Source organism: Hippocampus guttulatus, chromosome 23 (genome assembly GCF_054856545.1).
Source record: "Hippocampus guttulatus isolate MCC_2025c chromosome 23, RoL_Hgut_1.0, whole genome shotgun sequence".
In the NCBI taxonomy this organism is placed as follows: domain Eukaryota; kingdom Metazoa; phylum Chordata; class Actinopteri; order Syngnathiformes; family Syngnathidae; genus Hippocampus; species Hippocampus guttulatus.
The window spans coordinates 2782593-2852207 of NC_141283.1; the positions used below are offsets into that span (position 1 = coordinate 2782593).

At 44.3% G+C, this 69615-nt stretch overlaps 6 protein-coding genes across 18 annotated transcripts; 4 read left to right on the forward strand and 2 right to left on the reverse strand.

Moving 5' to 3' along the window:
* The first annotated feature begins 2807 nt into the window (after positions 1-2807).
* On the forward strand, positions 2808-4248 carry LOC147185703 (inactive serine protease 35-like). The gene has a single exon (XM_086104244.1). The coding sequence runs from the start codon at positions 2808-2810 to the stop codon at positions 4071-4073; it is 1266 nt and encodes a 421-aa protein (XP_085960370.1). The 3' UTR covers positions 4074-4248.
* Positions 4249-5180: 932 nt separating this feature from the next.
* On the reverse strand, positions 5181-24568 carry LOC147185704 (clathrin coat assembly protein AP180-like). 11 transcript variants are annotated; one of them, XM_086104011.1, is made up of 23 exons: positions 23734-24566; positions 23406-23557; positions 19841-19983; positions 19677-19752; positions 19445-19547; positions 19274-19367; positions 18998-19109; positions 18228-18334; positions 17977-18018; positions 16924-16997; positions 15728-15740; positions 15502-15638; positions 15219-15292; positions 15067-15081; positions 14049-14228; positions 12507-12599; positions 9638-9709; positions 8676-8762; positions 8493-8554; positions 7523-7555; positions 6903-6974; positions 6705-6815; positions 5181-6498 (listed from the first exon to the last, which is right to left on the reverse strand). In XM_086104011.1, the coding sequence occupies exons 2-22, from the start codon at positions 23533-23535 to the stop codon at positions 6729-6731; spliced, it is 1806 nt and encodes a 601-aa protein (XP_085960137.1). In that variant the 5' UTR covers positions 23536-23557; positions 23734-24566; the 3' UTR covers positions 5181-6498; positions 6705-6728. The 11 variants fall into 11 exon arrangements, with proteins under 11 accessions (XP_085960137.1, XP_085960136.1, XP_085960138.1 ...); XM_086104010.1 differs by having other exon boundaries at positions 23406-23638; positions 23734-24562; XM_086104012.1 differs by having other exon boundaries at positions 8676-8747; positions 23406-23638; positions 23734-24557.
* Positions 19036-30671, forward strand: LOC147185705 (phosphoacetylglucosamine mutase-like). 2 transcript variants are annotated; one of them, XM_086104023.1, is made up of 15 exons: positions 19036-19124; positions 25096-25205; positions 25700-25908; positions 25977-26161; positions 26537-26604; positions 26686-26819; positions 26901-27093; positions 27705-27862; positions 27961-28044; positions 28110-28208; positions 28559-28678; positions 28739-28861; positions 28957-29130; positions 29206-29232; positions 30560-30671. In XM_086104023.1, the coding sequence occupies exons 3-15, from the start codon at positions 25702-25704 to the stop codon at positions 30593-30595; spliced, it is 1608 nt and encodes a 535-aa protein (XP_085960149.1). In that variant the 5' UTR covers positions 19036-19124; positions 25096-25205; positions 25700-25701; the 3' UTR covers positions 30596-30671. The 2 variants fall into 2 exon arrangements, with proteins under 2 accessions (XP_085960149.1, XP_085960148.1); XM_086104022.1 differs by lacking the exon at positions 30560-30671 and having other exon boundaries at positions 19040-19124; positions 29206-30510.
* Positions 30554-36191, forward strand: LOC147185706 (cyclin-C). 2 transcript variants are annotated; one of them, XM_086104024.1, is made up of 12 exons: positions 30554-30689; positions 31510-31616; positions 31973-32057; positions 32159-32228; positions 32552-32603; positions 32704-32759; positions 33752-33787; positions 34152-34243; positions 34348-34415; positions 34515-34594; positions 34925-35043; positions 35119-36191. In XM_086104024.1, the coding sequence occupies exons 1-12, from the start codon at positions 30598-30600 to the stop codon at positions 35171-35173; spliced, it is 912 nt and encodes a 303-aa protein (XP_085960150.1). In that variant the 5' UTR covers positions 30554-30597; the 3' UTR covers positions 35174-36191. The 2 variants fall into 2 exon arrangements, with proteins under 2 accessions (XP_085960150.1, XP_085960151.1); XM_086104025.1 differs by lacking the exon at positions 30554-30689 and adding an exon at positions 30730-31093.
* Positions 36192-44453: 8262 nt separating this feature from the next.
* Positions 44454-50805, forward strand: LOC147185707 (failed axon connections homolog). The gene is made up of 6 exons (XM_086104554.1): positions 44454-44983; positions 46615-46747; positions 47124-47320; positions 48092-48309; positions 48517-48633; positions 48722-50805. Exons 1-6 carry the CDS (start codon positions 44733-44735, stop codon positions 49021-49023), a joined length of 1218 nt encoding a protein of 405 aa, XP_085960680.1. The 5' UTR covers positions 44454-44732; the 3' UTR covers positions 49024-50805.
* A 1636-nt stretch (positions 50806-52441) lies between these two features.
* Positions 52442-55290, reverse strand: LOC147185708 (POU domain, class 3, transcription factor 2-like). Its single transcript, XM_086104218.1, has one exon. The coding sequence runs from the start codon at positions 55206-55208 to the stop codon at positions 53919-53921; it is 1290 nt and encodes a 429-aa protein (XP_085960344.1). The 5' UTR covers positions 55209-55290; the 3' UTR covers positions 52442-53918.
* Between the last annotated feature and the right edge of the window lie 14325 nt (positions 55291-69615).

Genomic DNA, 69615 nt, shown 5'->3' on the forward strand with positions numbered 1-69615 from the left:
CCGAGGATAATATAGCCATCAGCCATAAAGTGTACTGTGTGCCGCTTTGAATTGTCAGTCAGAGATCAGGCCCCCGAGCTTAAATTTCTTTATTAAAATAAAATAACGACTGCAACAACACAGCTGCTTTCACTTCGACAGACCTCAGTATGTTCCTTCCATTGACATCCTGATGCACAGCCGTCGACTTGTGAAGTGTTGGACGTGGTGGTCTGCCTGTCTTGTTGTGTGATGCAATACATGAGTAAATGCAGGACTGTCTGAATCGGCTGTTAACATAACTAATGGACCACACACGTGCATACATTAAACAGACCTACAGCAGGCAAAGACATACAAATAAGAGTTGCGGCGTGGGGAAAATTCACAATCTTCTTCTTACTGATGAAGGGATATCATAACTTGACGTTTCTAAATGACGTCTACTCCAAAGAAAAAAAAAAAAAAAAAGGATTTCATCTTCTGATGAGCCTTAAAAGAGCCCAGCCAGGATGTCCAGAGCGTGTGAGGGGAGCAGCTGGAAATAAATAGTGAGTCACAAAAAATAAAAAAAAAGTCCACATGCTCTCTCTGCTGCAGCTGTCTTGACCCAACTTGCTGTATTTGCTTTTTTTTTGTTAATTAACAACATAGTTGTCTAGACTGGGGATTGCAACATCGACTCTGAATTATAATTTTCCACTGAAGCTGAAGGTTTGAACAGTAAAGTCACTCCGGGGGGGGGATTAAGTCCTTCAGGTCGCATAGTCTATAGTGCGTTTTAGGTTCCTGAGGTCAAATGAGGGCCCTAAATTGTCCCTACAAAAATACAAAAGCGCATCTTTTTTTGGCACATTTTTTTTATGATGACAGAAAAACTAATTAGAATGTAAAATATATATATATAATTTAAAAAAATAATTTTAAAAATATGTAAATAAAAAATACAACTTAAATTGGTCCTTTGGCTTTGAAAGCAGCAGCAGATAGCTCAGCATGTTCCCCCCCAAAAAACTATTTGTATGTGTGTGTGTGTGTGTGTGTGTTTGTATATATATATATATATATATATATATATATATACATATTTAAAAAACATTTTCAAGCTGCCATGCCTCCCCCTCAAGTACTCTGGCACCCCCAAGTGGAGGTGTATCTCCCGCTTTGAATAAATGACTGGCTAAAACATGAATGGGTGGCTCACTCGATGGATAAAGTACACATCCCTCTAGTTTGTTCCTTTCTCTTTGTCAAAAAGCAAACACGCATTTCTCATTTGTTCCTCTGGACACCCTCCAACCAAAATATTTATTCAGTCTCTTCATGAATGAACGATGTGAAATGTGAGTGAAAGTTTCCCAGCAAGACAACAATCCATTCCCGAGATAACACTGCGATAACCTGAAAATAAATCCCATTTTATATGATAACAAAACACAAGTTATAAGAAGACGTGATTAAAATCCTAACGCACAGTCAACAGGAAATGGGCTTTGTGGCTGAACTTACATGAGACCCTCTCATGTCTGTATTATATATTTTTTAATACTTACAGTTAAACATTGCAGACATTTGGACACCAACAGTGTAGCAACACATGTAGACAGATAAAAGAGGAATACTCACAGGCATGTATTCTTTAATATTACTGTTGTTTACCGAGGCCAGGCGGTCATTATGTCTGTATCATTCTACCCCAAGTTTGCCAAGGTGCACACCCCAGAGAGAGCACCACAAGTCCATTAGATTGAAGCAGAACTCTGGCAAATAATTGTTTAATTTGTTTCATTCCAATTAAACATTTAATAGCTTTATGTTGTTCCAAAGTACAATCCTAAGCACAATTTTTCTGATTGAAAAAGTTTTTTGTTGTTGCTGCTTTTGATTCTCAATGGTCCTCTGCTATCATGTTCAAACTTCTCCAGTACGCATCATCTTCATAATTGTACTTATGTCGACCAAGATAAATGCAGTTCCCCAAAAGTCAGCTGGGATCAAATCCGACTTCACCTGTGACCCTCATGATTGAATACCTAAGTACAGATAATGGATCGATGACCGCAAAATTTAATCTGCCCAAGCGCTAAATGCAACCAGACAGGCCTCAGCCCCCCCCCCCCCCTCTAAAGAAACATCAACACTTCTCTGCATGTGTCTCCACTGTGTCCTCATGTGATCAACATGTTCCTCTGCACCCTCCCCCTCGGCCTCCCGCATCTCAGCAGTGGGATGGACACCACAGTAGATATCTGTGAGGACCCCCGTGCAAAAGTTCCTACATTTTTAGCGGTCGGGAAAAGATTGACCTCTTGGACGGGGAGCGCCTTTGTAAACATTCGAAGAATTTGACGGTAAACTGTTTGGGGCATTTTTGTCACACGCCAGGTAAGTTTTGAATATGTTTTGTATTTTGTCTTGAATGCATTTTTTATTTTTTAGATAATTCCCAAATTTATGTTAGAAAGGAATGCACAGTTCTTTGCCAAGGTATATATATATATTTTTTTAATCCTGATTATTTATCATGTGGTAGAGGCATTGATTATATCCTATTTAGTTGTTTCAAAGTGTAGTTATTGGCGCCATCTGCTGCTCAAAGAGTTTGAAAACTGACTAGACCTCTCGATGTTGCTTTTTTGCTGAATCTTTGTCTCGTTTTGTAAATGGCTGAAAGACTGCTCTCTTTTTGAACTCAAATTTTACAAAGCAAAAAAAAAACAAAAAAAACAGCGGCTCATAACTTGTGCATGGCCGCTTACGTGACTCTTCTTGTCACCCCCCCCCCCCCCTCACGTTATTAACCAATGATTGTTTCTCTTTTTAGCGCTATGGGCCTCTTTGAGTTCCTTTGTCTGCTGCTCTATGTGACTGTCACTCATGCCAGCAGCGAGGTGCACAAGTGGACCAGGCAGAAGCTTCCGGTGCTGACGGCCCAAAAAACCGAGCTTCAAGAGAAACCTTTGTTCAGGAGACCAACGGCGGATGCAAAGGAAGGCGAAGTTACCCAACTCTGCGGTATCGAATGTCAGAGTGGCCTACCGCCCTTAAACCCAAGCGAGCAAGAGAGGATTCTGGGATATGAGACGATGTATGACAATGGCACTTGCACCCGCACTGACGTCAAATTGCGAGGTTGGAACACGACGGGACCGGCTCCGTACGTTTCGTCGCCGAGTCGCAGGAAGCGGCAGGTTTACGGCGCCGACGGTCGCTTCGTTATCTCCGACTGGCATTTCATCACCAACTATCCTTTCGCCACCGCCGTACGCCTTTCCACGGGCTGCTCCGGGGTCCTGGTCTCCCCCAAACACGTGTTGACGGCTGCCAACTGCATCCATGATGGGAGTTACTATCTGGAGAGCGTGAAAAGCTTGAAAGTCGGAGTGCTACAACTCCGAAACAAACGAGGGAGGAGGAGAAGGAAGAGACGGCAGAGGGCTGCAAGGAAAACAAACCAGCAAAAAGGAGAGCTGCGGGATGGAGAGAAGAATAGAATTGCTCGAGATACAGCAAGAAGTAGCAGCGATTGGGGGGTGGGAATCAGTCCCCCCAGTAGGCAGCCCGTCTTTCGCTGGATACGAGTCAAACAAACGCGCATCCCGCAAGGATGGATCCACTCGAGGAACTCCTCCGCTTCCCTGGCCACCGACTACGACTACGCCCTCCTGGAACTCAAACGAGCCGTCAAACAGAGGAAGTTCATGGAGATCGGCGTGGCGCCCCGCACCTTCCTCCCGGCCAGAATCCACTTCTCGAGCTACGACGAAGACAAAAGCTTGCTGGCTGTCCGCGGGGGTGAAAAAGTGGTCTACCGCTTTTGCTCGGTGGTGAAGGAGTCCGACGATCTGATGTACCAGCACTGCGATGCCCGGCCAGGAGCCACCGGGGCGGGGGTTTATGTCCGTCTGAGACAAGAGGGCTGGAAAGGGAAGTGGCAGCGTCGAGTGATCGGGGTGTTCTCGGGTCATCAGTGGGTGCAAGTTGGGGACGGCGAGCAGCGGGACTTCAATGTGGCGGTGAGGATCACCCCTGCCAAATATGCGCAAATCTGCCACTGGATCCACACAGACCCCAGTCACTGCAAAACTCTTTGAACTCCTACTTACTTTTGTCCAGCTGCGGCACTGTGACATCAAGCTTAGGCCACAAAGTATGCTTCCACACTAACCGTTTGCATTTGTTTGTATGGTTGTGAAGTTGATCCTTTTCAGCTGTAGTCTGCTTTAAAAAAAAAGGGAAATTGCTGTCTCGTCTGAAACTTTGTATACACTGTGCAAATTAGGCCTGTCTCTAGACAGATTCATATTGGTTTAGGGTGGGCTGAGGTTAGGGATGGGGAGCAGATAGCAATGCTAACAATGAAGCGCGATGCTTCATTGTGAGCATTCGAAGTCCATAAAACAGTGGCGGCGATGTTGTTGTCCTTGATTTGTTTTGACAGTGGTCATAACTAAGAATTTCAAATGAACCCTTCTTAATCCTTTAATGCCTGACCCATCAAGGAATAGCCAGAAAAATCTGATTTTTGGGAACTGAGATGTTAAGCCTTAAAACAAAATCCACAAAAATATTTTTGCCATATTATTTTGTTTTAGATATTTGTTGTATCACATTTATAAGCATTATGTAGATTACATCAAAAACTGAAAATCATATTTTAAACCTGCAGTATCAAATTTGATACAGATGATTTAATGTACTATAAAGAATGAGTTACATGATGAAACTGCATGTATCAAATATGATACGAATGGCATTATAGGGTTAAATTGTTGCGCCCGTCAAATTTTCCGCGTGTGGACCGGCTTAAGGTAGCTAGAGTTGAAAAACGCAAAACAAAGCTTGCTAGTATGAGAGGATTCCTGGAGTAGTGACAGTTAATGTCAGTGTCCTAAATGTTTTTCCAACTTTTTTTCAATATTGGCTGATGTTTATAAACCACTAAAATCTGAAGACAACCAGTGTTAGTCAGCGAGATATAAATCCTGCAGATTTTATTGCAGTCATGAAGCTTCCCGCCAAATTATTAAACCCGCAGTCGTTCTCAGTGGCTCAAGTGTACACAAAGACTGGTTACGCGAACCTGCTCATGGTCTAGAACACTGTGCCAACAAATTATTTAGTCTCCGGCACATTTTAAGAGCTAAAATTGCGAGAGACGACAGATGAGACCGAACAGGGATAAGTGACAAGCCGTGACGTCCGTTTGGGTGATTTGTATTTTATTGCATCTCAAAGGAGGACTCACATGCAGGTTAAGGAAAGGGGTGTGGGAGGAGGGGCTGCCAGGGAGAATGGACGCCATCCATTTAAAATCGTACTCCTTAACATCCCCAAATGACACAGGCTTCATCGGAACACTGAGCAAACATCTATCCGCATTGTCTGGTATGTAAATGTCATTGTCGCCTTTATTGTATTTTTGTTTCAACATGTAATTGCCACAATGGATTAAGATGCAGTCACTTTTTTTTTTTTTTTTTTTGGGGAAATAAACAACACACAGAACATCCAGCGTATACGTGAGTGCTTTACAGCGGGTCTTCCCAGTGAGCAAATGTACCGAAGGCAGTCAATCCAATCGCATGCACAAATGCTACCAACTTCTTATTTCATCCCTAGGCACTCCACACCAGCAGAGGGCGCCACATCAACCAGCCAGCAATGTTTTTGAAATCAATACTGCTTCTACAAAACATGACAGGTATGTTTTCTGACAGGTATGCTTCCCCCAACATTTGTAACTAAAATATATGGTATTTTGTCCCCAAAATAAAGAAAATAAGTTGAATCCATCATCAAAGTAGTTCAAAATGCATATGTCAATTTGAGTGCAAATTGATGCATGTTTCTATTGAATTCCCAAGATCACAAAAGTAAAAACAAAGCGTAGATAATGTCATATTTGCATGTTTTCGTGACCAAATGGGGAGTGTGGGTGGCGAAGCTTGACGTACTGAAGGTACAACCATCTCACACACACACACACACACACACATAAACACGCGTAGCTCAGTATTTGCTGGGATGACGAGGAGTGAGCTCAGTATTAGTTGGGATGATAAAGAAGTGGTGGGAGGGTTGGGGGGGGGCAGTGAAGTTACACACACCGAAACACAGTCCACAATGAAGAACACGGTCCTTGTTTGCGAGATGCATAAAGAAACCACCTTACCATTCCATTCAAGTCACCTTTGTCCAGAATAATTTGAAATATGCATTCATTTTTTTCCCTTTGTCTCCGCCCCCCTCCCCCCACCCGCCGTAATATATTAAGTAAAGTTTAACACTGATACACACACACGCACACACTCACACATAAAACGGTGTTCTGTATCTAGGGTTCACATTCACAGTTGTGCTACAACAGTACAATATGGGGTAGGAGGTGGAGCGCCGGGGTGTTTTCGAGGGGTTGCAGCCTCTGGTAAGGGGTGGGGGGGGCGCTGATGGTCGGAGGGCGTGACTGAAGGGCGGCAGTGGGGCAGTGCAGACATCCAGAGCGCCACACAATACCACCTGTAACGACACGTTAAAACACAGTTCGGTAATATTCAAGAGGCTTTTAAGATCGGGAATTAGTTTTGGAACCACGTCATGAAAAGCTTTGACACAACCACAAACAGCCACAGGGACAGGAAAATGTTTCAAGAAGAAAATATGCGCTGATTTTTTAAAAAAAAATTTTACAGTCCCTCCGACAGCGAAACCGAATGCCATTGTACCTTTTAGAAGGTCTGCGTGTCGGCCTACATGAAGTCCTTGATGTTAAGGTCATCCAGAGCGTTCCTCGGTGGGGGAGGCTTTCTGGGGCTCTGAGTCATTCCAGGGGACATCTGCGTACACACGCACACACGCCCCACTCGGAATCAACAATGCCGACAAAATGTACTCTTTGTGGGCAAATCTTGGAGCTAGGTTACCGGGGCGCCGGTAGCAGGGAAGCCCGGCCTAACCAAAGGCATCATGGGAGCTCCAACACCCGGTGCCCCAGGCTTTTCAACGAGACACACAGAACAGGAGACGCTAAGACACGAGTGTGACATTGAAATGGAGGCTGTGCTCAGAATCCTTCACTCAGTCGTCATTTTTCTATAGCGGGCTCGGGTTGTGGGATTTCTCTCGGCTCTCCTATATTTCCGTGTGGCAGAACACAAATAACTTGCAGTGACGTGAACGATACTAGCGTGACTGTATATCGTCGCTGTCTGGCGTAATCTTCGTCGCTATAACAAATGACAAGGGGACAGACTTTCAATAAACAAACAAACTAACAGTGTATTCATTGTGAGAGGAAAAAACAGGAAACAAACCATATTTGGGCAATCAAGGTTTTGAGCAACTTATTTCGAACAGCAATAATAAATGGCAAACGGCAAATATCGTCGCTCGTGAGTGATTCCGAACACAGCCTGACTGCGTGTGACAACAAAAAGGGGGGGTTGAGGGTAATCGGCGTCCGACACTTTCCAATAATGTTCGCCATTTATTTATTTATTTGTTGATTTTGGGGGACATTGCTGGACCGGACTGGTGCTCTTACCATTCCGTAGCCTGTGTGAGTCCCCATAAATGGCTAAAGGTGTAAAGGGGGAGGGAGAGGAGGCGGAGTTGGGGTCACTTTCATGTAAGACAACAATGAGAGACGCACAGCAACGAAAAGCGACACACAACACAAACTATAACACCAGTGCTTTACACATGTTCGCATCCAAGCGTTAACTTGCCAGCATGCGAGTGAAGTCGGGGGCTGTTTATGGGAAGCTGTTTCAGGATTTGTTCCACAGCCTTGATACCCGTTTTAAGGTCCAAGCACAAGTATACTCTTTGTCCTCATAAATAAGACAATTCAGTACACTTGTAGAACCTCTAAAGTGCCCCCTCCCAGCCCCCAATTACTGTTTTGATATTCTTGCATGTTCGTCAGGCAACTTTGGCATACTAATAGGGCAAGTACACGTAGTAATAGTAGTACCAGTAGTGCTGCCAAACAATTAAAATATTTAATCGCGCTTAAATGTATAAATGTCATAGTTAATTCATAATTAATCACATTTTTATCTATTTTAACTTTCCTCTGATTTCTTTTTGTCCTGTTTTTTCCTCCATTTTAATGCTCTCATCAACGTGGACTCGTGGATCTGTTTTCTTTGTGCAAAATGCAAAGATTTACTGAAACAACAATTTTGGTTTGCAATTTTCCGTTGGAGCAGTTATTCAAACTTGGAGCACATTTTATTATTTTAGAGCAACGTAACATCTGCTGTTACGTGGCACCACCTTAATCTCGCGATTAAAAAAAAAAAAAGAATCCTGTTCAAATTTATTTAAATTAATGTCGATAACGCGTTCAATGGACAGCACTAGTTACGAGTGAAGCAATTTTTTTTCCCCATCATGTCCCCCACCATCTTACACAAAGATGAAACGCAAATGCAGATGAAAGCAATGCGGCTCGGTCCTACCATGCGGCTCCGCTCCATGCTCACACGTAAGACACAGACAACATTTACCATGGGGGCACCCCAGCTGGGGGGAGCTACCTGAGGGGCCGCTGGGGATCCCATCGTCAGATCTGATTCGGCAGGAATAGAACGAGAGACACAACAAGGCACTTACTGCAAAATGACTTTTCTTCTTAAACTCACCACAACCTTGATGTATAAATTTGCCGTGACTCAAAAAGGACGACTTACTACTCGCCACGTTAGCCATGGAGGTGTCAACATCGCCCGCCTGGGGGGTCAAGGTGGGCTTCATTACATCCCCTAAGCCACCAAGTGCTATGAGGAGGGGGGGGGGGGGGTTGAGGGAGGATTGCAGGGGGAAGTTTGTGGGTGGATGGGAGAGGGAGACATTAGGCGGTCTTGCAACACACAAGCTTACTACAGCACAGTACGATTCTACTGTTGCCATGACAACGGAGGGAGGGGAGCATTCAAGGCAAATTGAAGTGACACCTGTTTAAATGGGACATGTGGATGCTTCCAGCTAACCAAAAAAAAACTACATTTACCTTCTCAATAAATTAGATGATTGAAATATTTTCAGTGTGTCATATGCACATTTCAACATGTCAGAGGGAAGGGAAGGCGCACTCCACTCATGGTCGGTGTAATTTGTGTGTAATCGTTTCAGTGGTCGTGTGTAAAATTGAGTCTGTTGCGTGGCTAATCGTGTATCTGGATGCATGCGTGTTCATGCAATATCATGTCTGTTTCATTTTGTGTGCGTCTGTTTGTGTACAGCGGAGAGCCCGGCGCAGCGCTCACGCACTGCAATGCAGCACTTGCACCGCTGCGCGTCAAAAGAAGCAAGGATGGGGGGGGGGAACTCACCGAGTCAAATGGCAGGAAGCAAGCAATGAGCCAGCCCAAGAGCCACAAGCGGGAGAGACGACGCAGGGGGCAAGAGAACAAAAATGAGAGCCAGCAAAGGAGCGTCAAAAGTAAGAAAAACACAAAGATGCCAAAGTCCAGAACAGCACAACTCTGGTGGTGATTAAAGAAGGGGGGGGATTGAACAAACTCAAAGCTGCACACTTTTAGTTGTCACGTTTTGCTGTTTGGTTCCCGTTGTATTTTTTTGTTTTCATTACCGATACCACTTTTGACCTACTACTACCTTAAGATGAAGAACACAATTAGTCTACTTTTACCTGATATGAGTTCTGCTCCGGGAGTGGCGGCAGCGGCCGCCGCGGCATCGCCTCCTCCGGCTCCAGTGGACTCTGTCGGGTCAACCCAACAGAGCCATGCAAAACATCATATCCATTGCAGCGTGAAGGAAGAAGAAGATACAGTCAGCCTGGGAGCCTCACGCTGCTAATGCCAAAACATGAGGAGAGTTAGACAGGGCAGATGGTGATATACAGTACATCCAAAATTACTCTTCAAATATGCGATAAACGTGATTCATTGACATCCAACACACCAGACGGCTTCCAAATACCTTCCTTCACACACATCTAAACACATTTGCGGTGTTCGCTTGTATATTTTTTGCAGATTTTGCATTTGAAACGTACAGCCCATTATTTGCTGGAGAAAAAAAAAGCTGTTTTTGTGCACACTCCAAAGCGCTGGTTCCACCAAAACTTCTGCGATAGTCAGGGAACGATGTATTGGGGAATGGAAAAAAAAAACTTTTTAACACGTTTGTCACGTTCATTATGTGAGGCTACCCACCACAAAATAGGCTCATGATGTCTTTGCTGTCAGTTTTGGGTGGGGGTGCGGAAGAATGGATGGGTGGGATGGCTGAGGAGTTGAATAAATCCGCTGGGGGGAGGGAGGGAGGGATGAATGGAGTGACATTTCTCATGATACAATAAACCTTGATGCACACAAGTTGCGTGTTTCCTCAAACGGTGGGCCGCTCGAACTGCCCCTCCCCACTTGAGGAAACGCTATTTATGTAGCATGCAGAACATGCTAAAGAAGAAAGCGGAATCCCCCCCCCCCCCCCCCGCCCTAAAAATGTCATTTTATCTTTTCAAGGCCGTCACGTGACACGTTGAAGCAGGAAGTGAGAGCACACCAAAGGAAGGGGGGTACCTGCTGTGAACAAGTCAACTGTGAGCGTGGCCTCTGCTTGGGTATCTGACGTCGGGGCAAAGAAGGCTACAAACACGGCCCAGATGCTCAATCGTGACAGCAGGCAAGTACAGTACGAGAGTCCTTGCATTCAATGTGAAGTGATTCGGGCAGTGGCGGGCGGTACATTTGGCAACCTGACCTTCTAACTTGACCTAGAGTAGAAACTATCGATAATTGACCATAAGCAACCAATCAGAAGACAGAAGAATGCTGATATTCTTGAGCGTTCTGGCGCTGTGAGGAAATCTCAACTCTGATTGGCTCGAAAGACGTTTCAGTTACATCAGCCAGCATGTGGCGCACCTCCATTTTCAGGTTTGCTCAGACCGCCCGGCACTGGATTCAGGCAACAAAATGCATTTGAAGAGCAGAGTAGCGTGGGCACGCATCCGACATTTTACCACTGAAAAGGTCGGTCGTAGGGTGGGTGTCGGGAGCTACGGTCGCCGCGGCGACGGCGGTGCTGGATGCAGAAGTGAAGACAGATGACGGGGAGGCGGGGGCCACCACGGAGCTAAAACATGACTTTTCCACATCAAAAAGGTCTAGACCCGAAGACGCTGTGGCAGCAGTGCTCCCGTCCGAAAGAGCGAAGGGGTCTTGTAAGAAGTGATGGGGGGGTGACATGTGGAGGAAGTGATGTTAGAAGTTAACAAAACTGAAAATGAAATTTTGCTGTGGTCATGAAAGCTGAGATGGAGGATCGAGGAATGCTGCATTCAAGAAAACTTGGATAGTTGAACATGTAATCAATGACCCTGACACCCTGACCTTCTTAAATTATTTGCTCAAAAATCATACGGAAGAAAAAGCATTTTCATTTACCGCTGTACTTACTGTTTTTCATCTGATGGCCTTATATTCATTGCCTATTTATTTTACTGTATTTATGACTTAATCCCGATGTTAGCGTAGGTTAGCGATAGATTACTCCGCCTTCCAATTTGCGGACAAAAATGTAATTACGTCACCATAGGAATGTCGTTGTAACCCAAGAATCCACGAGAGATAGATACTGTTGGTGTTCCGCAAAGCCCTATCCTAGGTCCACATGTTTTTACTTTATACTCTGCGGAGCTCTTCAAGCCCCGAACCAGCTCCCAATAATTTGAATTCTAGGAATCATTTGTTTGATTGCCTGACGATTCCTCATCGAAAAAACAAACGAGTACCACTACTGGTAAGGCTGCTCGTGTTATGACGAAAACAAAAGCAGTGCTTTGTCGCCATCTTGTCACAATTCTAAACAGATGTTCACTATTTGCAGTCGGGCTCGGCCCTTATACTCCACAAATAGCAGTTGAACGCTTAAAATTAAAATGGATCTGTAAACGGAGTCATGGTAAATGACGTTCGACTTTCCCACTTTCCTTGAATGCAGCTGAGCAGCCCCCACACGCCCCATCATGTTGTCACTTGTGGGCTAACAGTCAAAGGTGGCGTCTGTTTCACTTGACGGGCCGTCATTACCTTCACACCTGAAAAAGTATCTCTTAACACGTCGACGGAGCGGCCACCTGCCCGTATCCTTTTGTTCCAAAGAAGTGTGAAGACGATTGCTTAAACGAGAGCAGGAAGTCCTTTGTTTTCTGTCTCCGTGGCAACAAGCAGCACAGATGGGAGCGTTGTTGACTTGAGCTGGCCTTTCTTTCTCCATCTTACCAACCAGCTTGGAAACAGTTTGACAGATTACGACCTTCCGCAGAGCAAGGTCGTAATCATGATTCAAACCCAGACCATCGCATATGTGGGGCAGATGTGCGAGCCACTTACCCACAGATGCACTTTATAACATAAATAAGGCCTGACTGATTCATTTTTTTTAAACGAATGGGTTCGTGGAATTTTATTCTGCCAAATATCCGAATCGGCATCGACCTCCAAAAATCCATATCGATCGGGCCCCAAACATAACAAAGAGTCACCCACCAGCTCCGGCTGCAGCTCCTGCGGCGGCTCCGCCCTCAGCTACCGGGGCAGAGGCCTCGGCGGCGGCGGCGGTGGCAGGTGTGGCGAAGGCATCTGAGGTTTTACCGCACAAAAACCCCGGCGGACGGGAAGAAGAGGGAAAAGAAAATGAGATGCCGAAGAAGGAAAGACACCGCAGCTTCTGGCGTGGGACACAAAGGTGGACGGACGAATGGGAGCACAGACGAGGAGGCATTCTAACGTACGCGGTGATGCCACGGGGCAAGCGTTTGATAGACAAGACGGGCTTTTCTCAAACGCGGCGAAAAGCAAGTCGATCAAACTGAAGTGTCGATGAAAAAGTCGTTTGAACGTTTGGTACATATCCTTGGATATCTGCGTTTCAGATCGAAGGACGAGTATGCTCTTTGTGTTCACTCGTCCCAATGACGGCATCAAGTAGTGGAAGGCAGATGTGGAAAAAAAAAAAGAATTTGACTAGTGCGCTGAAATGTGTTCAGAGTGAGGACAAAGAGCACAACAGTACCTGGACCTTAAACTGTAGACAGGAAGCATGATGGAATAAATGCTCAAACGGCTTTCCAGCAGTGTCGAGAAGCCGATTGAGTCGGGCGGTTTGAACACATCAATGCGTTGCCACGGATCGATTGCTCGGCTTGTTGCATTTGGAAACAAAGTGGAACTGCTCCAGGTTGAACAACACACGCCCCCGAAGTGGCTCGGCGCGCCATCTAGCCACCATCTAACTGGCGTCACCCCGAGACTTCAGCGTAACCTCACGTGATCGCAGTCAGGGCGTGAAAAGTGCACGGAAAGTGATCGCTTGTTGTGCGCCAACTGTCAAAATCTGTATCATTTTTTAAAGTCCACGTGTATGTATCATCGCTTTCAGGACTAAACTTCCAAAGGTCCAAATATAGACAATTTCATATTTTTCCGAAATCGATATTACTGGTCTATCCCCACGTCGTCTGTTATTCAGTGTTGAAAACAGCGAAAGGCTCACTCTGCGGGAGCTGTGCAGCATTATGTCGCCTCAAGATTGAATATCTGGAATTTTTGTTTCGTTTTTTTTTTTTTTTTTTTTTTAGACAATGAGTGAAATTGTTCCGTTGGAAAACATTTGAGTCGACTTGTTTAGTTGAAAATAGATTGTTGTAATACGTCGCTGCCGAAGAACATCTCCTGCTGAATCTTCCTGTTCTTTTCCTGCTCTTTGGTGCAGCTTGTGGCAATTGTTGAGTTAACTTGTTTCACTTTGTTTTGTTTTTGTTTTGTTTTTTTTATAACGAACTAGCATCCGGGGACAGATCATCTCCAACCTGAGTGGTTCCACTGTGATAGCAAAGCTCATGTAGCTATAATTTTTTTTTTTTTTAGATTACAGCCTGTTTTGGCACTTGAAACAGGGGCTGTAATTGAAATATATCCGTGCATGCGGCTTAGTGTGGCATCACATCATCAGGCGGGTTCTGGGTGGGGTTTGAGCTTCCCAGAGAAGGATGCGAGGTAGACAACCCCGCTCCCTGGGAGCCCACTAACCTCCTAACAGATCCATATTGGTGGCGCCAGGGGAGGTGGCGGCCGCTGTGCTAGTGGGAGGAGCTAGAGGGACTCCAGCTTCTGGTGCCGCGGAGGCGGAGGCGGCGGCGGCGGCGGCAGGGGAGGAGGCGGCGGGCTCCGCTGCCAGGGTGGGCTCGGCTAGCAAGGAATCGCCCATTTCTGAGGAAAGGGGTGAGGGGGTTGTGCGCGGGGTTAAGGGTGCAGGGGTTTGCAGACCCCGCCCCCCCCCCCAATAAAGTAAGCCCAACCCACATTGAGGGGGTAGAAAAATGAAAATGAAGCCCAATTAAAGTAAAATTCCAGTCAACAAATTTCCAACGAAAAACAAATTGGCCCCCAAATTCAGACAATGGAGGATGTGGAGGGAGAGGGAAGAGAGAGAGACAAGAAGACCACTGAGACTAAGAGAGATCTTAGGGGAGATAAACAAAGAGGTCAGCAAGACACATCGAGAGTCGAACAGGATCCAGAACACACCCAAACACTGTCTGAACATTTAAACTCAACATATAGACAAAAAAAAGGCAGGATTCTCAGGCACAACTGCGCCCACGTACTTCATCTGGAGAGTTTCAGAGTTTCAAAAAAAAGCTATCATCATCTCCAGAAATGGCGATGAGTAAAATGTGTGCGGTTTGCTACAGACAGACATCTGCTCGTCAGCGGAAGTCGGCTAGAACAAGTGGATGGAAAAATGCTGACATCATCAAAGGCCAAAACTCTGGCCCTTGGAGGACAAATTTGAAATGTGAGTGGTTGAAAAATAAAAATAAAAAATAGCCCTGTCGGGAATATCTCTAGGCAGATGAGATTGGCATGGCAACACAGAGAGGCTGCAACCCGACGCATTGCAGCCAAGAGAAAAATATGAAATTTATAGAATAGACTACTGGGAATAAATCGTGTTGCTTCCAATTTGTGTTTGGGCCAGCGGGGAAGGCCTTGGCGGCTCACCGCCGGACTTGGAAAAACACGGCGGCACCAGAAAAGCACTCACCTGATCCGAGAAGGTCTGTGAAAAGAGCGACACAAGATGTCGTTCATTAGCCATTTGATGATCTGCCATCCTTTCAATTCAATCTCATATTTCTTTTGTTTGTTTGTTTTTTTGCAGTGGTTTGGAGAATAGCGGATGTGTGGGGGTCTTACCTCCCCAGGACGTGGGACCGACAGAGGCTGCTGGGGGCCCAGAGGAGGACAGAGGATCCAGGTCTAACAAGGAACTGAATAAAAGGTAGAATCCGTGAGCGAACGGTTCATCGTTTGATCTTTAAAGCTAATTTTTTTTTGTGTGTGTGTATGCAGAAAGCTCTGAAATGATGCTTCGAGTTAAAAAAATAAATAAATAAAAAAGTTCGGTTAAAAAAAAAAAAATCCAAATAATTTGAGGGCAAGGACGCAAATTATGAATTGCAATGAAGCCGGTACGTACTCTTCCGCTGGCTCGGGTGCAGCCGGAGCGGCGGCGGCGGCGGCTGAGCTCTCCCCAGGCGGGGGCTGCAGCGCGGGGACCGCGTTTGAGGATTTGGCCGGAGTGGAAGTTGGCGACACGTTGTTTGTGGGAGAACCCTGCAAGGGGCGCGCGCGCACAAATCACGCTTTGCGGTCGGACACGAGGCGGAAGCAAAAGGAGAAACCAGTCGAAATGTGACGCTTACCTTAGTCGGAGACCTGAAAGAATTGAATGAAAAAGGGAGAATCGTCATTGAACGCCGTGTGAGGGTGGAAAAAGAAGATATGGAATAAGTGCTTGAATTAAAAACCAACTTAAAAAAAAATGACGGCATAATGTCATCATATGAAGGATTCATCCCAAATGCAACACATAACATCGTACAGATTTTCTGTAACGATGTCACTTCTTCCGTTTTGTGCGAAAATAGCAAATGATTCATCCCGGGAAGAAACCTCTTCATATGATGCGGCCTGGTCTCATGAGAATTTAGGAGGATGGTGGCATTTTATACATCATACCAAAAAGTCTCCAATAATTCACACAGAATGCTAATTGTAACTACATTTTGAATTCTTCAACCCATCTTAATATTCACCTCACCACAAATTGACACACCCCCCCCTCTCATATTTGTGTCATTGAAAAGAAAATCTTTGTATGGTTTTCAACTAAATTCTTGCCAGACCGCATTGCATTATGATTCATATTGCAGGTCCGCGTGAATCGACGCACTCTCGGTTAGCGTATGCATCGCATGTATTCAAACCAACACACACACACACTTGCTAGATGAACTAAAAGGGTACTAAACTCGATATCTATTCCCAGAGGATTGGCTCCCATGTGAATAGCGTGACAGATTAGCTGGCTGAGATGTTATTCACTTAAAAAAAAAAAAAGAACAGGAAAAACACAAAACAGTGTAACATTCAAAGAGCTTGGTGGCTAACACGCCAACACGCAGTATATGCTCACCCTTCACTGGTGATCCCAAATGAATGGGAAAAAAGGGGGATAAAAGACAGGAAGGGTTAAAGGAAATGATTGAAATACACCACTGGGCTAACATTTACCATTCAAGATCAACCCTCATTGATTCATTCATAGGTGGCCATTTTGTTTTGGTTGGGGGGGGGGGGGGGGGGGGTTCAAAACATAGCCTAAAGTATGATTAAATAAAGGGCTGTTTAAAAAAAATGTAAACCGACTTTTATCCCAATTTATGTCATCAAAAAGTGTTTTATCGTAATCACCACCACGTCACCAATTTTAAATGCAATGTTTTTTGAGTCTCTGAATTTGACATTTTAATGATAAAATAATTCCATCACTAAAGTTTAATTTCAAAAAAAAAAAAAAAAAGAAGAAGAAGAAGAAGATATGAATGACTTTATTTACCCCTTCTTGCCACCCTTTACATCCTCCAGGCCATTCATGTGCGTTTCCAGAGACTCCAGGATGCTGCTGGGAGCCTGACACACAATAACAGCAATCACCAACACGTAAAAAATAAAAATAATCATAAGTAAATCAATAAACTGTTCTTGCATTTGATACCTGGGCCTTCAGGTGGGACTTAAGCAAATTAATCCAACTGTTTATTACCAGCGCTGTCAACATCACAAGTATAAGAACCACAAATAGTGTCGAGTAAAATGCAAAAGAGGAGAAGAGCATGTAACAGTGCCAGACGCCTGATCCAGATGGAGCGGTTCCGAATCAATTTTTTTACCAAGAGAAAGTCATATTTTTAAAATAAAAAGCTCATTTTCACCTCATCATCTTCCAAATCTGCTGAGATACGGATTTCTTAATGCATCAATGTGTGCAGATCGCTACAGACGGTTTTTGCTGACCAAAGTTCCTTCCAACAAATGTCGCTCTGACTAACCAGAGGATGGAAAAATGTGTACATCAAAAAGTGCGCTGGACCCTGTGAGGGCAAATTTGCAATCGGACTGGTGAAACAAAATGGCCCCATCGCTGTTATTGTTTCAGTTGCATGGCCCAGCACGACTGATTCTGAAGGCCCTGGGAAGATTAGGTTGACATAGCAACACAGAAGGCCGAATCCGATTGGACAAACAAAAAAAAAATCCTACATTGAAACACACTATTGAAAACAGTGCAGTCAAAAGAAACACCACGAAAAGTAGAAATATGACGAGTACAAATCAAAAGCGCATGTCGAGCGCGCGTGTCAAATGGGATTAGGCTCAGCATGCCGACATTCCATCCTGCAAGCAGGCACTCGGCTGTTGCTACGGTTACCGGCTCCTCCTCCGGAGGTTTAAACGGACAGTCGTCATCCGAGTCTGCCAGGTCCACCACCACGCTGGGGTGGAGACACTGGGAAGGTGTGTGGGAAAGGTGGGGCAGGGGGGGGGAGGGCACGGTGGTGGGTCAGATGGGGCGTGCGCGCGTGCTCGGGTGCAGTTTGCAATGACTTACGTAGTTGATGTCGGGGATATCGTTTTTGTCAACTCCGACGGTCTGAAGAGAGAAAAAGTTGTATTGGGAAACATCTGACTTATTCCCAAGACAATCATCACAAACTAGTGAACCACACAACTACTGTAGGTGACCTAGTAAGCTACTGTAATATGAGTCATTTGTCGCAGAGGATAAAGAATATATTCCGGTGAGTATCTTCAGGGTCGATGCGTCGCAAATCAGCCTGTCCATGGCGTGTTGGCAAATACCTCTGCTAACTTCATGAACTCCCCGATCTTTGTCACCCGGGTCAGGAACCTCTTGTAGATCTCCAACGCTTCCTTACAGTCACTCTTTTTCATCTTGAAATATTTCTCTGCATTCAAAAAAAAAAAATAGGTAATTCACAATCGGCACAGAATATATTTGATGGAGATTCTTGAAGGATGTAGCGGCTGTATAAAAACAAAAAAACAAAACAAAGTTAGAGATGTAAAAATAAAGTTGTGACAGGAAACGCTGTTTTGAACGTGTATCACGCCTGAGGTTGTATGTAGTATACTTCATTCATTTAGTTATTGTTTAAAAAACATCATTAAAATATATATTTTAAATAATTTAGCTCATTAAATATTTTTGTAAATAATCAAATCAAATTAAACAATTCTAAATATTTAACTTTTTATTAAATGCAAAATTTAATATTTATAGATAAAAGAATAATAACAGTAATGAATCATTTTACAATGCTGATTATTGTTTCATTTGAATAAATATTTACGATTGATTTATTGCATATAATAAAATATATTTTACATTTTTTAAAACAATTTTTATACATACAATTGTTTTGAATGAATGTTTTGAATTAGAAAACAAAACAATTTGAATGAGTGATTTACTTGTATTTAAACATTTTTTATAGAAAAATAATTTATATAAAATGTGTTCATTTACATTGAGTTATTTTATTCAGGTACTTCTCGTGAATTTAAAATTCGTTGCCCCTGCCTGCTTTGGAGGCGCCACTCCAACTGACCTAACATGTTGATGATGCCGTCATTGTAGGACGCGAAGAGCTTCACCAAATCCTTGAAGAGCAGCAAGAATGCTGCGTTGATGATGCCGTTGTTCAGCTCCTTGGGATGAACCTGCAAAGTAACCAGGTAAGACATTTTATCCATCCATCCGTTTCCAACACCGCTTATGCTGAAGAGGGTCGCGGATAGTAAAGAGAAACGAACATTCACACCCGCACCGTCATTGACATTTATGAGGTAATAATTAACCGTGAGATTAAGGGGTGGCGACTCACGTCAAACTCCAGAAGCGTGTCGATCTGAGTCTGCAGGACGGGCATGCCCTTCAAGAGCTTCTCTGTGGTCATGGTCCTCATCACGCCCTCGGCACTGGTTGGCAAAGCAAACATCAAATCAAGTGACGTTGCGACGATCGCGACTGCCGGTCGGCGGCGCCGTTGGCGTACCCCTTCTTGACCCGAGTGAAGTCGAAAGCCATCTGGCGGTAGGCGAAGGCTTTCTCGTTCAGGTAGCGGCCGTACCGTCTGATGAATGTCGACATGTCGTAGCCTTCAAAAGAGAAGTGACTTTAGAGCAACACGGGGAGAGAGAGCAGTCATTTTATTTTTGACCATGGCTACTTTAGAGCGCCTTGTTGTTGGCCGTGAGTGCTTTTCACTGTAGTTCCAACAATTTTACCATGAGAGCCAGTTTTGTCGATGAAGTTGCTGAGGTTGAACAGCGAAGTCCTGGAGGCCAAGTACTGGATAAATCTCTGCAAGGGGAAAAAATCATGTTTTGTTGTTGTTGTTGTTTTAAACAAAGTGGAAGAAGCACAGGGACGCAAAGGGCTCTGCACATACTTCATTGCCGTGCACGCACATGTGGTGGGTGGTGACGAGGGCCTTGAAGACCACCACCCAGCTGGCGTTGGTGGCCCGCTCGAAAAGCGTGTCGGCCATCTGGGGGATGTTCACGTTGGTGGTGTTGGTGGCCGACACCAGGTCTGCAAAGGCAAAGGGATTGACCAACACGATACCCCCAAAACTCCTTCAACGGTCACGAAAATCACAACTGATGTGACTTTTGACAGTGTCGTTAAAGCCAGACCTTAACGTCATCTCATTATCGGTAAATTGTGCAAAAGTACCAAACTGTGTCCGGTGAGTGTCCCGAAGGCTGTGACATTGACGTCAGCGAAAAGGCGAGCGTCAAGTATTGGCAGGCGGCTTCATTAATGGAAGCGGACGAAGGCTGTTAACACTGAGCAGGCCTTGGCCTTGCCGAAAATAGACTCGCCCACTCTGTTGCGGACAAGCGGCACGGTCGAGAACCTGGACGAGCCCCACGTGGCTTTGCTCCATTCGCCGCTGTTGACATGACTGTACGTGCAACATGACTGACAGTTGCCACCCGGAGTCTGTTCAAGCGCAACCAACGGCTCCTTATGTAATATCACACGAGTGTTTATTCGACACCCTGCGCTTGCAGCAAGCACTGCTTCATCGCTCATACGCCGCCGGTCACCTCATATGATCGTTATTTGAATGAAGATAGCCACACCTGTAGTAAACAAACCCGGATAATAATCATGCTAATGAGGATTGACTGAGCTAAATAAAGACTCTTACGGTAATCCACTCGTTCTAAGAATGACCTGTGAGCTCTCCTGTTGGCTACTTTAACTCATTCAGTACCAGCCAATTCTGGACCAAGTCTGAAAAGACGTTTAAAAACGTCTTTGGGAGTGAATGAGTTAATGGGTTATGCCAACATGCTCCATTGAGAAATCAATACAAGAGACGGAGAACCAAAAAAAGATCACGACTAGTCCTGGGAAATGGATGCGACTTGATCTAGCGCGTGTGTTAAAGCATACACGTAACTAAATGTTTGCACCATAAGAATATGTCAACTCAAAGCCTCCAGTGGCTTAAATATATCCCACCCGGTCGTCACAGGGCTTTTCAATGCCACTACAATGAGGCGTTCTAAAGCCGTCACGCAAAGTATCCGTCCACATTCTTGCTTTTAAGTCTGGCTTTTGGGGGGGGGGGGGACATTTTCCCCACCTCGCTCGCCCTTGTTTTTCTGCGTGCGCACTCGCAGCTTACAACGAGGCGCTCTAAAGCGCCCACGCCAGCTGACTGTCTGAGGGGACGATGATTTTTGTGGTGTCGTCACTGGCTAATTACGCTTTGCAATTGCGTCACATGAATGCCGATGTATACAAAGGCACAAGTTTTTATATAGCCCCCCTTCTCCAAAGAAAAACAAAAATTAAACAAACCTGAAATAGTGAAAATTGGTTCAACGATACGTCCCCACGATTCAGTTTCAGTTTTCCGAGTCTTTGCACGTTTCCGGCAATTATCTTTAAATGTGTAGACTGTATTGCGAAACAAGTCTCCGAATCTGCTTTACGTCTCTAAAACTGATATTAGAATCACCGTGTGGGTGTCGCCATGGCAACAAGTGATCCTGCAGAATTTTTATTAGCAAGATAGCATCATCAAGTCAGCGCAAAGAGGCTGGCTATGACATTAAAGGTACCATACGGAAATTGTGTCCTCAACGTAGTACAAGTGCAGTCGTTCCCAAGAGGCCAAGACACCTATTCAGCATTAGAGAAATGTCACGGACACACCATCAAGCAAAATAATTTCACCAAAAATATGACTACTGAAATAATGTTGTCTCACTTTATTCACAAATGTACATAGTGCGCCATCTAGAGCTTTTTTTAATTAAGCTAGTATACTCTGCAGTGTTTCTTTTAACACAATATATATATATATATTTTTTTTTTATAAGGCATGCTTTATTTTTAACATGGCCACGGGTTTGTTTATAGCCTCGGCCGTTGAGTCGGCTGACCTTGCGCAGCCTCGTGTTCTCGACGAATGCCTCCTGGTGCCTCATTTGAACCACAGCCGTGGCGCCTAATTTGGTGTCCCGGAGGACAATTTACAGCAAGGTTGATGTTAAATACTGATTCCAAATTGCTCAAGATGAAGTCTGTGGCCCCGTTGCATACCGTTATATATTGTATTTTTGTATTGTCATGCTCATTCCTGTAATTACGACGTGGTAGTATTCAGGAATGAATTTCGTCCAGGTCCCTTTTTGAAGGGCTCAGTTACCCAAATCGTTTTTATCAGTGGCAGTCGCATGTATTTCTAGTGACATGGGTGAGCAGAATGCGCGATTCGGCAATATCTGGGTTACAAACATCCTCCTGCCGGCATGCCAAAGAAGCACGCTGGCCTACATAGCGCAGCAGTCTCGCCTACAAATACACCACAGCACAGTCTTAAACCAGACTTTGTGTTGAGCCACATCTAATTGATCCCACAAGAGTCATCCAGTGTGCAAATGAGGTTTTGAGGCGAATACGAGCATAAACCACCAATCGTGTTATGTGATGATGATGATGATTGAGTCTGAGCCTGCCAATTCTGAGGGTCAGTTTGAAGATGAGGCAAGAAAAGCAATCTAACATTGTCGCCTTTTGCAGTGTAAATAATGCAGGGCAGTCATTGGCTGATGAGTGAATTATTCACAAGGGTAGCGGATCACAATGTAAGATGCGAGAGGACCAGTGGCGGTAAAGATCAGAGAGAAATAAAAAAACCAAATGTCTGGCTGGCTGACTCTCTCCATGTGTTGCAAAAGGGAATTGCCCAAATTCCCACTTTCCCCCAAACTTTTCAGTTTTCCCACAAAAAAAAAACTCACATTGAATGTATAGAAACATTTTTTTATATTTCATAACGTATTCAACCAATTACAACTATTCTCAAGTAAAAAAAAAAAAGGGGCTGAGATAATGTACTTGCACAAGTGTCCATTACAACTGGAAATTCGGCTGTGGTCAGAATTTACCAATCACATTCAAACTCATATTAAAAATGCCCCACATAAACGTCAGCTACTCGAGTAAGCCTTTCCTGGCGAACCACTTGGCCAATCCTTTCTGTGAAAACTACGATAGAAAGACACTTATTCCATCATTTAAAACGTTTAATAGTCAAATATGTTGGGGGCTGGAACAGAATAATGGCAGTTCAATTAATTGCAATGTGGGGTGGGGGGGGCAAAATGTAAACAGAGTTACGATCTTGGCCTCGCATCAAAGTCAATCAGTCAATTACTGTCGACGATTCTGGATACTGTGCAGACGACGCTACATGCTAACTGCTAACCCACCTGCATGCATGCAGCACTGAAGCCTTTTTTTTTTCATGACTACAATGATATGGCATGCGTGCGTTATAGTGTCACTCTATGCCCTTGGCCATTATACTTGCCAAATCATCCTTAGAGGTTAGGAGGATTTGCACGAGACCACTAACAGCAGCCCTGCATGCAGCAAAAAAAAAAAGGGCCTGCCTGCCTAAACGGGGGGATGGCAATACTTGTACTCACACTCCAGGTGCTTCTTCTTGGGCGCCATCACTTCGTGCGTGGTGGCCTTGCACACGGCCCTGGCCATGTCCGAACCAGTCAACTGATATTGGGCCGCAGCGATGCGGTCCGTGAGTGTCTGACCCGACATTTGGACGCTCTTCTCAGGAATACTTAAGGGGGTAAAAAAAAATAAAATTCGATCAATCTGTATCACCACCAGCAGCACGACAAACGGGCCTGTGACCTTCTCCCTGTATAATTAGAAGAGAATGTATCGGTGATTTACGTCATAGCAAACGGAGCTTTTTGTGGGGATGAAATGAGCTATTGCGGGGGTTGCACTTACGCGGATGCGAGCTTTTCAGCACTGTGGACAGCTCGGGAGCCACTCGGTTACGTAACGAGCCGCTCTTTTGCTCGCTCTTCAATCGAATCGTTCCAATCAACACGTACAATTTTTCCTTTTGGGGGTTAAAAAATCAACGCTCCATAAACCCGGTTCGGATTATTCCTTCCAGTCGTCCAAAATGTGCGGCGCTTTTCTGCGGCATCCAATGCGCAAAACGTGTGCGCAAAAAAAAAAAGAAAAATGGAGGAGGAGGAGGAGGAGCAAAGAAGCCGCGACGGAAATCCCTATTCTCTTTTCCTCTTTATTTATTCTCCTCAATCAGTTTGGCCCATCTAACTCTCCTCCCCACGCCAGAGGGAACTCAGACACGGGTGGGTGACACACCGACCAGCCCACGTCTCTTAAAGGGGGAGTAGGCACGAGTGTGGCCAGAAGCCAGCAGACGTCGACACTGTGTGCAGTTAAGGGCCAACAAATGACCGTGACATGGATTATGCTTGACTGAATCGAACCTGAGCATCGGATAGTGACGCTATTACCAATCAATATAAATCCCAAAATTAAATAGGATTTAGGTTTGTGCATATATTGCTTTGGTGCAGTGCACCAGGATACACAAATCATGTATGTGGCCACTATACTTGTAAATGATTTCTGTTAGCTGATTTAGCAAATGGGGATTCTGAGATTGGAAAGATTTTTTATTTTGATGAACTTGCAGCCTTACTCCGTGGTATGTTGTATGACATAGACCTCGAGAGTTATGTTTTAAATAGAATAGAAGTTAGTCGCCCAACACTGTTCAGGACATTTTGAAGATGGCCATCGCAGCTCGTGCTAATGCACAGTACTCACTCCCCCCACCCGCAATAACATCCAACTTCAACAAAGTGACAAAACACAAAGTATATAAGTATGTCGTAATTACGTTTTCACGGGTTTTTCCATCGAATGGTAATGAAGAAAAATAAAATGTATATGACTTCATGACGTCACTCTGGCATCGGCGTTCCTGTAATCCCCACCCTTAACACACCACCGCGTGGATCGAGAACGTCGTTAAATTAATTGTGTGCCGCACTTTTTTTCTCGTCCCAAGGTTCTTTGAATTTCAGAAATTGGTTTTCGTTTATTGCTTCATTTGTATGTCTAGCAAATTAACCCCGTGTGGTGCGTGTTTACCACAGGTTTCGCATTGCATGGCGTCACGTGACGTACCCCGTGAAAATGCTGTCCTACCGTCACTCGAAAACGTCCTTTAATTCTTGCCTTTTTTCATCAACTTCTTGCCTCGGCATATCAAATAAGGTGATATTAAAGGCACTGTTATTTTATGCGTGTGTCTTTTAATTATTACAGCTCGACGCCGGGGCTAAAAGCCGCGCCCAAACCGCATGACGTACCCGGAAGTTAAGCCACGTCGCCAAGACCAACCCATGCTGCTAACGACGAGGTTGAAAACAACATCAGTAAGTCTGACCGAAATCAATTCGACGACATTGCAAGTTTACAAACACTTGAACGTGTTCATAGCATCAGTTTGGCGTGTAGGTCTGTAGGAATTAAAATCGCGACTCTAAATAATGTGAGTCGGCGTTAGTGAGTTGGGCGTATCTTGCCATTTACACGAATTTATGGAGTTTGAACTTTGCCTTCTTGCACTCTTGACAGTTTTATTTCTCTGTCAGTATGGACATTGAAGCATATTTTAACTCGAACCCGATTACTTTATCATTAATACAGTCTTTACATAGTTTATTTTTCTTTCTTAACTCATCTACTAATAACCCATCTGTCGTTTGCCATTCTGTCGTTGAACTCAAAAGTTAGCCCTTTAATTTCGAACCTACTGCAACAGAGTATGCCTGTGCTTCCAAAAGTATTTCGGTTAAGTATGGAATCATGCTAGTCACAGACTAATCACAATGCTGGCTGACTGGTGTTTTGGTGGTGTTTGTTTCAGTAATGGCCCACTTGGAGCAAGTTTCCAAACTGTCTGAGGTGCACCCCAAGCCCCCTGGCTTGGTTTTGCATTACGGCACGGCTGGTTTCAGGACCAACGCCAGCCATCTGGATCACGTTATGTTCCGTATGGGCCTGCTGGCAGCTCTGCGAGCCAAACAAACCAAAGCCGCCATCGGAGTCATGGTTACTGCCTCCCACAACCCCGAGGTGCTCCTTGGTTAACCTCAATTAAAGTTGACACCTACCTCTGTCCTAACTTTCCGTTCGTCTCGCAGGAGGACAACGGGGTGAAGCTGATTGACCCCATGGGCGAGATGGTGACGCTCGCTTGGGAGGGCTACGCCACCCGGCTGGCCAATGCGGAGCAGCAGGAGTTGCTTTCGGTGCTGGAGGACATCCTGGAGAAAGAAGATATCGACAAGAGCCAGGGGGCCTTAGTGTTTGTGGGCAAAGACACCAGGTGCCCGATAACACTGGTCAACAGAAAAGAAAAAAAAAATACACGAGTGCCATGAAATCATCCACATGCACAAGAGCCCAACCCAAGTTAAAAATAGGGGAAACACTCATTGATTGCATTTCTCGAAAAATAAAGACACACATTAGTTGTATTCACAGAGGATGAAGAATATATGCCTATGATTAGTCCGTCTACATGTGTCACTACAGTACTATATTCATTTTTCCCTTGCTTCAATAGTAGTGACTGCACGACTATAAATGCTAAATGCTATTCGTTAGCCAATTGCGTGTTGCCGTACAGCTAGTAGACATTCAAAGCGATGTGGTTGTTTCAAATACACAAGTTGTAATTCTTTCTAATTTATTTCGTCAGGAGCAGCAGTGAAAGGCTGTCACAAGCAGTCCTGGATGGCGTGTCGTCATTGGGAGGACGCAGCAAAGGTTGGCGCCACTCGCCCGTACGGTGGAGTCTATATCGTGAGTTTGAAATCTCACCTCCTCACGTGCGTCTGTCCCAAAAAGACTATGGCTTGGTGACCACCCCGCAGCTTCACTACATGGTTTGCTGTTACAACACGCACGGGCAATATGGCGAGGCCACGGTGGAAGGATACTACAGGAAACTCTGCCAGGCGTTTATCGAGCTCACCAAAAATGTAAAGTAAAGTACAAAAAAGTCATCATAAAAATAAATACTCGAGCACTTAGTTACTGACCGCCTTTGTCTATGTGTGCAGACACCCAACCGTACTGACGACCAGAAGCACCTGACGGTGGACGGCGCCAATGGCATCGGCGCGCTGAAGCTGCGAGAGATGGAGCGTCACCTCAAGAGAGAGCTGCAGATTTCCCTCTTCAACGAAGGTCACGGAAAACTCAACCACCAGTGCGGGGCCGACTTTGTCAAAGTGCAGCAAACTCCACCCACAGGTGGGTTGTGTAGCCTTTTGGATTCGGTGCAGTCGTCAATAAGACTTCAGGAGATTTGATTGGCATTGTCACGGAATGTGCCAGAAGGGATTATTGTTCTATTTTTTTTATACATTCATTATAGTACTATTTTGATTGTATTTTTTTTCTTGTCTTATTCCTGTATCCTTGAAATGCATTGAATTACATGTTTACATGACAGTATTTCATATATGATATGCATTTTAATTCAGGTTTTTATGTTTTGCCACCTACTGTTTTTTTAAGTATGTTTTTGTCCTTTGATTAACGAATCTACTTAATTATATAAATTCACACTTAATTTATTTTTTTAGCATTGATAATTTTTTGTTAGTTCTGATTGGTTAATATCCTGTGTGTATTCGTGATCAAATATTCATATTTTAGATCTAAAATTATTTGACTTACATTTTTTGCATTGTTTTTAATTGACATTAAAATATGTTACGAATATGAGTAATTTCCTCTAACAGTGGTCAACACATTTTTGCAAATATAACTTTTTTTTTTTTAATATATAATCACAGATATTCAACTTTTGATTTTAACCGTGATTAACCTTAACATGTTTCGTCCGGTTTCCGTGGTAGGCGTCAAGGTCCAAAGCGGCGAGCGCTGCTGCTCATTTGACGGTGACGCCGACCGCATCGTTTATTACTACACCGACAGCGAGGACCGCTTCCACCTCCTAGACGGAGACAAGATAGCAACGCTCATTAGCATGTTCCTCAAAGAGCTCCTCATGCAGGTACGGATGAGAAAAGCATCAGCAAGTCAGTGCTCTCCGATGTTTTGTTTTTTCCAGCCCGGTGGTTTGGGACGGAGACTGATAACCGTTTTTTTCAGGCTCGCTTAAATTTAAAGATAGCGGTGGTGCAAACGGCCTACGCTAACGGCAGCTCCACGCGCTACCTGGAGGACACAATGAAGGTGAGCACACGTGTCACTACGCTCTCGCGAAGGAAACACTGGCGGGCTCTTGCGCGTTGCTTCAGGTGATTGTGAGGTGCACGAAGACGGGAGTGAAGCACCTCCATCACGCGGCGCAGGAGTTTGACACCAGCGTTTACTTTGAGGCTAACGGCCACGGGACGGTAAGCCACCTCGATGGACTCCAGTTGGATTGAGCTCATTTCTCCGTGTCTTGCTAACCAGAGCAGCAGCATCTACCGAGGTATGAAAGCAGTCACAATGATTAGTTGAAATGGTGTCTTCCCTGCACAGTATTAAAGACGGTCTTATATTTGAAACGCCATTGTGAAGCCCCCCCCCCCTCCCCCAAAAAAAGACAAAACAGCAGCATCTACTGAGGCATATAAACAGCCTCTCAGAGGATGTAGATGCTGATAAGTACAGATTTCGTTTTTATCATTTTCCTCTTTAAAAAACAAAACAGCAATATCCCTCGCCATCACACATTCAGTGACAGCGTGCGCATGTCCAGGTGTTGTTCAGCCGTGCGGCCGAGGAGAAGATCAGACAACTGGCCGAGGACGTCAGCACCGATGACACCAGGAAGAGAGCGGCCATTCTTCTGCGGCACATCATCAACGTCACCAACCAGGTACTTCTCTAATAATAGCAACGTAGTCATCTTAAGTCATGACCGCTTTTCCTCCCATAGGCGGTAGGTGACGCCATTTCTGACATGCTGCTGATCGAGGCGATCTTGGCCTTGAAGGGAATGACGGTGCAGCAGTGGGACGCCATCTACACCGACGTGCCCAACCGGCAACTGAAAGTCAAGGCAAGGCAAACATACGCCGTGCAGTTCATTGCTGATGGTCGACGAGAGTCAATGTAAAAAGTGTCCAGTGATCGCGTGGCGCTGTCTGTGTGTAGGTGTCAGACCGCCGGGTGATCGACACGACCGACGCCGAGCGATGTGCGGTGAGCCCGGCGGGCCTGCAGGACGCCATCGACGCCTTGGTGGCAAAGTATCGACACGCTCGTGCCTTCGTGAGGCCGTCCGGCACAGAGGACGTGGTCCGAGTTTACGCTGAAACGGACACTCAGGTGAGGTCAGCCTGCCTGTCAGCCGTGTGTCAGTTTGCGGATGTTGCTTACACACATTTGTTTTTTGTTTTTTAGGAGAGCGCTGACTCCTTGGCACATGAAGTAAGCCTTGCAGTGTATCGCCTCGCTGGCGGGGTGGGAGATGAACCAAAACCTTTGCACTAGAAAACCATGCAGTCGTAAACAGAAACTTGAACTGGTGTTGCCGCGATACCAATGCAGTACCTCGAGACGGAAACGATACTGTGACGAAAACGTGAAAAAAAAAAGGTAAAACACAGTAGAATAATAGCCGACAGCTGAACGACTTCAAATGATTTTTCCATTTCGGAACCACAAGGCCGGCAGGCATGCTGGAGCCTATTTTCATTTGTATTAATTCAGAAAATCATAAGGTTACTGTTGATGAAAAAAATAGAGATCGAACATTTTTTTAAAACGCTACAGAACATATAATATATCCAATACAGGGGTATGTTTTTGAGGGGTGGGGGTGGAGTTGGAAGGTGCTATTGATGCTCTGATGACTCCTAATACAGAGAAAAAAAATACTATCTGCTCCCCAATTCTGAGCTACAGACAAAACATTAGAGGTGAACAATGAATCAACTATTTGATGATCAAATGAATCATGATTTTTGAAAATCCACGAATCGCTTTCGGTACCATTTTTACTTTAATATTAAATGCTGCTTCTCACTCGTATATTTTCCTCAATATCTACTCCTCAATGAAAGCAGACTTTTCTTTGTATTGAACATTTGCGTTTACAACAATCAACATTTTTGCTGATTTTCTGTCATGTTATGGACCAGACCAGTAACTGTCTCATAATAATTCATTTGGTTCTGCACTTTCTGCACTGTCGATTTGAAATTGTCTTGTTTTTTGAAGGATGGGAATTCAAACATGCTTTATTTTATTTTATTTTTTTAAAAATACGGTTCAACAACAAACTAAGTGACGGAATAATTAACGATGACACTATTTAGTTGCAAGCTTTGCAAAATCTCTTCATTTAATCACGATAATCATATAATCCTGCATCAGATTGACTGAGCGCTTTTCTGTAACACACTCGGTGTGCAGTACTTCGCTATACAAGCAGTGCCTCATTGAACGGAAATGATCAGGACCAAGAATGCTTTTAGTAAAATAATTCACACACATGAAGTGAAGTGTTTGAAATGTGTTGTGACCAGGTCCGTCTTTTCAGATTAAAAAAACAACAACACATGTTTACACCAGGCAGTTCTTGAAATCACCTTGGACCATTGCTGCACAAAGAAATAATGGGATGAATAGCAAATTGTCAAACCTCATTCTGTGTACTTGATTTCTTTTTTTTAAATTAATAAATCGTTCACATTTGGCAGAACACTTCTCTGTTGATGAATTTTAGAATGCAGTTTTTTTTTTCGATTTGCAGGACTTTTATTTATTTTTTAGAGTGGCACCCACTTGACTATGACTATCTTCCTCTTCGACATCACAGAGGCATCATCTTCGTGGTTTAGTTCTCCAGGCAGTGACTGCTCCCCTGTGAGAATAATTATCTGGTTGGTCAAGCAAAAACTAATTACAGCCAATTCGAACTACCAAAACACTAATGCTGTAGTGAGCTGTTGTCGATTAATACATTTAAGATTCAGGACCTCGTCTAATTACGTATATTATGTTTTTCATGTTATTGGCTAATTATTAATTGTGAACCTCCCCAGATGATCTTTGTGAGACAGTTTCAAGAAAACGTCATTCAAAGTCGTTTTGTCTTTTGAAAATAATCGTGGCATGCGGAACCAGGGTTTTTTCTTTGCTGGTTTGTTCCCCCCGGAATGTTTTTCGCGTCGCTCCAGTTTTTCCGGCGTCCACTTCTTTGCAGTAAATCAACGCAGATTTAAAGTGTCCTCTTCTACCTCGTCTCGTCCGCCATGGCTGGAAACTTCTGGCAAAGTTCTCACTAGTAAGTTTGATGCAACGAGATGAACAGGATACGTTTTTAATCGCCGAGGCCGCCATCTTTTTCTCGGGGCCTAGCATTACCCCCCCCGTGGAAGCTAGCCGTCGATCTCGAAACAGTCCAGGAGACAATGTTTTTTTTTCCAGACTCAAATGCAACTGTTTCAGCTTTGAAAGTCAACGTCACGTTTTAGACCCGAATATTAACTTTGTTAGAAACCATAAATTGTGCTTAGTAACAGCTTGGAAAGAAGACCCCCCCCCCCCCCCCCCCCGTTGGTTATAATAACACATTTGTCGCTGAACTGTCAATTTTTTTTTACTATTGTTTGGAACTACTCTTCAACCATATTGCTGTGCTGTGAGAAATGTTTATGTAGTCAAAAGTAGCTGAAATGTGCAATTTTGATCTTGGCCAAGTCTGCAGTGGGTGCTGGACAAGCAGGACCTCATGAAGGAACGACAGAAGGACCTCAAGATCCTCTCTGAGGAGGAATACTGGAAACTGCAGATCTTCTTTGCCAACGGTGTTTACCTTCTGCCGTACGAACTCGACAGCACATTCTGCGCCAAACAATCCAATCACTTTCGCGTACAAAAGCAAACTAAATACCAAATATTTTTTTGTGGTCATTTTAAAATATTTGACTTATTCACCAAATTAGCTTACGCGATGAATTTCAAGTTAAATAGAAAATTCTGCATTTTCCGTTAACATATTTCTCAAAAGTTTGTATCCCAACTACTCATTTCAAATGCAAGATTTATAAATTTGAAATGTTTGAAAGATTGTTTTTTAATTCTGTTGATTGAATTTTCAATAGTTGACATTTTTATTTTTGTGCTTGAATGACCGAACCATTCATTTGTGTGCTCTTGTCAGTCATTCAGTCTTTGGGAGAACACTTGAAACTGAGGCAACAGGTTATCGCCACCGCTACTGTCTACTTCAAACGCTTCTATGCAAGGTAAGTCCCGAAATAATCGTGATACCCAAACGGGATATTGGCACCGTGGCACAGTATTTGTGTAAACTTGGGGTTGTCCCTCCGCCCCCCTCTTTCCACAGATATTCACTAAAAAGTATCGACCCAGTTCTCATGGCTCCGACCTGTGTTTTCTTAGCTTCCAAAGTGGAGGTAAGGACACTTTCAGAAGTCTTCACTGAAAAGGACATAAAAAAATGATGAATGGATAAAACTATTTTTGTCACGAGATGAAAAGCAGGTCTGCTTTATGATTAGACTCCCAAATCTGGGGTATGTCAGCGCTATTTTTAATGATTGTAACTTTTCTCGTGACATCACTCATGTTTTTGTTTTGGTGTCTTATAAAATTGATTCTCATTCTTGCAATTTTTTTCAAATTTCCTAACTAGTAACATGACGCTTTTCTCGTAACAAATATTATCCGACACTTTTTTGTTGTTGTTTTTTTAAGTAGTTTTATTTTTTCCCCACAGGAATTCGGAGTGGTTTCCAACACGAGGTTGATCTCTGCAGCCACGTCTGTGTGTAAGTCATCATACACTCACAATCTACTAACTCGTATAATTGCTGTTTTTTTTAATTGACATTCTTCTTTTTTTCTTTCTCCCCCCCAAATCAAACGAAGTGAAAACAAGATTCTCATACGCCTTCCCAAAGGAGTTCCCTTACCGGATGAATCATGTAAGTCACACACACGCCGATGAAAGATTTTCCCGAAGGCCCTGATTTCGCGCGTGTAGTATCTCGCGGCAGGGCGTCAAGCCATGAGTCCATTTCGATGTGTTCCCCCGTGCGTGCAAACCCTTTATAGCGCGAGTGTTTTGTGTCGTGACAAGAGGACGGGAACGGGTTGCTATGATGACCCCAGGTTGTCTTGTCAGGACAATCAGGCAATCAGACCCTGAAGTGTGTATTCTGCTCATATTTAGTCGACCATAATCTCAGTACCGCCCTTCTGATGAAATAAATTTTGTGTGTCCTTGGTGTGGACACATGATCAAGCAGCCATTGTCTATAAATCATTAGTGTCCAGAATTTTCTGCAAATAAACCCTTCGGAGGTACCGTTCATCGACTCCAGCCTGTATTTGGATAACCAACATCCTCATCATCTGAAATCAACAAATACGCGGAGGAAAGAAGGCCACTTTCCTCCAACAATCGGTGACCCAGACGTGATTTCGGACTGAGGTTTATTATTATTATTATTATATTAAATTATCCTCCAAATTGATCTTCTGTCTGTTGGCTGAGATCGAGGTAAGAATTACGTCTTGAATTCATATTCTAAAATGATAACTTGTGGCTGGATGAACAGTGAAATGCGGAGAGGTTGTCTCGTTCTGTCAAACAATCCTAGAAACTGGAATTCCTCGAATAAAATATTTTAAGAATGTTTGAAGAAAAAGTCATTCGTAAGTAATTGGAGGGAGTCATGCTGACGTTTGGGCGTTTTGCGATAGCAGCTGTGGATGCGTTACGAGCTCATCAGAGGTGTGTGTGTCTTAACAATTCTACAATAAATAACCACTTCCTTTTCCCACAAGAAAAAAAAAAGTGGAGCATTTCAAGCCTTTAGCACACCACCAAATATTTATGTACGTCCCGATCATATTCCTCCACCACCCGTTTAGGCGGAAAATGAAGTCTGAACGAATTGCGTTGTCTTTGCAGATATTAGAATGTGAATTCTACCTGCTGGAGTTGATGGTGAGTTGCATGTTTTTATTAAGATACTAAATCTATATTTAGGGGGGTTTGAATGGGCCCCCCAGTGTGGATTAAAAAAAAAACATCTCTCTTCGACTCTAGGCTGTTATGGTCTTAACTTAGGCACGACCTTAGTGTTTCGGTCAAATTTTGCATTCAGGTTGTCCACTAGCATGGCCACTAGAGAGCACCTGGTTGCCACAGAAAAAGGCAGAATAGCTGGGAGTTTTTTTTATTTTTAACTCATTCAGTACCAGCCAATTCTGGACCAAGTCTGAAAAGATGTTTAAAAACGTGAGTGAATGAGTCAAATGTTTGCATCGAAACAAATGAAATGGTGAGTCGCTGCGGTTTGCCATTTCAGGACTGCTGCCTGATCGTGTACCACCCATACAGACCGCTTCTGCAGTACGTGCAGGACATGGGCCAGGAGGACATGCTACTGCCGCTGGCCTGGTCAGTCTGTTCTCCGCTGCCCCTCCCTTTTTTTGGGGGGGTGGGGGGTCTTTTCCCCCATTTTCGCAGTGCTGTGGAGCTTCTCTGCTGTGTCTACCCCCCAGGCGCATCGTGAATGACACCTACAGGACCGACCTGTGTCTGCTCTACCCTCCCTTCATGATCGCCCTGGGTGCGGACAACCTTTTCCCCTCCCCGCACCGCCGCCATCGAGCCACATCTCCGAGTCAGCTGTGTTCACGTTGCTTTTTTTGTTTTCCCTGCGCCAAAGCTTGTCTGCATGTGGCCTGCGTGGTGCAGCAGAAGGACGCCAGGCAGTGGTTTGCAGAGCTCTCCGTGGACATGGACAAGGTTTCGTCTCATGCATGCTTTTGGACAAATAGTTGAAGAGAAATGGCAGTGGATTGTCGTGTCTCACACAAACACACACACGAAAAAATTTTTTTGAACGTTTGACGTCCTCAACAAAGGTAACGTAAATATCACCGCATTTTCCGCACTATGAGGCGCACCGAAAAGTCGTTCATTTTCTTATAAGCTCACAGCGTGCCTTAAAATCCGGTGCGCCTTGTGTATGGTCATTAATATGATAAATTGAATTATTATGTTGTTCAACTTTTTTTTTTTATGTCATGATCAACCTTTTTGATGCTTGGTCCACACAATCATCAATGTGTTCAGATCCTGGAGATCATCCGTGTCATCCTCAAGCTGTACGACCAGTGGAAGAACTTTGATGACCGCAAAGAGATCGCCGCCGTGCTCAACAAGATGCCCAAACCAAAACCGCCTCCCAACAGGTACCCTCAATCACCACAAAATGGCTGACAGGAACGCATGGAGTGGCCGTTTTTGTCTTGTTTTCTTTCAACCAGTGAAAACGACCAGAGCTCGAACGGCAACCAAAGCAACTCGTACAACCAGTCGTAACGCCGGCACAAAGAAAGGAGCGGTGAAGACATCGCATTTGACTTTGACACCCCCCGCCCCAGACCTCCTGTGAGCTGCCCTTGCCGCCGTCAAAAAGGGGAGGAGGGATGATGACGAACGTGATGGTAATGATCATCCTGACCTTCTTGAACGTGATGCAGGAGGACTCCTTTTAATGGCAAAACTTGATCACAACTCTATCCGTGGCAGCAAGTGAGTGAGTGGGTGTGTGTGAGTGTGTATTGCTCAGGGTGCAGTAATATGTCCACTCGAAGTAATCTGATCCTTTCAAATCCATCAATTGCCTTTCTAACCACATCCATTTTGTAAATATGTTCATATTCATTCAACCATGATGATTCCACTTTAATTTTATTTTTTGTTGAAATGTCAATCTTAGATTTGGTTCGCTCCCACTCAACTGAAATAGAAGCTCTTTCTTGAAACGTTTTGGAAAAAGATTGGCATCTATTTACTCGTGGACTTGATTACCTGTGCACAAATGTATGAATGTGTAGTTTTGCGTCCATGTACCAATGACAAGGTACTTTTAAAGCCTTACAAAATAAAAGCTGCTGACATTACAGAGGACACGGTGTTCCATTTCAGGGTGTAAATTATGACGTTTCTTTGCTGGAGAGGATTTTGCCGCACAGTCCTGAAGGTGTGTTGGTTGTTTTCTTGTGTGATTTCCGTCTGACACGCGTCACTGGTGATTCATATTAAATGTAAGCATTTTAACAAAGTTCTGCATTCCTGAAGGGTGGGCGGCGGGCACTTTACTGAATTCTGGCACTGTCCATCTGCCTACATGACTGTTCTCTTGAGTCTGAAATGTTTAGTTTTTTTTCTTTGTTTTTTTTAAGGGCTTTCACCCGACCGGAATATTCCGTTACCGGAAGCTGATTTGTCTACCCCCGAAAAACTATGTGTAGTAAGGCGTTTTTAGCTTTTGTGATTTCCTAGTTTGTCAATACAGTACATAACAAAGGAATAAATGAACACTTCTGAGACTGTCCAGTCTCCTACATTTTACTGACATCTTTGATCGTTCTGTTGGAGCTACGCTCTAGGAAATGCCAAATTCTGTCAGGGGGCTATAGAATTTATTTTGAGATTTCCTCGTTTGATTTTCTGTCTTGATGCATTCTTTTCAATTTTCGTAGTTTCATTGAAGTAATCGTTAGTTTACGTTTTTCGGAGGTGGTCATGAACGCCTTCGAGTCGAACGGAAGGAGTGCAGGTCCATCTAGTGGATGCATTGTATATTGCGTCTTATAATCCAGTGCGTCCAACATATGAACAAAATTACAAAACAGGCCATTCATTGAATGTGCGCCTCATAATCCAGTGCGCCTTTTAGTGCGGAAAATATGGTATATAGATCTATAATATACACACACATCTGTAGAGACTTGTCCTCGCCTACCTGCGACCGCTGGTGAGCTCATCACTGGACCCGCTACAGTTTGCCTACCAGCCCGGCATCGGTGTGGAGGACGCCATCATCTACCTCCTTCACTCGGCGCTGTGAGTATGATGTTCTTTGATTTCTCCAGTGCCCTCAACACCATCCAGCCCAACCTACTGGGGGACAAGCTGCGGCACGCCGGAGTGGACCACCACACCTCACATCATGGCTGGCAGATGACCTCACAAAATGGCCGCAGTATGTGAGGGCACAGAGCTGTGAGTTGGACAGGCTTCTCTGCAGCACTGGGATACTCCATTCCTGTTCACCCTCTAAAAACGACCATGTATAGTAAGGCGTTTTTAGCCGGAGAAAAAAAACGACGATGTATAGTAAGGTGGTTTTAGACGGAAAAAACGACTGTATGGTAAGGCGTTTTTTGACGGAAAAAAACGACCATGTATAGAAAGGTGTTTTTAGCCGAAAAAATGACCATGTATAGTAAGGTGTTTTAGCCGGAAAAAAATGACTATATATAGCAAGGCGTTTTTAGCTGAAAAAAACGACCATGTATAGTAAGGCGTTTTTAACAAAAAAAAACGACCATGTATAGAAAGGCGTTTTTAGCCGGAAAAAACGACCATGTATAGTAAGGTGGTTTTAACAAAAATGACCATGGATAGTAAGGCGTTTTTAGCCGGAAAAAACTACCATGTATAGTAAGGTGGTTTTAGACGGAAAAAACGACTGTATGGTAAGGCGTTTTTTGACCGAAAAAAAACCGACTATGTATAGTAAGGCGTTTTTAGCCCGAAAAAAATGACAGTATAGTAAGGCGTTTTTAGCCGGAAAAAACGACATAGTATAGTATGGCGTTTTTAGCCGGAAAAAACGACATAGTATAGTAAGGCGTTTTTAGCTGAAAAAAAACTACATAGTATAGTAAGGCGTTTTTAGCCCGAAAAAAACGACATAGTATAGTAAGGCGTTTTTAGCCCGAAAAAACGACATAGTATAGTAAGGCGTTTTCAGCCGGAAAAACGACATAGTATAGTAAGGCGTTTTTAGCCCGAAAAAAACGACATAGTATAGTAAGGCGTTTTTAAACTGAAAAAACAACATAGTATAGTAAGGCGTTTTCAGCCCAAAAAAAACTGTATAGTATGGCGTTTTTAGCCGGAAAAAACGACATAGTATAGTATGGCATTTTTAGCCCGAAAAAAACGACATGGTATATATAGTAAGGCGTTTTTAGCCGGAAAAAACGACCATGTATAGTAAGGCGTTTTTAGCCCGAAAAAAACGACAGTATAGTATGGCGTTTTTAGCCGGAAAAACGCCATAGTATATATAGTAAGGCGTTTTTAAACCGAAAAAAACGACAGTATAGTATGGCGTTTTTAGCCGGAAAAACGCCATAGTATATATAGTAAGGCGTTTTTAAACCGAAAAAAACGACATAGTATAGTAAGGCGTTTTTAGCCCGAAAAAAACTACATAGTATAGTAAGGCGTTTTCAGCCCGAAAAAAACTACATAGTATAGTATGGCATTTTTAGCCCGAAAAAAACGACATAGTAAAGGCGTTTTTAGCCGGAAAAAACGACCACGTATAGTAAGGCGTTTTTAGCCCGAAAAAAAACTACATAGTATAGTAAGGCGTTTTTAAACTGAAAAAACGACATAGTATAGTATGGCGTTTTTAGTCGAAAAAAACGATAATGTATAGTAAGGCGTTTTTAGCCCGAAAAAAACGACAGTGTAGTATGGCGTTTTTAGCCGAAAAAAACGACATAGTATAGTAAGGCGTTTTTAGCCCGAAAAAACGACCACGTATAGTAAGGCGTTTTTAGCCCGAAAAAAACTATAGTATGGCGTTTTTAGCCGGAAAAAACGACATAGTATAGTATGGCGTTTTTAGCCCGAAAAAAACGACATAGTATAGTAAGGCGTTTTTAGCCCGAAAAAAACTACATAATATAGTAAGGCGTTTTAAACAGAAAAAACGACATAGTATAGTATGGCATTTTTAGCCCGAAAAAAACGACATAGTATAGTAAGGCGTTTTCAGCCCAAGAAAAACGATATAGTATAGTAAGGTGATTTTAGCCGGAAAAAACGACTATGTATAGTAAGGCGTTTTTAGCCCGAAAAAACGACATAGTATAGTAAGGCGTTTTCAGCCCGAAAAAAACGACATAGTATGGCGTTTTTAGCCGGAAAAACGACATAGTATAGTAAGGTGATTTTAGGCCGAAAAAAACGACATAGTAAAGAGGAAAAAACTATTTTCACACACAACTGAGCGGGGTTTGAACCGGGGCTGCCTGGACTGAACACAGGGATGTATACCTCTACACTACCAGTGACTGTGACTTGTCCTGCACCTTAGGCGTATTTGACATGCACTTTAGAGGGTTTCCAGAAAAAACTCAGTGTTGTATTGTCACACATGACTGATGCAGGGTTGGACACAGTTATTTTTTCTGGAAACCCTCTAAAGTGCATGTCAAATACGCCTATAGTGCAGGACAAGTCACAGTCACTTGTAGTGTAGAGGTATACATGCCTGCGTTCGGTCCAGGCAACCCCGGTTCCAACCTTGCATCAGTCATGTGTGACAATACAACACTGAGTTTTTTTTTCTGGAAACCCTCTAAAGGGCATGTCAAATACGCCTATAGTGCAGGACAAATCACAGTCACTTGTAGTGTAGAGGTATACATGCTGGCGTATGATCCAGGACACTCTGGTTCAAACCACGCTCAGTTCTGTGTGAAAAAAACAACACTGAGTTACGTTTTCCTGGGTTCGATGACAGAAACACGACACATGGTCTTTTTTCGGGCTAAAAACGCCTTACTATACTACGTCGTTTTTTTCGGGCAAAAAATGCCATTCTATACTATGTCGTTTTTTTCGGCTAAAAACGCCTTACTATACTATGTCGTTTTTTTCGGCTAAAAACGTCATTCTATACTATGTCGTTTTTTTTTCGGTTTAAAAACGCCTTACTATACTATGTCGTTTTTTTCGGGCTAAAAACGCCTTACTATACCGCGTCGTTTTTTTCGGCCAAAAACGCCTTACTATACTATGGCGTTTTTTTCGGCTAAAAACGCCATACTATATACTATGTCGTTTTTTCGGGCTGAAAACGCCTTACTATACTATGTCGTTTTTTTCGGGCTAAAAACGCCTTACTATACTATGTTGTTTTTTTCGTCCGAAAAACGCCTTACTATACTATGTCGTTTTTTTCGGGCTAAAAATGCCTTACTATACTATGTCGTTTTTTTCGGCTAAAAATGCCTTACTATACTATGTCGTTTTTTTTCGGTTTAAAAACGCCTTACTATACTATGTCGTTTTTTTCGGGCTAAAAACGCCTTACTATACTATGTTGTTTTTTTCGTCCGAAAAACGCCTTACTATACTATGTCGTTTTTTTCGGGCTAAAAATGCCTTACTATACTATGTCGTTTTTTTCGGGCTAAAAACGCCTTACTATACTATGTCGTTTTTTTCGGGCTAAAAACGCCTTACTATACCGCGTCGTTTTTTTCGGCCAAAAACGCCTTACTATACTATGTCGTTTTTTTCGGCTAAAAACGCCTTACTATACTATGTAATTTTTTTCGGCTAAAAACGCCTTACTATACTATGTCGTTTTTTTCGGTTTAAAAACGCCTTACTATACTATGTCGTTTTTTTCGGGCTAAAAACGCCTTACTATACTATGTCGTTTTTTTCGGGCTAAAAACGCCTTACTATACTATGTCGTTTTTTTCGGGCAAAAAACGGCTTACGATACATGGTCATTTTTTTTGGGCTAAAAACGCCTTCCTATACTATGTCGTTTTTTTCGGGCTAAAAATGCCCGTATTGTTTTGTGTTATTTGTTATTGTAAAGTGTCCTTGGGTGTCTTGAAAGGCGCTTATAAATAAAATCTATTATTATTATTATTATATTCTATACTATGTCATTTTTTTCGGTTTAAAAACGCCTTACTATACTATGTCGTTTTTTCGGGCTAAAAATGCCTTACTATACTATGTCGTTTTTTTCGGCTAAAAACTTCTTACTATACTATGTCGTTTTTTTCGGGCTAAAAACGCCTTACTATCCTATGTCGTTTTTTTTCGGCTAAATACGGCTTACGATACATGGTCGTTTTTTTCGGTTTAAAAATGCCTTACTATACTATGTCGTTTTTTTCGGGCTAAAAATGTCATTCTATACTGTCGTTTTTTTCGGTTTAAAAACGCCTTACTATACTATGTCGTTTTTTTCGGGCAAAAAACGGCTTACGATACATGGTCATTTTTTTTGGGCTAAAAACGCCTATGTCGTTTTTTTCGGGCTAAAAATGCCATTCTATACTATGTCGTTTTTTTCGGTTTAAAAACGCCTTACTATACTATGTCGTTTTTTTCGGGCTAAAAATGCCTTACTATACTATGTCGTTTTTTTCGGCTAAAAACTTCTTACTATACTATGTCGTTTTTTTCGGGCTAAAAACGCCTTACTATCCTATGTCGTTTTTTTTTCGGCTAAATACGGCTTACGATACATGGTCGTTTTTTTCGGTTTAAAAATGCCTTACTATACTATGTCGTTTTTTTCGGGCTAAAAATGTCATTCTATACTATGTCGTTTTTTTCGGTTTAAAAACGCCTTACTATACTATGTCGTTTTTTTCGGGCTAAAAATGCCTTACTATACTATGTCGTTTTTTTCGGCTAAAAACGCCTTACTATACTATGTCGTTTTTTTCGGGCTAAAAACGCCTTACTATACTATGTCGTTTTTTTCGGCTAAAAACGCCTTACTATACTATGTCGTTTTTTTCGGGCTAAAAACGCCTTACTATACCGCGTCGTTTTTTTCGGCCAAAAACGCCTTACTATACTATGTCGTTTTTTTCGGCTAAAAACGCCTTACTATACTATGTAATTTTTTTCGGCTAAAAATGCCATTCTATACTATGTCGTTTTTTTCGGTTTAAAAACGCCTTACTATACTATGTCGTTTTTTTCGGGCTAAAAACGCCTTACTATACTATGTCGTTTTTTTCGGCTAAAAACGCCTTACTATACTATGTCGTTTTTTTCGGGCTAAAAACGCCTTACTATACTATGTCGTTTGTTTCGGCTAAAAACGCCTTACTATACTATGTCGTTTTTTTCGGGCTAAAAACGCCTTACTATATACTATGTCGTTTTTTACGGGCTAAAAACGGCTTACTATACATGGTCGTTTTTTTTTCAGCTAAAAACGTCTTACTATACTATGTCGTTTTTTTCGGGCTAAAAACGGCTTACTATACATGGTCGTTTTTTTTCAGCTAAAAACGTCTTACTATACTATGTCCTTTTTTTCGGGCTAAAAACGCCTTACTGTACATGGTCGTTTTTTTCGGCCCAAAAACGCCTTCCTAAACTATGTCATTTTTTTCGGGCTAAAAATGGCTTACTACACTATGTCGTTTTATTCGGCTAAAAACGCCATACTATACTATGTCGTTTTTTTCGTCCGAAAAACGCCTTACTATACTATGTCGTTGTTTTCGGGCAAAAAACGGCTTACGATACATGTTCGTTTTATCGGGCGAAAAACGCCTTACTATACTATGTGGTTTTTCGGGCGAAAAACGCCTTACTATACTATGTCGTTTTTTTCGGTTTAAAAACGCCTTACTATACTATGTCGTTTTTTCCGGCTAAAAATGCCATACTATACTATGTCGTTTTTTTCGGGCAAAAAACGGCTTACGATACATGGTCGTTTTTTTCGGTTTAAAAACGCCTTACTATACTATGTCGTTTTTTCGGGCTAAAAACGCCTTACTATACTATGTCGTTTTTTTCGGCTAAAAATGCCTTACTATATATACTATGTCGTCTTTTTCGGGCTAAAAACGCCATACTATACTATGTCGTTTTTTTCGGGCTAAAAATGCCATTCTATACTATGTCGTTTTTTTCGGTTTAAAAACGCCTTACTATACTATGTCGTTTTTTCCGGCTAAAAACGCCATTCTATACTATGTCGTTTTTTTCGGGCTAAAAACGGCTTGCTATACATGGTCGTTTTTTCGGGCTAAAAACGCCATACTATACTATGTCGTTTTTTTCGGGCTAAAAACGCCTTACTTACTATGTCGTTTTTTTCGGCTAAAAACGCCATACTATACTATGTCGTTTTTTTCGGGCTAAAAATGGCTTACTATACATGGTCGTTTTTTTCGGCTAAAAACGCCATACTATATACTATGTCGTTTTTTCGGCTAAAAACGCCTTTCCATACACGGTCCTTTTTTTGGGCTAGAAACGCCTTTTGATACATGGTAGTTTTTTAAGGGCTAAAAATGCCATACTATACTGTGTCGTTATTTTCGGGCTAAAAAAGCCTTACTATAATATGTCGTTTTTTTCGGGCTAAAAACACCATACTATACATAGTCGTTTTTTTCCAGCTAAAAACGCCATACTATACAATGTCGGTTTTTTTCAGCTAAAAACGCCTTACTATACATGTTTTTTTTTTTTGTCTAAAAGCACCTTAGTAGACATGGTCGTTCTTTTGGGCTAAAAACGCCTTACTATTCATGGTCGTTTTTTTCAGCTAAAAACGCCTTTCTATACATGGTTGTGTTTTTTAGGCTAAAACGCCTTACTATACATGGTCGTTTTTGGGGCTAAAAATGCTTTACTATCAATGATCGTTTTTTGGAGCTAAAAACCGCTTACTATACGTGGTTTTTTTTTCCGGCCAAAAACACCTGACAAGACATGGTCTTTTTTTGGGGCTAAAAACGCCTTACTATACATGGTTATTTTTTCAGCTAAAAACGCCTTCCTATACATGGTTGTGTTTTTTCGGCTAAAAATGCCTTCATATACATGGTCGTTTTTGTCGGCTTTTTTTGGGCTAAAAACGCCTTCCTATACATGGCCGTTTTTTGGGGCTAAAAACGCCTCACTATCGATGGTCATTTTTCGGAGCTAACAACGCCTTACTACACATGGTCATTTTTGTCGGCTAAAAACGCCTTACTATACATGGTCGTTTTTTTAGGCAAAGAACGCCTTACTACACATGGTCGTTTTTTTCGGCTTAAAACGCCTTACTAGACATGGTTGTTTTTCTGATCAAAAAACGCATTTCTATACATGGTTGTGTTTTTCGGCTAAAAATGCCTTACTATACATGGTCGTTTTTTGGGGCTAAAAACGACTTTCTATACATGGTCGGGGCTTTTTACAGTTAAAAAAGCTTTACTATACATGGTTGTTTTTTTCGGCTCCAACGCCTTCCTACACATGGTCGGTTTTTTCAGCTAAAAACGCCTGACTAGACATGGTCGTTTTTCTTTAGTTAAAAACATCTTACTATACATGGTTGATTTTTTTTCGGCTCAAAAAGCCTTACTATCCATGGCCGTTTTTGGCCCCCAAAAAACGGCCATGTATAGTAAGGCGTTTTTTTGCCGAAAAAAACCCCGCCCATGTGTGTGGTCAGGCGTTTTTAGCCAAAAAATAGTCGACAAAAACCATGTATACTAACCCCCAAAAAAACCCACAATGTATCGTAAAGCATTTTTGCTGGACAAAACACGATCAAGTTTCATAAAGCATTTTTTTCCGGAAAAAACCCGACCATTTATAGTCAGTCGTTTTTCGCCGAATAACACAACCAAGACGTTTTCAGCCCAAAAAACCCCACCATGTATCGTCTGGTGTTTTTAACTGGAAAAAAAACGACCATGTGTAGCAAGGCGTTTGTAGACGGGAAAAAAATGACCATGTATAGTAAGGCGTTTTTAGCCCCCAAAAAACAACCAGGCGTTTTAACCACGCAGGCACACATCCTACACACAATTACTGCAGTCGGCAGTACTAGAATATTACTGTGAAGGGTCCAACCGGAATTTTTACGACTGGCGCGTCCACCCTGTCTGTCTGTTAGAGGAGGAGGAGGAGGAGGAAGAGGAGCTTGGCTGTGTCGCGGATGATGTGAATGACCCTGCAGCGGGGACGAGCCGCGGCCGGGGTGCTCGTCGTGTCTGCCGGCCGACCGCCGTCGACCTCGCAGCACCCATGAGGTCGACAGCAAGGCGGAAAGCGGCCGCGGACGGCCACGAGCATGTGCTGCTGGCAAGTGGCTTTGGCCTGGACGCGGTCGTGCGCGGTTGACCTCGGCCGAAGCCAGGGCGTCTCGGCCGGTGGGGAGTCCTCGTTTTATGGGGCCATCGTCGCCCTTCCCATGGGCGGCGACCGCGGCGCTATCATGTCGGCTTTGGGTTCGGACTCCTGGTGGAGGAAGACGCTCTATCTGACCGGAGGAGCGCTGCTGGCTGCCGCTGCCTATTTGCTCCACGAATTGCTCGCCATCAGGTAACAACAACACAGGCCGGGGGGACGGTCCTCCGGGACGGGCGTATGTTATTACTCAACATCGACAGGTTGTGCGAGGTGAGAGCGCTTTGTGCGTTAAGAAGATGGACTCGTGAGTGGGCGGCTGTGACGTCACGGAACATCCCCACTGCCACCATAAACAGCACCCTCCGACCCCACTAATCCTACACGTGCTTTACATTTAACCAGTGTGCCGGCAGAGATTATACGAGTTAACTTGTCCGAAACTGATGAATAAATAGCATTTTATAAGATTGTACCTCATTGCAAAACACACAATAACAACATACTGAAACAGAACGTAAACGCACTTTGCATCATGACGACTCCTGTTGTGCGCGACTTGACCACTGGGGGCAGTATAGGACGGCCATAAAGAGAAATCAAAAAGACTTTCACAACTGTGAATCAGTCGATAAAACTGCAGTAATTATTAGTTATTTTTCATAGAGGATAAAGAAAGTATCTACGTATATATGCACCGTTTTATGTTCCAATATTCACATTGCTTACAAAGTTATAACACTATCCATGCAATTTATTGCATGCAATTTAGCCTCACTCAACTCAACTGTACAGTATTTAAAGAGCACTTTCAGACAGCCATCGTTTCATACAAAGTGCTGTCTAAGCAGTTATGCATTGTGTGTTAGGATTAGGCCAACACACAATGTTTTGGGGTCGTTTTAAATACTCTACACATTGCTTATATATTGACTTTTGACAATAAAAAAAAGAGATGTTAGTGCTCAGATATCAGTTGTTTACAAAGATATCAATGCTAGTTTCACTAGCCAGTCAATGGAATGTGGTCTGGTTGAATAACATACCATATTTTCCGCACTAAAAGGCGCACTGGATTATGAGGCGCACCTTCAATGAATGGCCTATTTTGTAATTTTGTTCATATATTGGATGCACAGGATTATAAAACGCAATCTACAATGCATCCACTCGATAGAGCTACGCTCCTTCCGTTCGACTCGAGAGGCGTTCATGACCGCCTCTGAAAAACGTAAATTAACGATTCCTTCAATGAAACTACGAAAATTGAAAATAACGCATCAATACTGAAAATTAAGCGAGGAAATCTCAAAATAAATTCTATAGCCCCCCTCCAGAATTTATTTTGGCATTTCCTTGAGCATAGATCCAACAGAACGATCAGATGTCAGTAAAATGTAGGAGACTGGGCTGTCTCAGAAGTGTTTGTTATTTATTCCTTTGTTGCATATCCACAAACAAGGAAATCACAAAATAAATTCTGGAGGGGAGGGGCTATAATTTATTTTGTGATTTCCTGGCTAGTTTTTCTGTTTTGATGCATTATTTTCCATTTTCATCATTTCATTGAAGGAATCGTTAATTAACATTTTTCGGAGGCTTAAGATTTTTGACAAGCCAAAGTCAATCAATGGATGGGGGAGAAAATGCAATGGGTGATTAATCATAGCAACAAAAAATCTGCCTTGACGACGGTCACTTGTGGTGAGGTCAGAGGACACATGGAAAATGGTCTATTTGCTCTCTTGCTTTCCAGAGCCACAGTGGCTAATTTTACTTACAAGCTATATGTGTGTTTTTGGTCTGTCCTTCTTTGGTCGGCCTAGAAAAGAAGAGTTAGACTCCACAGACGCCATCATTCTGCATCAATTCTCCCGGCCCAAATGCGGAGCCCCGTCCTTGTCCCCCTTCTGCCTTAAGACGGAGACCTACCTGCGCATGGTGGACCTGCCCTACCAGGTAGCTCGTCTTCTCTGCGACTCAACGGACTCGGTGATGTTTGAAGAGGAAATTGTGATCGGAACCTATTGGTGCACATAGGAATGAACGGAAGGGCAGTGGGATGGTGAGGTTACAACGGCTTACCTGTCCACTTTAGAGCGCCCCGTCGTCGCGGTGTATAAAAGCCTTGAGAAAACCGGCGAGTTGTATTCCAGCCACCTGATGCATTAAGCAAATATATTCTCACAACTTCCAACATGAAACCGGCGTAAACAAGATTCTAGAATCAGGATCAACCATTTCAGGGACGCTTATCAGGTTACAGGTTCATTTAAATGTTTTCAAAGCAAGTGTTGGGGGTAAAACTCCTGTCTGGTTTTATCCCTGCTTGCAGAACTACTTCGACGGGAAGCTGTCACCGCAGGGCAAGATGCCGTGGATCGAGTACAACCACGAGCGCACGTGCGGCTCCGACTTTATCGTTGACTTCCTGGAGGAGCGGCTGGCCGTGAGCCTCGACAAGGGCTTGACGCCAGAGGAGAAAGCCGTGTCCCGCGCCGTCTCCACAATGGTGGAGGAGCATTTCTACTGGTGGGTATGCGCATAATGCTGTGGTCACATCAAACGACCGTATTGGCCCGAATATAAGACAGTGTTTTTTGCATTGAAATAAGACTGCAAAAGTGGGGATCGTCTTATATTTGGGGTCTAACGACGCTAGATGGCGCCAGATATCAATGAAGCGAATGCCGAACTTGACTCCCCAGGCCAAAGTGAACCCCTGCCGCGAAGAAAAATAAAAATAGAAATAGCGGTAGCACGAAGAAGAAAAATAAAAAATTGCGGTAAGAAGGAAAAGAGAAGAAAATAATAGAAGAGATAACAGAAAATGGAGCAACGTAGCGACAATCTGGAGAAAAGTGGGTCAAAGATCGGCCAGGTTAACCGGCAGCTGAGGCGAAGTTATGATGTCATTTACATTTCAAAAACCAGAAGCCATTTATTTACAAATGTGATTGCACTTTAGATTTGAATGAGGTAAAATAACATGCTTTTTCTCTCAAATATATTGTTATAATCATTTGTTTCAGTACGGTATTTTCAGTTACGATACGTCGGGCTGTTGTTTACGACAAGTTACGAATGTCGTAGAATAGCATGGCACATATTATATTATAACATTGCAAATCTCAGAACACACACACTATTTTCAGCTAAAAACACATGGCAAAAATGATTTTTAATTTTTTTTGTGGAGCTAAAGCAGATGAATACGATTTCAATCGCTTCAATCGGAGATCATCGTTTTCGCGCACGTTTCAAACCAAGCGGGGTCACGTGACCTCCCGCCCACGCCCGCAGGACCATCGCATACTGCCAGTGGGTGGACAACCTGGAGGAGACGCAGAAAATGCTGTCCGTGAGCGGGCCGCTGAGCCAGCTGCTCAAGTGGGTCCTGAGTCACGTGACCGGCGACATCGTCAAGCGGGAGATGTACGGCCACGGGATGGGCCGCTTCTCCGAGGACCAAGTCTACGCCATGATGGAAAAGGACATGCGCACACTGGCCACCCTGCTAGGTGAACGCTTTTCAAAAAAATAATCTAATTGCGATTTAATGGATGATGGGTTTTTTTTCAAGGTCCTCTTGCCATCTGTTGAACAAACAAAAGCAATCAATTAATATGGATGACAAACAGTTACAGGCCTAGTGTCAATTCAGTGGCAAACTACTGCCCTCTTGAGGTGAAAATGAGCACTAAAGCTGTACGCTTCCTGTGTCCCAGGCAATAAGAAGTACCTCATGGGCTCCAAGATTTCAACAGTCGATGCCACAGTTTTCGGCCACCTGGCCCTCGCCATGTGGACTCTACCCGGGACGCGACCGGAGCGGCTCATCAAAGGTGAGCGAGGTCGAACGTCTCATTACGTCACGTGACGAATAAGCGTGGGGTCAACGATAAGCATCTCAGCCGTGTTTGTTTCTTCAAGGCGAGCTGATCAACTTGGCCATGTACTGCGAGCGAATTCGCCGCCGCTTCTGGCCCGAGTGGTTTGTGGACTTAGAGGACTTCCGCTACGACGACGAGTCCAAGAGCTGCGCTCCCACCTCAAAGCTCCCCGACCTGGGCCTTTACTCTTGCACAGAAACCTTCCAGGACGACACGGGCTCGCGCGCCGCCCACAGCGTGGACACGCCGCCCATGTCGCCCGGTAGCGACCCGACGGGCATTTCTCTGTATGACTCGGATATGGATACGGAGTGCTCCGAAATGGAGTCGCTCAAGTGTTGACCCAAGCTGAAAAATAGCTCACATTTGAGAAATACGCGGCCGTGCGCTGCGTCTATTTGTGGGTTACATTACAGCACTTTTCATTTCCATCCCTATATTTAAAAAAAATAATAAATCACATTTTGAATGTGTAAAAAACGCACAAAAAAAATCAATTAACTGCTTTGGTCCATAAACATTTAAAAAATGGGCAAAAAATGTTTATCAGTACTTTCAATTTTGATCATTATTTTCCAAAGTCAAAGCAAATGTTTGATTTTGATTCAACACAAAGATTCTAATTGGTAAAGATCACATTTCTGTCATCCGTCATGAATGCAGACTGTGTTGAATCAAAATAAAATTTACTTTGACATTGGAAAATAATGATCAAAATTTTGGCAACCGATCAAACCAGGAACTGAAGCAGAACTCATTTTTATGCTTCGGCATTTTCTGCACCGCCAATTTGAAATGTCATGGGTTTTTTTTATAAAGGGATGGAAATGAATCTTTAAAAAAGGGAAACCCCTTGAATATTTTTTTTTATTTTTAAATCTGATTATTTGACAAAAGAGACCGAGTTATTGATTTTTTTCCTTTTTTTTTTTTTTTTTTGCAGTCCCAATGTAGACTACAGATCGTCTGCAAATAGTTTTCAAGTCCCATTGAAGTCCCGTTTTTAAATCTCCTCAAAAAGATGTCAATACCTTTGCGGCCAAAATGTCCCCCTTAAACTGGTCCACTCACGTCAAGCCCCTTTAAATCATGCTCAGACGAGTTCAAACTGCCACGCTGACAAGTAGCGAGCCACAAAGGTACTACAGACGTGCACGGCTTCGTTCTGTGCATTTGTCATTCAGCAGACGCACACGGAGAGCGCCGTGAGAATGCACCGCTAAATGTGTCGAAATGTTGTTGTTTTTTTTCCAACATAACAATGAGATGACATTGAGCCACAATGAGGCGCTCTAAAGCAGCCATGCCCGAGTGAAGTTCTGGTCTGCATGCTGGTTAAGTTTTTTTTTTTTTCTCGAAATGGCTCTCTGAATTAGGACAGTAAGGGGTGTCAGTCCACGTTTTAATATTTGGAGTTTTATGCCATCTTTATTCACATTTGGCCTTGTGTGGAGAAAAGTTTTTTTTTTTTTTTACTCATATTTCATTTGTGTCTTGAAGTCTATTATTGTAAATACATTTTTTAAGACAGTATTTTTTAAATTTCATATTGTTACTCAGTGGTTTGATTTGGTAAACTTGGTGACAGTCCTTTTGTCAATGTATTTGGTTGATTTGTGTCTTCTTAAAGCAGACCTATTGCTGGTCATAAAGGAAATCGCAAACTTCAAGGCGCCAAGTCAATTTTTTGTGAGGTCGGGTATAGGAGGAGAGAAAAACAAAAACAAAAACAAACTTATTACATGGACCCACTTTTGTGCTTGTAGATTGTAGGAGCCACATGATACCATCTTCTGTTGTGTGAGCATTGGACTGTATGAATACGCACTACGGAATACCGTGTGAGCGTTTATTCCATATTTTCAATGTCCGAGTACGCTCTTTTCCTCACTCAGTAAGACAATTCAGCGCACTCGTATCTTATTTGCAACATTTTTCCCCTCCCTCACTGCTAGTGTCATTTTTGACCTACGAATACGACCTTAAGATCAACGATATGGAAGAAATCCTCAAAACGGTTTCCCGTAAACGCGGACGTGTGGCGTGAACAAGATAACGTATTATCATGTAAGATTATGAATGTGTGTAGAGATAATGGATTAAATCTGTGATATTTTACTTGGATTATTTTAGTGGTTGTTGGAGGGGGGGGGGGGGGGTGTGAGTCATGTGTCCTTATTTTAATCCCTGGCCGCTCTTAGCCTACAATGCACACACAAGAGGAAGATGCAGAAAAAGATGTTACAGTAGATGTTGTATATACCCCCCCCCCCCCACACACCCCCTGCGCCCCAGCAATTAAATGAAAGTAAGAGAGAACATCTGGAGAAAAGGCAGTAAATTTGCTGACCTGAAGATGATTCCAGTTTCTTTTATCCATCCACCCGCTTTGGATACCGCTTGTCGTCATCAAGGAAAAGTACATTTTCTCCGATTGTCTTCCAAGAGGAATACATCTAAAACGGAACTATTTTCACATCCATCCTGAATAGTTCTGTGTTCAAACAAAATAAAGGGAGAAAATTACATGGCAAGATCAGGCCTGAAGTTGGCTTGCTTGAAAGCGATTCCAATGTACAGTAAATATACAGCGTTATTAAAAAACAAACAAAACATCCATTTGAAAATATTCCATCACTGATGATTTCTCTTCATTCATTCACGTTAAAAAAGGTTGATTTGGCACATCCGGCCTCAGACTACACAATAAAAGCATTAGATTTGGTTGAATAAATTACAAATTAAAAGGATAATTGTTAACATTGATTTCGAAACACACCTTTGGGTCAGAAATGGTAGCACCGTCCGGAAATAACACATGTACTGCAATCTCCCACAAGATGGCGCTGCTCGCCTGCGAATTTTACACCTATGACGTAATGCTCAAGGAACGACAAGGTGAGTCAAACCACAGCGGAAATACGTCACAAACAACAAATTGCGGGGGAAGAACATATTCGATCGAAAATAAATGTGGTTTTTTTTTTAATTAATTAAGCAGTAGATTATTTAGATCAGATGTGAATTGTGTTATTGCCGCACTGGTTTAAAAATACAAGGCTTTTCTCGTCAAACGAATTACATCGCGTTGATTTCGTCTGAAACCTGAACATTTAAATTCGTCTGAAAAGGATTTGTTTTGTAAGATTTTCATATTTTTCAGACTAAAACCAATTAAATATCTCTGTTACTGTTCCAAAATGGATTGAAAGTCAGTTGTGGCCTGCAAGGGCACACAGTCACCAACATTAAAACAAAAAAAGACCAACAGTTTCGTGCAGGTTAATAAGCACCCGCAGACAAAAATGTCATAGAAAACAAATAGGATTTAATGACAAAAAAAAAACAAGTAGAAATTGTGCAATTGTTGATTTGTTCCCCCCCCCTTGTCACAGATTTCAGGTCGATACGTGTTTTGTTTTGGTTTTGTATTCGTGACCTCCCGCAACGCAGAAACTCAAATTCACCATTGAGGCCACAAGAGAGGATTCAATCCGGGGGGCTGTTGAGGGCAGGGGGAAAAAAATCCCCACGATGAAACCACTTTTAAATCAAGACTATTATAAAAGATTGCTGGGAAAATTCTGTTTATACATTCAGAGAGCTTCGTTGTACGTCAACACAGGATGAAAAGAGCAAAGTGTGTCCTCAAGCTGCGTCTGAGTTTCCACATTTGATGCAGGAAAATTCAAACCAACATGCCAGCCACAACCCCCCCCCCCCCCCCCCACCACCCCAACCCCAACCTTGTCCTCATCAGATAAGATTATGGAAATCACAGTAGCACAAGAACACGTGTGTGCGCGTGTTGGCACAGATTGACAAGAATTCAAAACGAACCGTGTGTGTACACACACACACACAATAAAAATAATTACCAAAAAAAATGAATGAGGTACATCCCACAAAGAGTCTGGGTGAAACTATGAGTCATACAGCTGGTATATGTTATTCAGCGTGATTTTAAAGTATTATTATTATTGTGTGTGTGTGTTTATATATATATATATATATATGTGTGTGTGTGTGTGTATATATATATATATACACACACACTCAATATATATACACACACACACACACACACACACACACACACACACACACACACACACACACGCACGCTTTATCCTCACGAGGGACGTGTATATAGTTGTTTTTTTTAATAATGTCCTCCATCTTCATAGGAGAGGAAGGCATAAACGGGATGAATTGCTTTTAAAGAGTCTCACAAAATTATTTTTCGTTGCGTGAGGTTTTTTTTCTTCTTTAAAAAAAGTACATAAATAAACATCAAAAACACTGCACACACACAATAAAAGCTTTAAGGTCTTTCCAGTATTATTATTAGTATTATGATTATTGTTATAATTGGCCATCATTATGTTTATTACTGAATTGACGAATTGCTGCGAATGTCACAACGACCATGTCACTTGTAATACTGTATTAATATCGTACCTTTTTTTATTTTGATTTTTTACAAAATGTGTCACATCAAAAACTATTTGGTACGTTTATCGAAAATGAATACAAAATAACCGTATTAAAATATGGTAGCAATCGTCGGTTGAGAATGCCAGTCAAGTCATAATAATAATAATAATATTAAGAATAATGTTGTTGCTGGCTTGTGACCAATGAGCAGGGGCGAAATTTACATTCACTATCGAACCAAAACGAACCTTTAAATAAGAGCCACGATAAACAATACAAAATAATTTAACGCCATAATAACAATAATAATAATAATAATAATACTGCTGTTGCTGGCTTGTAAATGTGAGCGAAGGGGCAGGCAGGTGTCCGCAGCTGTTCGAACCCCTGTTGCTTTTGTTCCACGCAAAGATGGCGTTTATTTACCCACTTGGACTCATTGCGGTTCATCCAGCCCACGCGAGAACAATCCCCCCCCCCCCTGCACCCCCTGACACGTCAACAAAACGTTGCCTTTCTCCGTGTGTGTGTGTGTGGCACAGTGACGCACAAAAGGCGTTTGCTTAGCTCCCACGGCAGCGTGAAGCACGTCCCGTCATAATAATGAGGAGGAGAATATATCCCATAATAGTGGCTGCGAAAAGAGCATCCGTCAACATCTGCTGCTTTTGACGCCTGCACTGTAAATTCCGCTTGTGTCCTCGCAACGTTTATTTTAGAGTGTGTGTGTGTGGGGGTGGGGGGTGTCCAAGAGAAAGGAAAGCGCTTGGGGAAGGGGGGGGGGGGGGGTGGAGTTGAGGTCACTGCACCGGGGTCTGTCCTCCGTGGTGCGGGGGGCTGTCCCCGTACATGTCCTCACCTCCCGGCAGGGCCCCCCCGGCGGGCGTCATCCGCTTCTCCTTCTGCCTTCTGTTACAGAACCAAACCCGGACCACCTCCTTCTCCAGCTGCAAGCTGTCCGCCAGCGAGTTGATCTCGGCCGCGCCGGGCTTGGGGCACTTGAGGAAGTGGCTCTCCAGGGCCCCTTTGACGCCGACCTCGATGGAGGTCCTCTTTTTCCTCTTGCGGCCCTGCGCCGCGATCTTGTCCAGGCTGGTGGGGCTACCCGAGGTCGAGTCGGCCTCCTCCAGCCACTTGTTCAGCAGCGGCTTGAGCTTGCACATATTCTTGAAGCTGAGCTGCAGCGCCTCGAACCTGCAGATGGTGGTCTGCGAGAAGACGTTGCCGTACAGGGTCCCCAGGGCCAAGCCCACGTCGGCCTGAGTGAAGCCGAGTTTGATGCGCCGTTGCTTGAACTGCTTGGCGAATTGCTCCAGCTCGTCCGAGGTCGGCGTGTCCTCGTCCGAGTGGTCCTGGTGCTGCTGCGGCGGCAGCTGCGGCGGCGTCGGCCCGCCTCCGTGGTCGCTCAGGTGCGGGCTGTGGCTATGCTGCTCGTCGTCCCGAGCGAGCGGGTGGTGCGCGTGCACGTGCGGGTGCGGGTGGTGGTGGTGCATGCCGCCTCCTTGCTGCTCGCCGCCGGACATCAAGCCGTAGCCGGACTGAGAGTAGAGCAGACCCTGACCCTCAGACGTCGCCATGGCGGGGATGTGCGCGGAGGCGGCGCTGCCGGCGCGCCATGCTCTGGCGTCGTGATGCGCGGGGTGAGGGTGTCGCTGTTGCGCGTCGCCGCCGGACTCGCGTAACTCCTCGCGGTCGCCGTCGTGCTGCAGCAGCACGGGCTTGACGTCCTGCTCCCCGAGCGGGCTTGGAGGCCACGGGGCGCCGGCGTCCCCGTGGTGAGACAGCGCCGCGATCCACTGGTGCGCGTGGCTGAGCGGGTGCGCGCCGTAGTCGCTCTGAAGCAGGGCGTGCGCGTCCCTGTACTGCTGCTGCTGCTGCTGCTGCTGTTGCTGCTGCTGCATGGTTTCGGACTCCGACTGCTGCGGCGGCGGAGGGCTGCCGGGGCTGCTGAGGACGCTGAAGTGGTTGGACGTGGCGGTCGCCATCACCGCCCGAGTGGGGAGCAGGAGGGGGTGGGGGGACAGAAGGAGGCTGCCTTTGACGGGAAAGAGGTGCGCGCCACGGGGCAGCGAGGCGTCTCTCTCCAGCATCTCCGGGGCGCTGTGCCAAAGGGACGCAAGGCAGAGGCGCGCACCTGTGGTCCGCCTCGCTCCGCTCTTTATTGGCCGAGAGTGGCTGACACATGTGGTTACCCCTGACAGCACCCCGCTCATTGGTCACGGGAGATTGTGCACAAAGCCCCCCTCATCCCATCCCCTCGGCCCCACAATACTACGAGCGGTCCCGCAGCGTGCTGGAGCTCACTACGGCGGAGGCAGAGTGTAAACACACACAAGTTTCGCTCTCATTCATGCGTCGCTGCTGGGACCGTTCACAAGCATCATTTTCGTTTCGAGACTTCAAAGACTGCTGCAATCATTCACCTTTTCCCCTATGTAGGGACTTTTAATTCACTAAAAAGTAAAGCGAGTGAATGATTCCACCTGGTATCATCATTCCCTTGTGATTTCCTGCTCGCAAGTCACTGTAAATGGATTTTTATATGTATAATGGAGCACATAGATCAGTCATCAAATGAAAAGTTGTTTTGGCGCACTGACAATTAAGTCATTGGTGTCATGTTGTCTTATCTAAAAAAAAATTTAAATGGCCAGCTCACGACATTGAGCACTGGAGTTGCTCGGGAGTGAACTGAACACAGCCTTGTCATGCTAACACGTTGATGTCAACAAAAGTCACAACAAGTGTGCAACCTCCAGGCTGAGAATGTCTTATTTAAACCGCCATGCAAATCTGAAAATAAAACCCTGAAAGGCAAAAGCCCCCAAAACATATGACCAAAAATACTATATAAGTATCTAAAATATCGCACATGAGGTTGCTCAGTTTCAACAGCAGCGATGTAACCCACATTTATACAAAAGTCTGAAGTCTACCAATAACCTGTGCAAGCCAACAATATTTGGATGAAAAACACTTGCAGACCATATGTACAAAACAATATAGTGATAACTTAGCATTGCCATCTGCTGCCCCGCTGGTTGCTTGTTATATCTCTCCTGTCAAGAGCCATCTTGGGGTCGACATATTACCGTAATGACCATACACAAGGCGTACCGGATTTTAAGGCGCGCTTTGAGCTTTTAAGAAAATGGAAGACTTTTCGGTGCGCCTTATACGCACAGAAAATACGGTACCTAAATTGTCCACGGGCGTGAATGTCAATGCAATGTCAGCTGAGATGAAGATAAGTGTGAATGAAAATCGAATGGATGAATAAAAATAGCTCCTATAAGATCTTAAAATCGTTAAAAAGAAAAAAATGGGTGAAACAGCTATGTCACAGTTATATCGACCTGGCGTATTTGTTTGAAGAGTTGACCAAGAAAGTCTTTGATGCAACAAGAGTTAAAAACCACCAATACTAATGAGTCAAAGTGACCAGGATCCTGGGTTCCCAGCATAGCCCAATATCTGTGTCTAGCCACTCAGCCATTCAGCCACAACCAACACTGTCGAGAATATGACATGAAATCGACGTAGGCACCAGTACACAAATGGCAACCGGCTTCAGCCCGCCCAAATCCAATTTTCAACCCAATCTGCTGGCTCAAAATAATTAACCCAACTTTGGGTAAATGTAATCCAATCTATTCCATATCCACAGCTACCCAGCAGATGGCTGGGGAAAACAAATCAGTATTTTTTTGGGGGGCGTGTTTAGGAAAAAGGTTCATTTGTCTACCGACTAGATTCAAAATAAGTGCAAAGTGAATTAAAATTGTTGAGTGAAGTTGAACATTTCTGTGCTGTAGTAGTCCCGAAAGGAATATTTGGGATATTTAGCAAGCATTGGAGCCGGCGAGAGACTTCCAGCTGGCTGCGCTGTCCAGAGAGAAGAGCTGCGTGCTTCCAAGGGCCTTTTGCCCCGTTGCCATGGCGAGGGCGCTGAATGGAACAACAACGCCCACGTCACAGCTGCAATCTCTTCTTCTTCTTCTTCTTCTTCTTCTTTTCGCCGCCTTCCAAAAGGGCCCATTGGGGGCCGTGCGCTCGGGACAAATAATGGCAGGGGAGGCGAGGGGAGGGAGAGTGTTTGGTGAGGACGGCGAGGGGGCTAAACAGAATGGAGACCCTCAAGCCCATGATGCCCTCCTCCCACCTGCTTGTTGGCTAAACTTTGCGATGGAGGCATGCTGTTGTCTCACTAAACCCGCTGGGGGTGGGGGGGGGGCAGCGGGAGTCAGGGGGTGTGGGCTGCTAGAATGTCAGGATTTGTTTTGCAACAACAGCAAGACCTCGTTTATCGCCTGGGTTTACGTTCCAAAAAAGAACCCGTGACGAGGGGAATCCGTGAAGGAGTCATCTTTATTTTTTTTACAATTACGATGTATATAATACTGGATTGAATGATACCTAAGGTTAAATCTTTTTTTCCAGGCCCAAGCATTTTTAAAAAAATTATATCTCTATCAACGTTTTCTTCCATGCAACAGAGTTTTTAGAGATACTGTACAGAACGTTTCGGCGACATTATGGGTTTGGATGACATTTGTCAAGCTGTACAGCGATGAGGCGCGGAGCCTGTTGACATTAGTCGACAGTCCCTGAGCCAATCAGGACGCAGAACACAATGCACAGTATTTAAAAAAAAACTGCACAAAAAAAAATTGAACCGTGTTATAGCAAGGCATTACTATAAATCCTGTGAAATATTTATTACACGATGTGATCGACATTTTGGTTGTGCAGCAAATTCCCGTTGAGCAATGGCAACAGTGAAAATATAAAAATGTTGCCCCTTTCCAAAATGTAATTTTAAAAAAGTTCCATTTGATCCAAAAAATATTCTTTTACACCTGCTGTCACTCTAGTTCGCACAGATTTCCACAAAAGGCGCAGAGCATGCTTAACTGGCACTCTGAAGTTTGCATCTGGACAATTTTAGGGTAAACAACGACGGTAAATAATTACTCGGTCCTCAAAATGGTTGTTGATTAATTTCATGATTAATTAACTTGTCGATTAATCGTTCTCTTCTGAGAACTATCCTCAACTCTGCTGAAATATGATTGAGAACGTATCTAAGAAAACCTAAATCGGGGCAGTCAAAGCAAAACATGAAAGCGATGAAAAGGTTAAATGTACCCCCCCCCCCTTGAAGGAGAAAATAATACAGTATTTAACCTTGAAGTGTTCATATTACGTCGGCTACATGCGTCAACAGTAATAAAACTTTGACTCACAGATGCAAAATGAGGACTAACGCGAGTCAGGCTAATTAATAAACGTGTTAAATCAAATCGAGGCGAAGACGTGTGGCCGGAACGGAATTGTGGGGGATCAAAAGAACACAGTTTTACGATTAGAGCGTAATTCTCAGAATTACCAAATGTGTCGCCGGGGGCTGTTGCGGGGGGCCGTGCAGCCGAGAGGAGCAAAACATATTAGCCTAATAGTCTAATATGCAAACTACTGGCTGTCCAATTAGGGGACTTAATAACGCATAAACGATGCGAATCCCGCTTCTTACACGCCGAAGAGGTCGCCGTTAATTCGAGTCAAAGGACTGGCTGTGCTGTCAAAACACGACACACTTTTCGCGTACACACAAACACACCGTCTCGGCCTGTTGTTGCGAGTCCGAGAGTAGCTTAATGATGGAGAATCTGAGCGTTAAATTAACACTAATTAAAAGGCCCCAATCACCGAGAAGATTCAATTTCTGCACAGGACGAATGGGCCTAAGTGTCCCCCGAACGGTTTTGTCGGACATCTATGATTAAATGCACCCATGAATAGAACAGAAAACAACTTTACAAAATGGACTAAAAAGCCACGCGTGTCTTATTTCCTAGAGAATTCTCTCACAGGGGGGGTTGTGTTGAATATTCATCCGGATCTCCAATTGCAAGAAAGCACCATTTTGGGAGCTTTCGTCTTTTTGTATGACCGGCTCGTGGTCCTCCCCCTGGTGGGAACCCAAATGCTGGGCGGACTGGAGCAAGGGGTGTGTGTGTGTTGGGCAACAGAGTAGGGGAGGGGGTTCCTTTATGCTGCCGGACACATGGAGATAATGGCCATTCCTCCACAGCTGGCCCACACAATCAAAGCCAGAGTGCAGCTCGGAGGATTCCAGCTTTAACCAGGCCTTTGTGGCCGCTAATTACATCTGAATGCAAAACCCAGAGACCTCACTACCTCGCAGGCGCCCCCCCCCTGCTCAATATCCCCCACAAAAAGGGAAAACCTGTGTAAGAATAGCCCAAACAACCCTTCGGGATGAAGCCGAATGCACACACAGAGGCCTTCGTTACTCTTAAACGTGCAGCCGCACACACGTCGACACACACCGGCAGGGGTCTCATCAAAGAGTCACAGCGCATACGCACGCACGCACGCTCTCATGTGGCACTCGGCATTAGATCACATCTCAGCGTGCCGCACTTAGAAGAGATGAGCAGGTCTTAGAGGACTTAAGGTTGAATGGAAACTCACTGAAGAGCCTTTGGCTGTGAGCGCACCCCCGCCCCCTCTAATCCCAATCCACACACTCGTTGCTGTGCCCTAGACCGCTAGGGTTTGGCGCCATCTGTACCCCCTTTCGCGAGGCCCCCCACGCTGCCGCAATGTCACAACTTGACTTGCCGTTTTTGGTTGGCGAGGTCACAAATTCATACGTGATGACGGGATACAGTGAAACTCCTCTACAACGAAATCATGTTTGCAGCAAGACATTTTTCACAACAGGGGGGTTGCTGTAGCAAATTTGATCTCAGATGTAAACACACACAACACACACACACACACAACCAAACCAGTGTGGTGATTTCGTATAACGCAAAAGGGTTTTTTTCGTTGTATGGGGGGCAGGAAAGTGGGAATGGTGTTAATGCGTGAAGATTTTTTCACACTAGGGGGGGGTATTTTCGCCCATGTAGGTTTCGTTGTAGAGGAGTTTCACTGTAGTGAGACGCGCTGACGACGTTCCCGATGAGACGCTTCGAGATTATGCCCGGGCTCCGTCCGAATTTTTTGTTATCTTAAAATCTCACATCACAAACTGAATGAACTTGCAGTGTTCTGAATATTCAATACGTCCAAAAAAAAAAGCTGCCACTTGAAGCCAAACTCAACATAAAACTAGAGAGAATTATGGGTATTGAAATACAACCATGTGTCTGGATGGGAGCAATTTGAAGTGGAGCTGAAAGGATGATGGCGGAGGAGGAAAGGTGCTTGGTTAGCCTTGAGGTTAGTTTGGTTCTTTTTAGCATTGATTTACTCTTTCTCCAATTTATCCCCCCCCCTTTCGCCTGGATCTGCCTCTGGGAGGACAAATGGAGGAGAAACATCAAAGCGTGCACACACAAACACACACACGCGCATGGAGACATAAACACACACACACATGTCCTCCATCGTCGGTGTCGCACCAATCAAGGGTGTCCAGGATTTGGGTGCATCTATAAATCCCCTCCTGCGGCCCCCCGCGGCCCTCCCGTAACATGTCCTGTGTTGAATCACGTAAGCGTTTCTTCAGACGAGCCGTAAAGACATAAAACGGAGGCTCCTCGGCTCTCGGATGAGTGCCCGTAATTCACCAGCAGGTGTTTTTAGCCTGACACCGGTGCAGTGTGCCATCACCGGGCTTTATAATGTTCAGACCAGGCAAGCAAAATTAAAAAAAAAAGACATTCGACGCATTGCGAGTCGTATTTTACAAGCGGCCCGCTATCAAGCGTGAAGATGGCAAACTGCACGGCCTGGTGTCGCTTCTCTTTTGCACGCGTACTAACGAAAAGTCTCGGACGGAGGTCGGAGGAGGGGGAGGAGGCGCAGGTAAGTCGTTAAACCTACTTGAGAGCGCGGCGCCCCCGATCGATAGTCCCGGGCCGAGCGGGGATTAAAATCAGGCTAAGTCGGTTGCGATCAATACTGATGGCTAACCCCGGGGTTAAAACACAAGTAAATCTCCATACGTGTCCATACACGAGTCTGCGCCGTGGCCTCTGCAGCAGATAAATCGGCACATTGCCATGCAAATGGGGGCGCGCGTGGAGTCGATACGGTCGAGCGCCGATTGGGTTTTCCCGCCGCGACGTAACGCCATATGGACACAACCGCGGAGACGCAGAGTTTCGTCAATCCATAAATCAATCATCAATCGTAGCGCTTCGTTCAAAATGTTTTGGAAAAATGGTATTTTGCGCCCATACTTTGTTCAAAAAAAAGAAAAAAGATGAAGATCATCAACGAAACAAACCCATTATTGAGACTCCACTAGCTTGCTCGTTTGGACACCAAAGGCGATAAAAGCGACGGACGTTTCGCCCGCTAGTGGAAGATTGACGCGAGCGCTTGCGTGGATTTTACGAGAACGGCTCTGCATGTCAATTGCCGATAGCCGTTTGAATGCGGCTGTACAGCGAGAGGAAACGGCAACGCCGCCGCGGAATTCTTTGGGCTGCTTTCATCAGCCTTCAAGACTTCAAACTCAAAATACACAAAGTTTTGTCACTCGATTAGCTTATCGTAAATGGGAAGGAAAGTGAAAAAATATGTTTATAGTACTTCAATGCATCCCCAATAGTTTAAACAAGATACTCAGACTAATATTTTTCATTTTTTGGAATATTAATTTAAATCCACCCCATTTTTATCCATTTCAGGGGGCTGCCATTTTGCCCCTCGCTGTCCGCTGAAAATGTACATCACAGTTAGCTTGTGAATGACACAGGACCAAACCCGGCACAAAGATGAGCCGCGACGATTGCTCTTTTCAAACTCACTTTTGAGTCGAGTCTTAGAACCGTGAAGTTTGCATCTGGACAATTTTAGGGTAAACAACAGCGGTAAATAATTACTCGGTCCTCAAAATGGTTGTTGATTAATTTCATGATTGATTAATTAATTTGTTGATTAACTGAGTGATTTTGACACCTTTTGAGTCGAGTCTTAGAACCGTGAAGTTTACATCTGGACAATTTTAGGGTAAACAACGGTGGTAAATAATTACTCGGTCCTCAAAATGGTTGTAGATTAATTTCATGATCGATTAATGAACCTGTTGATTAATCTAGTGATTTTGACACCTTTTGAGTCGAGTCTTAGAACCGCGATTCCCTTTAAATAGGGGTGACGCACGTCTCGGACACGCTTTTTACACTGAGGCAGTTGCTGTGATGTCATCAACAAGCGCGTTGGTTCGTACAATACAAATCGATACCAACCAAAATGATCCAACCAACCGATCCATACTTGTATGCCAACTTTACCCCATCTACCGCATAAACTGCACTTCACCAATATAACGAGAGAGACCTCAATGTCCCCGGATTGCACCCGGACAGACAATAGCCAAATCTCGCTTTTTGCGACGCTCTATTTTTGCGGTTCGCTTCTTGAACGTTAAATTCCGAGGCAACCTCTTCCACTTGCCTAACGAATTGTTTACCTTTTTGCATCAATGGCAAAAGCGGAGGAGGTAGACGGTCGCACTGCTTCCTATTTTACCTCCCTCTCGTTACAAGCGTCAGCCGTTGCTTTAGAAGACGGCTTTTACACGCCTTTTTCCATGCATCTCAAATGCGTTTGAGCTATTTGGAAAGCATCATTTTGACTAGCAGGAGGATCGGGGAGGGAAAGACACACACACACACACACACACACACACACACATGCGCGCACACACACACGCTCTCGTCGACGAACCTAGCCAATTAATTTGCAGCTCAGATCTCAAAGTCTCACTGGAGAGGTGCTATGCTACTTGTACCGCCAGGCTAATTTGTGCGTCAGGTCGGCGTTAAATATATTCATGAGGCTAATTCGGCGAGCGGCGTAGCCCGCTAGAACGCGGCACTAACTCCCATTAGCGCTGCTTCTGCCTCTGGTGGAAATCAACACGAGCCCTTGCAGCGCCCCCCCCCCCCTCTCTCTTGAATAAAGCAAACAAAATTAAATTTGCTTCGCTAAATCAGAGCATAGTGCCAAATGTGTGACTCCCCTCCATCCCCACTTTTTGCTCGCCGTGTCTGTCTCCTCGTCTCTCGTAGGGATAAATTACTCCGGCATCATAAAAGAGCAGAACATTTTAGAAATGGACGGGGCTGGGGGCGGGGAGTGGAGGGAGGGTGGTTCACTCAAGTGGGATTCCCTTTCCGAAACAATCCCAGCATGCTTTGGCTTGTGTGTCTCTGGTGCTTTGATTTTCTGCCTGTCTGTGCATGTTTCTCCACACCACAGCCCCTCAACTTGCCACCCCCGTTGGGCGCTGCAGGATGCGTGTACTATTATGTTGTTGTTTTCATCATTTTGATTACACTTGTTTGTGGGAGGTGTGGGGGGGGGGGGGGGGGACAAGTGCTCTGATGTGCCGGCGCAAACAAATACGCAGGCACACGCCAAAGCTGAAAGTGATTTGTCAATTCCCCAATTGTCTGTATCATGTGTGTGTGGGGATTGAAAACGGGGTGTAATACAGGGAGGAAGGGGAGGAAAGGAAAAAAAAAAAAAAAGGCTGTTCCTATTGAACTTGACCCGCGGGCCAGATCAATGCGCCTGTGTTAATGTGAAGACAGCGGCGGCGTACGTGTGTGTGTGTGTCTGTGTCTGTGTGTGGAGGCATCCGCCGGCCGACGGGTGAGTGCGTGCTGCCAGATCAATGTGTCTCTGTGCACCACGGAATGAGGGAGCGCACTGATTACCCGGGGGTTCGGGGGGGTGAGGAGGGATGAGGATGATACAGCGGTAAAGGAAGGAGAGAGCGAGGGAGGAGGTGATGAGATTGAGGAGAGGACAGAGCCGAAAGCGTGAGGATCAGCGGGGAGAGAGAAAGTGAGATGGGGGGGGGGGGGGTGTTTGTGGGGGCTCGGCACTTTTCATTTTCATTTCTCCCTTCCGCGGCGTGTCGACACATTCCGCCAACATTCATATCCACAGGCAGATGGCTGGGATCAGCCAGGAAACAATGTGGGGTGGGGTGGGGGCGGGGGCGGGGGCGGGGGGGTATGGCAAGATGAGAGGGTCGGGGGGGCGGGGGGTGTCTCCTGACATGCTTCCATCCTTCCCTTTTGAAGTGTTTGAAATGTAAAAATGGCGGGGATACAGACATTTCAGTTGAGGCGGTGTACACACACGAGACCTGAACAATGAATCGAATTCAAATCGAAATCGCAATGGTAAAGGCTGCAATTTCCGAGAAAAAAAAAAAAGAAAATGCTTCATTTCCGTTATTTCCGTATTTTTACTGTCAGCGTTTATGGAAGAATTTTGGTGGTGGGATTTTTTTTTTCTTCTAATGCATTTCAATGGGCATCAATTAGACGTAGATTTTCGCTATTCACAGTCTGGCCCGGTCCTTATGCCCTCGACTGTAGGTCACTGCATAAGCATTGTGTGTGTATATATATTATATATATGGCACCGTCTCCAGTCCAAACAGCATGGCTGATCTCATCGCAGTTTTACACACCTTTCCTTTCATCTTAGCTGAAACTCTTCTATCGCACATCAGACCCGACACTTTTCTCCAGCCGTTCCACCCTGCCTATACACGCTTCTTCACCTCTTTTCCACCGTCTCCTTTGCTCTGGACAGTTGAGCCCAAGTACTTAAAATCCTCCACCTTCTTTATCTCTTCTCCCTGTAACCTCACTCTTGTACTTGGGTCCCTCTCATTCACGCACATGTACTCCATCTTGCTGCGGCTGACCTTCATTCCTCAACTTTCCGAGGCAAAACTCCACCTCTCTAGTTTCTCCGCCACCTGTTCCCCGCTCTCACGATAGATGACAATGTCATCTGCAAACATCATAGTCCATGGAGATTCCTGTCAAACCTCGTCTGTCAGCCTGGCCATCCCCATAGCAAATAAGAAGGGGCTTAGAGCTGACCCCTGGTGGAGTCGCACCTCCACCTTCAATTCCTCCGTCACACCTACAGCACACCTCACCACTGTTCTAGAGTCATCATACATGTCCTGCACCGCTCTAACGGACTTCTAATCGCTCCAGACTTCCTCATACAATATCACTGGGCACCCTGTCATACGCTTTCTCCAGATCGACAAAGACACAATGCAGTTCCCTCTGACCTTCTCTATCAACATTTTTTTAAACAAATGTTCTGTTAAATGTGATGCCGCCTCACAGAAATCGAAATGAAAGAGAACTAAAACCCGTCCACCGACCCTGCCTTTTACTCTTTCGCCATGTGAAAATGACTACTGTGACGAGAATCTATCCAAGCATATATATCTAGGTATATATGTGGTTAAGAAATGAAGGTTCAATCCTCTGCACTGCAGGGGTTCCTCATCTCTCTCGCTCTCCCTCAGCCTGGTTCCCATCACGAGAAGCTCTGCTTGCGAAGCCCGCCCCCCGCCCCCCCCCCTCGCCACCTGTCTATGAATGGCTATGTGGAGGATTGGTCAGCCTCCAATTGGAAGCCTATATTTCATCTCTGATGTATTTTGCACGTGCAAAGCCCGGGAGAATGTCATGCCGCAGCTCACTAGAGCAACAGTGTAAATGGTGTGGAGGGGGAGGGGGGCACAGTCCCCCCACCCACCGCTAAAAAGCTTCCAATGCATTCCAAATGAAGATAAAACGGTAAGCGCTCTGTATTTATGCGGCAATTTGCTCGTCACTCAACGTGCTTTACGACACTTTTACCCCCTCGCGCCGACGTGCTTGCTCGTCAATAACCCTTCGGCGCAGGAACCGCTTAGAAGGGATAAACCACTTATGGATTTGTGAAAGGTAATATGTGATAAAAAAATACTAGCGGAAACATGACCACAAAACTGTGAACTGTCAATCACGCCGAAGCTATCACGTGAACCAAACTGTCGCGGGCGGCCAATGAACAAAATTATTTGGGGGAAGAATTTCCGAAGCATTCCGCATTTCTTGGACGATGACTTCTGAACAAGTATTCTAAAAAATTAACAACATCACATCACCAGTACCGTGGGACACCGCTAGCAGGAACAGTCAACGTAGCAATTACAGCAAGAAGAAACCATCCGTATTCTGCCAGATTTAGGGCGGCGGCTTTCAAGACTACCGTATTGGCCTGAATATAAGACGGCCCTGATAATAAGACGACCCCCTCTTTTTCAAGACTCAAGTTTGAAAAATGACTTTTTGAACACCAAATTAATTTTTATACAGAAAATAATTACAGTACATCTGAAACAAATGATTCTAACAATATATTCGAGAGAAAAAGCATGTTATTTTGCCTCATTCAAATCTTAGTATCTGAACATTTAAATATGTAAACTAAAGTGCAATCACATTCGTAAATGAATGGCTTCTGGTTTTTGAAATGTAAATAACTTCTTCCCAGCCGTTAACCTGGCCAATCTTCGAACCACTTTTCTCCAGATTGTCGCTATGTTTATCCATTTTCTGTTATCTCTTCTATTATTTTTTTCTCTTTTCTTTCTGACCGCTATTTTTATTTTTATTCTTCATGACAGGGGTTCACTTTGGCCTGGGGAGTCAAGTTCGGGATTCGCTTCAATGATATCTGGCGCCATCTAGCGTCGTGAATGGGTATAATGTCTAGACCCCGAATATAAGACGACCCCCACTTTTTCAGTCTTATTTCAATGCAAAAAACACCGTCTTATATTCGGGCCAATATGCTATATTAAGACGAAAGCTGTCAAACAAGAGTCAAAATCCCAGCTTGTGTTTTCTATTAATGGGCAAACCATCCAACACGTGGTGAATATACTTCTCAGCAAGAGCAGATATCAAACGAGTCAAAACACAGCGTCACCATCCAATCCGCTAAGCATTTTTGATCAGCTGGAATAGCTCGACGGCGGGCATCTTGGGTATTTCCAATCCAAATTATCTTGCAACACTCATCAAACGAGATTATTTAAAGAAAAAAGTGTGGCATGGGACTTTAAAAGTGTCAAATTTGGTTTGGGTCCAAATTAGGGTGTGGTTTATACGACACCAGTATGTTCACTGTCATGTTTTCAGTCTTGTATCTTGCTAAAAGTTGTTTCTGGTATCTTCTTCCACCCCCATGCCAATAAAAAAACAAAACAATATCTTTGTCCTAAGAACAATTTCATACAGTCTCTTCATTGAATCCTTTTCAGATGGTGCAGGTGTTGCGTTGGCTGAGTGTATAAATTCATGGGTAGGCTGTAACAGATGGCCAGAGAGGAGCCGCGATGGGATGCGACCCGAGAGCATACAGTGTGACATACTGTAAATCACACGCTCGCGCATAGGTACGCAAACACACAGACCTGCCTAACCCCCCCCGGCCGCGTGGCTCCATCCCAAGAGGAAATTAAATTGGAGAGTTGACCCCGCCTGACACGAGGCAAGCGCCATTGATTTTTATTAAAACACGAAGCATCAATACCGAGATTGCTTTTGTGCTCGGCGGCGTCCGCATGGCTCCGTTTGGCCCGGCGAAAAGTCACAAAGTCACAAAGTGAGCCGGGCGGGCGCGCTCTTAAAATACTTCATCGTGACGGGAGAGAGGCGACTTCCAAAAACAAAAACTGATTTTGTGATCTTATAAACATTCAAAAGCGGAATGTTCGTTTCAATGACGTCCGCGCATCGGAGAAGCTCGGGCACTCGGTCATTTATACTCCAATAAAAGCATAAGCTGACATTAATTGCCGAGCCGCATTAGCCGTTTTCAAATCATTATCCAGCGTGACTCGCGTGTGGCTCGCCAACACGTGCTCGATGACATCGGTGCCACGCTGAGCTGTTTTGAACGGGAGCAGGAGGAAGAACACACTTGGCGTTTAATCGGGAGAAAACCAGGACAAAATAGCGCATGTATAATTTGTCGGCTCGCAAATTATCACCTGCACATGACTTTCCTTGCACTGACACCGGGGTGATGCGTATCAATGCAATTTATTCTGCTGCTACCTCTGGAATGTCTGCCTTGGCCACCGGGGGCAGTAGAGACAAAAGAAGAGCCACCACAAAGCTCAAGCGAGTCAATAAGAAATGAGAGCATTTTTCACAGAGGATAAATAATATATGACCGGTGAGTATTGCGATATCGTCTGCGTGTTGCTTCACCATTCGCCGTTCAAATATCTGTGAGCAAAACGGCCGATGCTAACTGTTAGCGCATCTGCATTCGCAACCGATTTGGGATAAACCTGCGACGTAAAAACATAGATAACTTTTTTATTTTTTTTAACGTGGGAAAAAATTTGATGCGGCTCAAATATTTTCCTGATGTGTCAAAATCGAAAATTGTCCCACAGTTGGTGGAATTGACCTCGGATCTAGTGTAGGAAGAAAGAATAGATTCGGCTTTTGGCTTTATGGGGTCATTACAACAACAACAACAACAATTGAGACCACATCAATGTGCGTTATATAAATAAAACAACACACCATCAGGAAGGCTGGCTCGCTTCCACTACGACATCATGATGACTCGTCAGGGGACTTTTTAACGGACTGCATTAATACGCGGATGAGGTGTGTGCCTGAGGTGTGTGTGCGCGCGCCCCTCCCACGCTCACGCAGACACGCCTTCACTTCGTAATGTGACATGTCATCAGAAGCAGCGCCAATGCACCACGATGACATCACACAACTCAAGTGTTTATCAAAGGTGGGCGCGGGGGGGGGGGGGGGGGGAAGAGGCTAAAATGGACCCGTCACGCACGGCTGCGTGCGTGCGTGCGTGCGTGCGTGTCTGAGCGCGTGCCACATCTGCACTTTGATACACAAACGCGACGGGCCGTATTTGGTCGTTCACACGCGGCCAACGTCTCGACCCCCCGTGATGGATTGGCTGCACTCCCGCCTTGACAGACGAACGATGGATGTGCTGGAGCTAAGAAGATGAAAGGGGGCGGGGTGGGGGGGGGCATGTGTGCATGATGGGGAGAAGGGTCGGGGTGTTGGGGGGAGGTGAGCACGTTACTCTTGATGCCAGGGAGGATCTTACACGGGGGGGCCAAGCAGATCATTTCCCCTTCAGCAACACGTGTCATTTGTCGGGAACAAACAAGCCTTTCGGCGGACGCCATCAGTCTCGTACTTCACTCCCCTTCGGTGTGCGTATCCCGGGACAAGCCCTAAAGTAGTGGATCGCAACGAAGGCTGGAAAAAACAGGCAGAATTGGGAAATAACTGTGGCAAGAGGTGCATCAACGATTCTATCGTTCACTACGGTCGCAGACGCTACTGGTGGGTGGATCGATACCAATGTCGATACTATTGATACAGACGTCGGTATTGATGCGTGCCGTGAGATCGCCACTTGAGCGTCTCTTTCTCAGCTGCATATTTATTCCATCGAAAATGTGCTCCTAAGCTGAAGATAGTTCCAAGAATTGAAACAAACGCATAAAATTAACACCGTTCAAAATATACGGCAAATGCACTTTGGTGTTAACGTTTAGTTTTTTTTCACATCAACTTTTCAAAATAATTTCACAATAGTATATGTTAAAAAGTACTTAGTAGTATTTAT

Excerpts from the sequence above, each read along its gene's own strand:
- LOC147185703 (XM_086104244.1), top strand. The coding sequence starts at position 2,808 with ATGGGCCTCTTTGAGTTCCTTTGTCTGCTGCTCTATGTGACTGTCACT.
- LOC147185704 (XM_086104011.1), bottom strand. The coding sequence starts at position 23,535 with ATGTCGGGTCAGACACTCACGGACCGCATCGCTGCGGCCCAATATCAG. Across the intron at positions 19,984-23,405 it reads CAAGAAGAAGCACCTGGAGT|ACCTGGTGTCGGCCACCAAC; the intron begins GTGAGTACAAGT and ends TTGCCTTTGCAG. Across the intron at positions 7,556-8,492 it reads CCAGCTGGGGTGCCCCCATG|CCATTTATGGGGACTCACAC; the intron begins GTAAATGTTGTC and ends TTACACCTTTAG.
- LOC147185705 (XM_086104022.1), top strand. The coding sequence starts at position 25,702 with ATGGCCCACTTGGAGCAAGTTTCCAAACTGTCTGAGGTGCACCCCAAG. Across the intron at positions 25,909-25,976 it reads CTGCCTCCCACAACCCCGAG|GAGGACAACGGGGTGAAGCT; the intron begins GTGCTCCTTGGT and ends TTCGTCTCGCAG. Across the intron at positions 26,820-26,900 it reads TTATCGAGCTCACCAAAAAT|ACACCCAACCGTACTGACGA; the intron begins GTAAAGTAAAGT and ends CTATGTGTGCAG.
- LOC147185706 (XM_086104024.1), top strand. The coding sequence starts at position 30,598 with ATGACTATCTTCCTCTTCGACATCACAGAGGCATCATCTTCGTGGTTT. Across the intron at positions 33,788-34,151 it reads TCTACCTGCTGGAGTTGATG|GACTGCTGCCTGATCGTGTA; the intron begins GTGAGTTGCATG and ends TTGCCATTTCAG. Across the intron at positions 34,416-34,514 it reads TCCCTTCATGATCGCCCTGG|CTTGTCTGCATGTGGCCTGC; the intron begins GTGCGGACAACC and ends CCTGCGCCAAAG.
- LOC147185707 (XM_086104554.1), top strand. The coding sequence starts at position 44,733 with ATGTGCTGCTGGCAAGTGGCTTTGGCCTGGACGCGGTCGTGCGCGGTT. Across the intron at positions 44,984-46,614 it reads CACGAATTGCTCGCCATCAG|AAAAGAAGAGTTAGACTCCA; the intron begins GTAACAACAACA and ends TGGTCGGCCTAG. Across the intron at positions 48,634-48,721 it reads ACCGGAGCGGCTCATCAAAG|GCGAGCTGATCAACTTGGCC; the intron begins GTGAGCGAGGTC and ends TGTTTCTTCAAG.
- LOC147185708 (XM_086104218.1), bottom strand. The coding sequence starts at position 55,208 with ATGCTGGAGAGAGACGCCTCGCTGCCCCGTGGCGCGCACCTCTTTCCC.